Consider the following 60948-nt stretch of genomic DNA (forward strand, 5'->3'; position numbering starts at 1 on the left):
ACTGATTAAACGAGGCCCACCCACATTACTGAGGGTAATGCCCTGTACTTAAAGTCAACTTACTGTAAATTAGTCACATCTATAAAATACCTTCATAGCAATATCTACGCTAGTGCTTGACCAAACTGCTGGGCATCATAGCCTAGCCAAGAAAGCCCATGCAATGAACCATCATACCTGAGAGGTTAAGTCCTCACTCATACCCGCAACCCTGAGGCTGTCAGGAATTAATCCCCAACAGACAGAGGGGCTCAGAAGGCCAGGCCCCCTGCTCCAAAGTGGGACCAATTCCGTTGCAATTTGTGCTGCAGAGGTCCCCATGGGATCAGACTGAAGCGAGGCTGCAGCTGAGACCACGTGTTTGTTTAGCTGTTTTTCCTCCCTGCTTTCCTCTCTCCCTGTCTCCTGGGATTATTCCCCCTGTACAACAAGTGCCCCCGGTCCCTGCCTCAGGCTCTGCTTCTAAGGAACCAAACCTAAGACACTGTAATGGGTAATGTTATGTGTCAATTTGGAGGGTGTTTTGGGATGAGATTAACGTTTAAATTGGTGAACTCTGAGTAAAACAGACTGCTCTCCATAATGTAGGTACGCCTCATCCAATCAGTTAAAGGCCTGAATTGAGCAAAGAGACTGACCTCCCCAAGCAAGAGGCCGCTCTGCCGCAGACTGCCTTTGGACCTCATCTGCACCGTCAGCTCTCCTGGGTCTTCAGCCTGCTGGCCCACACTGCAGATTCTGGATTTGCCAGCCTCCATAATTGTGAGCTGGTTCCTTATAATAAATCTCTTTCTCTCTATGTACACATCCTATTTGTTTCTCTGAAGAACCCTACTACAGACACCAGCTATTTCAGAATGAGAGTCTCAGGGAGGGGCATGGGCTGCTTGTGCTGCAGCAGGAACTGACCTTTCAGGGTAGTGTGTGTGAATTCCTTTAGCTTTATATCATTAGGCAGCCGAACGAGATAGGCAGCTGTTGGAATACACAGCTTCTCCTTAAAGAGTCTTGCTTCTGGGATTTGTCAGTCAGCCCCGCCCCCAATATTTCCCATAACTAAATCAGCTCCCGAGAAGTTCCTGCCACAAGCCCATGCACCCCATCCATTATTTTGGCTTTGCAATTTAAGGCGTGTTCCTCCCTTTGGCATGGGTACCGTGTAGTTGTCTGTGAGCTCAGAAGTTGCAGGCATCCTTGATCCCCTTCCCTCCACACTCCTGTGTGCTTTTTGTATTCCACATATATTTGTGGATTGGGGTTCAATTTTTTTTTAATTTCATCAAAGGTAGACCCTGTGTTTCTGTTATTATTTTCTCCTGTTGCCTTTGAATGACTTAAGAGAAGGCAAAATGCTGAGTTCAGGGACCTTGTGAGACGTTTGAGTTTTTGCAGATCTGATGTGTTCGAGATAGTATCCCACTGTGGATTTAATTTGCATTTCCCCAAATGTTAGTGAGAGGCAGCATATTTTGGGTGTGTTTTTTGTCTATGCTGGTTTGCTCATCTGCGATAATGCTGGTTTGTATATTCTGCCCATTTTTCTATTCAGTTCTTTGTCTTTTTCTGATTTGTAAATTATAAATTTTTTTTTATTCTAATACATTTTTGGCTAAACATATTGCAAATATCTTCCCTCAGTCTGTGAATTATTTTTTCCACATTGGAAGATGTCTTTTATTTTAAAGTTTTATATTTTAATGTAATTGAATAAATAATAGTTTTCCTTTATGATTTATGGGTTTTGTTTCTTGTTTAAAAAATCCTTCCTTATCTTGATGTTCTAAATATCATATATTTGATTCTAAGAGTTTTAACCTTTACTTTTAAAATGCAGGGCCTGTCTAGGCGCGGTGGCTCATGCCTGTAATCCCAGCACTTTGGGAGGCTGAGGCGGGAGGATTGCTTGAGCTCAGGAGTTCAAGCCTAGCCTGGGAAATGTGGCAAAACTTCATATCTACAAAACATATAAAAATTAGCCAGGCAGGGTGGCTTGCATCTGTAGTCCCAGCTACTCAGGAGGCTGAGGTGGGAGGATCATTTGAACCTGGGAGGTGGAGGTTGCAGTGAGCTAAGGTTGCACCACTGTACTCCAGCCTTATGACAGAGCCAGACCCTGTCTCAAAAAAATAAAATAAAATATAGGGCCTGAATTGATTTTTTGTTTTCCCTAGCACCATTAAATAGCTAGTATGTTTTCTGCCTTGATCTGCACTGCCACTTTTATCATATAACAAGTTTCCAACTGTGTATGGGTGTGTTTCTGGGTTCTATATTCTGTTACATTTGTCTGTGTGTCTGTTCTTGCTCCAAGACTCAGTTGCTGTAATTAATTTATAGTAAGGCAAACCTCCTTCCTGTTCTTTTAGTATTGCCTTGGCTATTACTGTTTTTCTGATCTTCCATATAAATTTTTGATTCATCTCATCAAGTTTCATGAAAAACCCTTTTGGGATTCTATTTGAAGTTGCATTAAATACAGAGATTGTTTTTGGAGAGAATTGATATCTTTAGATAAAGATTCTAAGGAACATGGCATATTTTTTCCATTTTTCTTGAGGTCTTAATGTTTTTCAAATGCACATTTAAAATGTTGTCTAGTCTTGGCCGGGCATGGTGGCTCACGCCTGTAATCCCAGCACTTTGGGAGGCCGAGGCAGGCAGATCACGAGGTCAGGAGATCGAGACTATCCTGGCTAACACGGTGAAACTCCGTCTCTACTAAAAATACAAAAAATTAGCTGGGCGTGGTGGTGGGCACCTGTAGTCCCAGCTACTCAGGAGGCTGAGGCAGGAGAATGGTGTGAACTCAGGAGGCAGAGCTTGCAGTGAGCCGAGATCACGCCACTACACTCCAGCCTGGGCAACAGAGTGAGATTCCATTTCAAAAAAAAAAAAGTTGTCTAGTCTTTACCTGGTAACATTTGCCTATAAAGCAATCTGGGTCTTGAGTTTATTTTTTGTTGTTGTTAGATTTTTGATTAATAATTCAATTTTTCTTTTTTTCTTTTTTCTTTTTTTTTGAGACGGAGTCTTGCTCTATTACCCAGGCTGGAGTGCAGTGGTGCAATCTCAGCTGACTGCAACCTCTGCCTCCCAGGTTTAAGCAATTCTCCTGTCTCAGCCTCCTGGGTAGATGGGACTACAGGCGTGTGCCACCATGCCTGGCTAATTTTTTTTTTTTTTTTTTAGTAGAGACAGGGTTTTACCATGTTAGTCAGGCTGGTCTCAAACTCCTGACCTCAGGCAATCCACCCACTTCGGCCTCCCAAAGTGCTGGGATTACAGGCGTGAGCCATCACACCTAGCCACTAATTCATTTTTTCAAAAGACTTTTGGATTACTAGAATGAACAATGTGGTGCTGGATTAGAGTCAGAGATACCATGTTTGGTTTAGATATTGATGGATAGATATAAAAATAATTATAGATATGTGTGTATGCATAGATCAGTATATGTCATATACATATGGATTTATATAAACATATATAATATATTAAATATGTGTTACACACACACACACACACACACACAAATAGCCTAGCTCTGTCTGCTGAGAGAACCTAGAAGCAATGACACCCCAGTAGCAATGAGCACACATGGTACCCAGATCTTGGCTTCTAACACCATTCTTCAATAAGAAAGAACCAGGTTCTTGGAGAAATCGTTCATTCTAGAGTGGAAAGAGTCAGTATACAAGATGATCCTAAAGCATCTTGTAGTGCCAGAAAGTAAGGAAGTGATCAAAAAGCAAGGAGGTGCTCAAAAAGGAAAACAATAGATATGTGTCAAAAGAGACACAGGAGGCAACCACAAATGCCCCCCAGTGGCCAGTGCTGGAACAATTTGAGCAACAAAAATAAATGAAGTTGACTGGGCATGATGGTTTACGCCTGTAATCCCAGCACTTTGGGAGGTTGAGGCAGGTGGATCACTTGAGGTCAGGAGCTCAAGACCAGCCTGGCCAACATGGTAAAACCCCATTTCTACTAAAAATCCAAAAAAAAAAAAAAATTAGCTGGGTGTGGTGGCACACACCTCTAATCCCAGCTATTTGGGAGGCTGAGGTGGGAGAATCACTTGAACCTGGGAGGCGAAGGTTGCAGTGAGCTGAGATCATGCCACTGTACTCCAGCCTGGGTGACAGAGCAAGAGTCCTGTCTCAAAAAACATTAATAATAATTAAAAATTTTAAAAAATTAAATAAATAAAATAAAAAATTTAAAAATTTTTAAAAAATTAAAAGATAAACTAGCATTGGATTATAACCCAAAGCATAAAATAAATATCCATGAGTCCATACTAATATAAACTAATATAAATAAATACTAATAAAATAAATAAATAAATGGGAAAGAAGAGACAAATCTTTCAAGCAGAATAATTCCAAATAATTTATGTAGATACTGCTCAATAAAGGAGGTAGAATATGATTCCCCACCCCTTAAGTATGAGCTCCGCTTAGTGACTTGCTTCCAAAGAGTACAGAATGGAAAGGAGGAAGTAACTTTACAGTAGAGAAAATTGGCAAATACTACCTCAGCCAGGTGATCAGGTGATCAGGTCAACAGTAACATTGATAAGGCACATTGATAGCATGTACCCTTGACGTGATGTGAGGAAAATGTCCCTTTACCTCTGTGGTCTTCCTCCCTCAAAACCATGGTTCTAGTCTAATAATGAGGAAAACATCAGACACATCTCAATCGAAGGACATTTTACAAAACACCTGACCAGTACTTCTCAAGACTGTCAAGGTCATCGAAAACAAGGGAAGTCTGAGAAACCATCACAGCCAAGAAGAGCCTAAGACATGACTACTAAATGTCATATCCTAGACGGAATCTTGGAAAAGAAGAGGACATTAGGTAAAAACTAAGGAAATCTGAATAAAGGATAGATTTAGTTAATAACATATCAATATTGGTTAATTGTAGCAAATATACTCATGTTTGATATTAATAATAGGAAAACTGGCCACAGGGTCTGTGGGAATGCTGTAGTATCTTCACAATTTTTCTGTTCTAAAAAACTCATTTTTTTTTTTTAAAAAAAGTAAGTTTATTCTGTTTCCATTTGGTAAGGTGTTTCATAATTCTCGAATCATAGATTTTGTAAGGCATATTTTTGTGATTGATTTCTACCTTATTTGCATGTTGGTAAAAGAAATGTTATCTGTACAGTACCTTTTTCAGATTTTTGAGACTTACCATAAAACCCTGTTCATGATCAATGTTTGTAAAAAATGTTCGATTGTGTTTGAGAAAAAGGTGTATTCCCTAAATGTTGTGGCTGTAGGGGTCTGTATATGTCCTGTAGATGAAGCTTGTTCGCTGTGTTGTTCAAATCTTCTATATTCTCAATAATATTTTATATGTTTTATTTATCCATTGGTGAGAGAGGTAGAATTGTAGATTTGTCAAGTTTTGCTTAGAACATTTTAACTTTGTCAAGTTTTAATTAGAACATTTTAAGGCTATGTTATCTAGAGACATACAAGTGGAAACTATCTTCCTGGCGAAATATTCCTTTAAGCTTTCTATAGCAATCCTCCTTATTCCTAATGATGTTTACATTAGAGTCTCTTTTATCTATATGTACAACAGTTTTTTCATGATCAGTGTTTGCCTGGTGTCCAATCTCTTTATCCAATCTCTTATTTTCGACTTTTTTGTGTGTTCTTATGTTTTCAGTGTGCTCTTGCAAACAGCCACAGGTGGGGTTTAAAGAAAACACTAGATTGACAATCTCTCTTTTAAAATTGTTTTATTAGGAGAAATTCAAGCATATAGAAAATTAAATTTATAGTTTTTAATGGATTAGTTTAATCCATTAACATTTATTATCATTATTGATATATTTGGATTTCTTACTGCTATCTTTTTTTTTTTTTTGGAGATGAAGTCTCACTCTGTCACCCAGGCTGGAGTCCAGTGGCACTATTTCAGCTCACTGCAACCTCCGCCTCCTGAGTTCAAGCAATTTGCCTGCCTCAGCCTGCTAAGTAGCTGGGATTACAGGCGCCTGCCACCACACCTGGCTAATTTTTGTAGTTTTAGTAGAGACGGAGTTTCACCACCTTGGGCAGGCTGGTCTCGAACTCCTGACCTCAGGTGATCTGCCTGCCTCGGGCTCCCAAAGTGCTGGGATCACAGATGTGAGCTACCGCACTTGGCCTGCTATCTTATTTTGTGGTTTCTATTCACTCTTTTCTTCTGCGTTTTTTTTCCCCCCTGAGAACTTTTGGATTCCTTTTCTTTTCCCTCCTTCTTTATTACCTTGGAATTTACATGCTCTAATTTTATTCTTTTTGTAAGTATCTCTAAATTTTAACCTGTTTACTTGAATTAACAAAGTGTAAAGTTAACCAACTTCTTTACCCTATTCCAGAACAAGGCCAGGTGTTTTAAAATCTTCGCTCTATCATATCTTCCCATTTCACTTGTTACTGTTGGGTGTTCTACTTCCCTCCTTCATTTTTTATTCCCCATATTAGTCATCATTATGATTATTATCTGTATAGTCAATATTTTGCTTTACCATATGTTTAATAACCTCTTCTATTTCCTTCTGCCTGGGGAAAATCTATAGAAGAGCTTGGTGAGGTTTCTTAGTGGTAAACCTTCCATTTTTGTTGATCTGATATATTATTCATTTAATGCTCATCCTTCAATAATAGTTTGGCTGAGTATAAAATTCTCAGTTGGCAGGTTCTTTTCTCCCAGCAGTTTGAAGATATTTTACTTTCTTCTGACTTCAGTTACGGCTGTTGAGAAGCCTGCTCCAGCCTGTCTATCCTTCACAGGCAACTTATGTCTTTTTTTCTGAAGACTTTTAGTATTTTTTTCTTTATCTTTGGTTTTCTGCAGTTACTCTACAATGTATCCAGGATGAACTTTTTAATTTATTCTCCAGATTTGCTGTGATTCCTGAATAATAGCTTATAATAATAATGTTATAATATCTGTTAAGTGTTAGCTGTGTGATATGGTCTGGATTTGTGTCCTCACTCAAATCTCATGTCCAGTTATAATCCCAATGTTGGAAGAAGGGCCTGGTGAAAGTTGATTGGATCACGGGGGCAGATTTCCTCCTTGTTGTTCTCATGATAATAAATGAGTTCTCAGGAGATCTGGTTATTCAAAAATGTGTAGCACGTCTCCCTTCTCTCCCTTTCTCCTGGTCTGGCCATGTGAAGATGTGCCTGCTTCCTCTTTGCCTTCTGCTGCTATTGTAAGTTTGCCTTCCCAGCCATGCTTCTTGTACAGCCTGTGGAATCTTGAGCCAATTAAATTTCTTTTCTTTATAAATTACCCAGTCTTAGGTATTTCTTTATAGCAGTGGGAGAACTAATATACTCTGTACCAGGCACTAAGTAAATGTTAACTCATTTCATATCCACAATGATGCTATTATCATATTCATTTTACAGGCAATTAAGTCACACAGTGGTAAATACTCAAGGCAGGATTTGAACCTAGGTTTTTCCCAGGGCTTCCCATGGACTTTATGGGACTCCATGAATTACTTTTCTACTTAAGCCATTTCAAATTTGGTTTCTGGTACTTGCAATCGAAAAAATCCTGACTAGTCTATTGGCTAACTGGCTGGATATACTTGGGAGGGAAAAGTTCTTCTTTTGAAAAAAGTAGATACAGCATGATCTTGTCTCATCTAGAAACCTGAAGAATGTCAGGAAGTTTCATAACAATCTCTTGAACTTACTGTTGCTGTACTCCACGTGTTTCCTGTCCATATGGCCTCTCCTAGAATTGAGCATCTAAAGGGAACAAACTGCCTCTGAGCTGTGGTTTGCAGTCCCCAAACACTGCAAACTGCATTGTGATACGTGTTGTAAGTCAGTTATTATTAATGACAAAACATCCACATTTTCAAATAATTTTCATTTAATTTGAAATGTTTATTTTGATCAAGTAATTTTTATTTTATTTATTTTTTTAGACGAAGTTTCGCTCTTGTTGCCCAGGCTGGAGTGCAATGATGTGATCTCAGCTCACTGCAACCTCCGCCTCCTGGGTTCAAGCGATTCTCCTGCCCCAGCCTCCCGAGTAGCTGGGATCACAGGCATGCCCCACCACACCCGGCTAATTTTTGTATTTTTAGTAGAGACAAGGTTTCTGCATGTTGGTCAGGCTGGTCTCGAACTCCTGACCTCAGGTGATCTACCCATCTTGGCCTCCCAAAGTGCTGGGATTACAGGCATGAACCACCATGCCCAGCCCAAGTAATTATTTTTTTAGAAAGTCAAACAACTTTACAAATCTTATAACGAAGAAACATTAGCTTCCTCCCTGCTCCTATTCACCCAGCAGCAACTGCTGAGACTCTTTTAGTTGTGTCTTTTGGTATTTATCTCCAGATTTCCAGATTTCTTTCTTTCTTTTTTTTTCTTTCTTTCCTGAAACAGAGTCTCGCTCTGTCTCCCAGGTTGGAGTGCAGTGGCGCGATCTTGGCTCACTGCAACCTCCACTTCCTGGGTTCAAACGATTCTCCTGCCTCAGCCTTCCAAGTAGCCGGAATTACAGGCGTGTGCCTCCACACCCAGCTAATTTTTGTATTTTTAGTAGAGATGGGGTTTTACCTTGTTGACCAGGCTGGTCTTGAACTCCTGACCTCGCGATTCACCCACCTTGGCCTCCCAAAGTGCTGGGATTACAGGCGCGAGCCATGGTGCCCAGCCCTATCTTCAGATTTCTAAATAACATGCTTATACTATTATTTCTTGATTTTTATTGACTTCCTATTATGGAGGATGATGGCTTAATTTTTTTTGCTCTAACCTCTCTCAGGGCCTCAATATTGTTATGTTATAATTTTTCAGTCAATATTCATTTTTTAATTGTGATTATGTAGTATGATATAGTTACTTTCATTCTTCTAGTTTTCCCTGGAGTTAATAATTACCTTACTTCCTGATTAGCTTAGATTTCTGTGTTACTATCAGTAATTTTGTCTTTTAACTCTGCAACAGAAGTATAAATCTCCTCTCGATATATAAGGTAATCATCAGTTTCATTATTTTCTCCTCTTCAACTTCCTCCTCCTTTAATATCTCCTTATATGTCCTAGTCTGGACTGGTTTCCTTTTAGGTAATGCCCTGGGATCTCCCTTCAGCATCATTTTGGATATTAACTTGCTTTTATGTTGGATCTTTAATTTCTTGGGTCCTACTTCTTCCTTTTTGTTGGTTTATTCTTTCATTTTGGTGATACGTATCCTTTAGTACCTCACTCTCACTGTGTGGTCTACAGATCAGCAGCACTGGCATCACTTGAGCTTGTCAGAAGTGCTCAGGCCCCACTCCAGACCTGCTGAACCAGAATTTACGTGGTAACAGGTTCCCATGTGATCCATGGCACTTTAATATCTAGAAAGCATGTTCTGGTAGCCTATGAGAAAGGCTAAAAAAATTTGAATCCTTGCATTTTTGTATATGCCTGTATGCTACTCTCACTTTTGACTAGCAGTTTGATTGGGAAAAAAAACTTCTAAGTTGTAAATAATTTTCCATAAAACATTTCAAGACATTTCTCCATTGTCTCCTGACCTCCAGTGTTGCTGTTAATAAGTTCGATCCCATTATGATTTTTAGTCCTTGGTGTGTGACCTTTTTATTTCCAGTTTTCTAAAATTTAAAGATAAATATCCTTTGGTGAGGTTTTTGTTTTGTTTTGTTTTTTTACTTGTTTGCTGGGTGTTCTGTGTACTCAGCGACCCCTTTTATCTAGAGACTCTTCTGGTCCTGCAATCTTTTCTTGTATTATTTCTTTGATAATTTTCTTTAATGATTTCTTTTATCCACTCCTGGAACTCCCAAGAAGAAGATATTACTGCACTCCGGCTGAGCAACAGAGTGAGACCACATCTCTAAAGAGAAGAAGAAGAAAAAAAAAAGGAGGAGGAGGAGGGGGAGGAAGAGAAGAAAAAGGGGGAGGACAAGAAGAAGATGAGGGAGGAAAGAGGGAGAAGGCAGAGGAGCGGGGAAGAAAGAATAAATTAGGCTTCCTGGCATGCTCTTTTAAATACATAGTCTTATCTTATCTCCTGTTTTCATTGCTTCTTTTTTTTTTTTTTTTCCTTTCCTTTTCTTTTTTTTTTTTTGAGGCAAGGTCTCACTCTGTCACCCAGGCTGAAGTGCAGTGGCGCCATCACGGCTCACAGCAACCTCTGCTTCCAGGGCTCAAGCAGTCCACCCACCTCAGCCTTCCAAGTACCTGGGACTACAGGCATGTGCCTCCATGCCCAGCCAATTTTTGTATTTTTTTGTAGAGACGGGGTTTCACCATGTTGTCTGGGCTGGTCTAGAACTCCTGGGCTCAAGCAATCTGCCTGCCTCAGCCTGCCAAAGAGCTGAGCTGGGATTATGGATATAAGCCACTGCGCCTGACCCATTTCTTTGAATTTTTGATTTGCTTTTCTAGGGAGATTTTCTCAACTGTATTATCTAATTCTTCCATTAATTGTACTTATTTCTGCCATCATATTTTTAGCATACGAGGGTTCTTTATACTCTGAACATTCCATTTCATGGCATCCCCACCCTTTTCGTTGCAAAGATCCATCATCTTTTATCTTCATCATCTTTTTTTGTGTCTTTTCATGTAAAGACATTGTTGAAGCAAACTAAATATGGCTTGAGAAGGATTCTGTACGTCTATATTTGAGTCCTTGTGGACGAACTGCAACCTAACTAATAGGTAGACAAGACAGAACCTACCTTGGGACTGTGTGCCTTAACAGTGGCTGGGTCTTGGCCAACCATTCATATACTGTCGAGTGTTTAAACTGTGTTCAAATATAGCAAATGCTGAGCTGTAACCAATTCAGCTATTTCTGTACCTCACTTATGATTTCTGTACATCACTTCCCATTTTTGTCTATAAATCTTCTTCTACCACGTGGTTGAGTTGGAGTCTCTCTGAGTCTGCTGTGATTCTGAGGGCTGCCCAATTTGCGAATTGTTCATTGCTCAATTAAACTCCTTTACATTTAACTCGGCTGAAGTTTTTATTTTAACAACATTAATTACAGCTTTGTAAAAAGTTTTCTCATACTTCCAGGATTGTCTCTGTTTCTGTGTCTCTTTATTTGGTTTGTAGTTTTAATCTTTAATCATGTTAGAGGATTTCTTCAAATGTTTGGTGATCCCAGGTTGTCTGGTCACATTTAAGAGTGAGGCACTAAAGTGATCGCTGGAAGCTCTGTGCACGTGGCCTGACCTGGCTGAATAGGAACTTCCACGTAGGTTGATTAGGCAGGGACCTGGAACTCTGGAGTACAACAATCACCTGTCAGTATTGGTAGTTTTTTGTTTGTTTTTGTTTTTCCTTTTGTGTTGATGTGTTTCCCTGGAAAGCAATCCTCTGTTCTCTTGCCTGGTGATACTGGTGGTGGTGGCAGCAGGGGAGGTGTAAGACTGGATGCCAGCATTCTCAGGGCTAAGTGGAGAAAGAGGTCTGAAGGCAATGACTCCCATTCTAGTACGTGGACTCCCATGTCTTCTGCTTGCTCCTCCCCAAAGAGCAAACCTTTAACCTTCTGCTAAGGCTGGACAGATGGTTTGTGGGACTATTATGCTTCTGCCAACTTCCAACTAATCCTATTTTCAGGTTAATCTGCACCTTTACCTTTCATGGTAACTGAGCTCTTCTAGAAGTTGAACCATCAATCAGTTTGCTTATAGCTCTTTGCTTCCATCCCCAACTGCAGACTCTTAATGTTTTTGTTTTTTTTTAATGTTACTGAATATAACATAGACAGAAAATCACAAGACCGTAGGTGTGCAGCTGGATCGATGCTTCTATGTCTCTACCCCTGTAACCACCACCTTGATCAAGATACAGAACATTTTCATCATGTGTGAAGATTCCCTTGTGACTCTTTCCAGAAAATACTACTCAACGAAAGGTAATCACAGTTTTAGGTTCTGTCACCATTGATTAATTGTGTTCGTTCTAGAGCTTGGTATCCACGGAATCACACACTATGCACTCTTCTGTGCCCGGCTTCTTTCAGGGTACATTATGTCTGTACAGGTATTTTGTTTTGAGTTGCTAGTCTTGCTTTCTGATTCACCATCCTTTCTTCTCCACCCCTTGACTCTGTGGCCTCCCCTGTCCCTCTTCACAACTCAGTGTCTCCTTTATCAGCTTCCTGATGGCTGTGAAGGGACAAACCCATCCCGGCACGGCTCCAGCTGGTGGGTGTGCACAGTTTCCTTGATAATTATCCACAGTCAGCTCTTTGAACTTGGGCCAGGTACACAACTGCCACCCCATGCAAATACATTCTTTGTTCCTGGTAGCTAAACAGTGTCTGAGAAAGTGTGTATGGCGGGGTATGTAAGTCTGATCTGAATTCTTGCCTCTTTCACGATGCATCTTTTGATCTGGGCAAGTCTGTTTCTCTGTCCCTCTGATTCTCATTCCTCCAAACCCCTTGGATCCATCAAATATTGTGAGTTTCTTTAGGGTCAGTAGATTTTAGGCTGTGAAGAAAAGACTCATTCTCAGTCAGTGGTCTTCTCCTGACACCCCCTCGCCTTTTTAAATGTTATTTATTTATTTATTTTTGAGACAGAGTTTCACTCTTGTTGCCCAGACTAGAGTGCAATGGCGCGATCTTGGCTCACTGCAACCTCCGCCTCCCAGGTTCAAGCAATTCTCCTGCCTCGGTCTCCCAAGTAACTGGGATTATAGGTGCCCACCACCACATCTGGTTAATTTTTTTGTATTTTTAGTAGAGACAGAGTTTCACCATATTGGCCAGGCTGGTCTCAAACTCCTGACCTCAGGTGATCTGCCCACCTCAGCCTCCCAAAGTGCTGGGATTACAGGCATGAGCCACCATGCCCGGCCCAAACCCCCCTTTTTAAAGACCAGTGAGAACAGCAGCAGAAGCCACACAGCAACCCCACTGCGGGAAGCTCAGCACGGCCAGTGTGGCAGGCATGACACTGGTGGGTCAGAATGAGAGTAACACGTGAGATATTTGAAAAGTAATTGAAGAAACTGAGTGTGTCAAAGCTGTTACCTTGGAGTTAAGAGCCAATCATTCTACCTGCTAGAAAAGCTCTTCTGAATCTATATGAGCCGTGGGAATGGTAAACAGCTAACTTGAAACTAACTTCAGACTTTCAAACTTCTCGCTTTTCTGTCAGTCCTGCATCTTCAAATAAGGCCACCCCTTATTTGAAAACTGAGGACATCTTCTTAATAAAATTTACTTCATATCTTTTTGTAGAAGTTGTTTTTTTTTTTTTTTTTTTTTTTGCTCTGTCACCCAGGCTGGAGTGCAGTGGTACAATCTCGGCTCACTGCAGCCTCGACCTTCTGGGCTCAAGTGATCCTGCCACTTCAGCTTCCTGAGTAGCCGGGACCACAAGTGAGCACTCCCATGCCTGACTAATTTAAAAAATTTTTTTTGTGGAGACTAGGTCTCACTGTGTTGCTCGGGCTGGTCTCAAACTCCTGGGCTCAAGCAATCCTCCCACCTCAGCCCCTCAAAGTGCTGGGATTACAGTCCTGAGCCACTGCATCCAGCCTGCGATGTTTTAAGATCAAAGAAAGCATTTACCGGTTGTCTTGGTCTTTGATTTCATCGTATACAGACAGCCTATTCTGTCCAGAATGATCTTTGCTGATTTCAGTACTGCCCCATTTATAGTCCAGATACTCTCTTTTTTGAGACAGAGTTTCACTCTTGTTGCCGAGGCTGGAGTGCAGTGCAGTGGTATGATCTCAGCTCTCTGCAGTCTCTGCCTCCCGGGCTCAAGCAATTCTCCTGCCCCAGCCTCACAAGTATCTGGGATTACAGGCACGCACCACCAGGCCCAGGTAATTTTTGTATTTTTGGTACAGACGGGGTTTTGCTATGTTGGCTAGGCTTGTCTCAAATTCCTCACCTCAAGTGATCCACCCACCTTGGGCTCCCAAGGTGCTGAGATTACAGGTGTGAGTTACTGCGCCCCGCCCAGAAATTATTTAATTAAAGTATACATTATTTTTGCAGTAGGAGCTTTGCCTTGTTGATTATAATTTTCTTTCTTTTCTTAAAGATTAAAGACGTATAAAGATTAAGGAAAACTTTGAGAGGTTTTAGAAACAGAATGTGCCTTAGTTTGGTTTAACATTTTATTGCAGGGCCTGCCTGTCTATACAGGGGAGAGTTGTATTCAGCAAGTATTTTCAGCTTACATAGAATTACAGAGTCACTGATACTGCCTTCAAGATGATTCTGATTCCGTATTTTAAATGCCGAAAGAAAGGATTCTAGGGCCTTGTTCCTCTGTCCTCCTGGCTCTGACACCTCTGATCTTGGTGCCATCCTCCCTGGGTGTCCTCAGAGGGGCAGCCCTTGATGAAAGGGGCTGATTTCCTTCCTGCTCTTCGAGGCTTCTAGGAATGGAACTCCCAGGACTTCTGCTTCTGGGCTGCTGCTGTGCCCTGGTGAAGGGGCTGTGATGGGTGCCTAATCCCCCCGCATGCCTGGTGGAGCATCTGCTTTGGAGACCTCCTCTACTCAAGCTTTTGTTTTTTGTGTTTGAGACAGAGTCTCGCTCTGTCACCCAGGCTGGAGTGCAGTGGCATAATCTCGGCTCACTACAACCTCCGCCTCCCATGTTCAAGCGAGTCTCCTGCCTCAACCTCTCAAGTAGCTGGGACTACAGGCGTGCACCACCACGCCCAGCTAATTTTTGTATTTTTAGTAGAGATGGGGTTTCACCATGTTGGCCAGGCTGGTCTTGAACTCCTGACCTCAGGTGATCTGCCTGCCTTGGTCTCCCAAAGTGCTGGGATTACAAGCATGAGCCACCATGCCTGGCCCAACTCAGGCTTTTTTGAGAAGGGCTGGCAATATGATATGGAAGAGATGGCGGTTTGCAGTAGCTGAATGAGGAAGAGGGCTTAGGATGGAGTGTGGTGAGAGGCTCTGAGAAGAGGGTAAACGGGGATATGGGGAGGGGTTACAGACAGCCAAAAAGGCTGAATGCAGCTGCTATATGACCTCTGAAGTAGAGCTTATGTCTTATGTCCACTTTTAAACAGCACAGAATGCTGTAAATTGGTGTTGCAATAATCTGTAAGCACCAACCCATCTTCTAAAGGTTCAACTTCAGAAATGCCTCTTCTGCGAGTCTCTTTCCAGATATCCCATTTAGATTCCTTTTCTGCTTCGTAACTTGTGACATCTTATCTCCTAGTCCCCAAACCTCTGGACAGTTGTGTAAGGTGGAGGTTATAAATAGGCTGGGAGGAATTACAGTTTCCCACTTACCATAAAAAATTCAGGTTCACTTTTGGATAAACTGAGCTTCTTTTAAGAAATGCTCATTTTGGAGCTCTCTCTACCCCATCCTTGTAGCTGAGATGGCAGCTAAGCATGCGGGACCCTCAGTGGTCTTGGGAGGGTTATAGTCTAGGATCTATGTGGGGTCTTCTGAGGTGTCCCTGGCCGGGCCTTTGCGCTCCTGCTTGTATGCACAGCCAAAGCCACAGCTGATGGGACCACTGTTGTGTTCCATGCTGGCCAGGTCGGGGCAGGCCCTGGCTCAGGCTGACCACCCCCAGCTTGTGCCTCACCTCATCCTATCCACGGCAGCTCCAGGCAGGCCTCTTGCTCTCAGCTGAGCTACCTCCACACCCCCAGTGGGAGTTCAGGAAGACTTCTGGATCTTTCCATCACGATCCAGAAGGGCACTAGGGGCCTAGGAAGATGAGAGGGCACCACCACAGGCCCCCATCCTGCCTGGGCCCTTCCCCAATCATTTCCCACACCCACGGTCGACAGGCATCACTATGAGGGACACAGTGCTTCTGTCCAGGGACGTGACTTTTCCCAGGATGTGCCTGTGGAGACAGGGCCAAGCCCACAGTTAAGGGATTTCACTCACGTGATTCGTTCATGCGGAATACCCCCGAGGGCTTGGGCTGGGCCGGGAGGACATGTGAGTCCTTCTCCCTGCTCCCCTCCTGGAAGTAGGGGGGCTTTCTCCTTTCATCGTATGCTGGGTGGGCACTTTCTCCAAGACTCTCTCTTCACAGGACCCACATTTCAAAGCCGTGCTTATGGTCTGTAAAAGGAAACTTTGGGAATTTAGAAAAGTCTTCATTTTCCTCACAGTGGTCAGCCTTCGAGCCTTGTTTCTGGAACATTGGCTCTGAGACTTGAGGCAGAAGGAGCTCCCCCCCCCCCCCTTTTTTTCTTTTTCTTTTCCTTTTTTTTTTTTTTTGAGACAGAGTTTTGCTCTGTTGCTCCAGTTGGAGTGTAATGGTGCAATCTTAGCTCACTGCAATCTTAGCTCACCTCTATGGCTCAAGTGATTCTCCTGCCTCAGCCTTCCGAGTAGCTGGGATTACAGGTGTGCACCACCATACCTGGCTAATTGTTTTGTATTTTTAGTAGAGACGGGGTTTGGTCATGTTGGCCAGGTTGGTCTTGAACTCCTGACCTCAGTTGATCCGCCAGCCTCAGCCTCCCAAAGTGCTGGGATTACAGGTGTGAGCCACTGCGCCCAGCCAGGAGGGCCCCTTTCTTTCTCTCCTCTCCAGCTTTAACAGTCGGTGCCATTGGCCGAAGATGGGAGAAATGAGTAGGAGGAAGGGGAGAAATGAATAGGAGGAAGGGGCAAAACATTAAAAGCACATTCACATACGCACTTCAAATCCTGTCACGTGAGGGAAGTCATCAACTGTGGCTGGTGCTGAGGGAGTGTGATGGGGAGGGCTGGGCTTGGCCCTCAGCTCTGGGCTTCACCTCAAGTCCCTCTGGGCCACCCGTGGGTGGTGCACAGAAGGGAAGTCTCCTCTGCACTGGCGGGGGGCTCAGGTGCTGCTTCCTCAGGGGCAGGAGGAGAGCAGGCTGGCTGGGGCCCTCGGTCTTGCAGGTCGGAAACGTGTACCCCGCTCCCTCCTGAACCCAGGGCAGGCAGGTCATTACCTCTCAGTCGTCCACCTTGGCAGCTGTTGGTGAACTGGGTGTTTACAGGAAGCCTATTGCCTTTCAGATGAGTCAGTGCTATGTGGGGAGGGGATGGCAAAATTTCATAGAACTCCTGGCAATAGAGCATTAGGATGAAACTCTGAACATAGAATCTAGACTGGGGATTCTCTTACCAAATCTGCGGTCAGCAGGGGGTCACTACTGGAGTTTTGAGAAAGATGTGTCTTCTATTCAGATCAACCAGCCTACAGAAATAATCTTTTAGAGGGCCCTGTTCATGCCTAAACCAGTTTTGTTTTGGTTTATGTTTCGAAAATGTATCAAAGTCTCAATCTATTTTTTTAAAAATATTATGAACTAGAATATGAAAGTGACGAATACAGCACATTTAAAACACACATACACATTTCCATTGCTTGGAAGCTTTGCGAAAAACAGAAATCAGAGGAAAAGGCCCACAGGGCAGAGTGGGGAGCAGGGAGATGCCCTCGAGGTGGAGAAGGCCTGGTGAGGAGAGGCAGAGGGGTTCTGGGAGAGGTCAGAGCAGGTACCTCAGGAGGTCTTAAAACATGGTTCTCAAATAAAACGATAACCTCTGATAGTGTTTATAGAATTCAGAAATAATATTGATTTAAGTTTATTATGAGGCAACACGTATTTTCCTGTATTTCTAGATATAGTTTGGAAAACTCTCCTTAATAGTCTGTTTTATATGCCTTGTATTTAAAAGTTTGTTTTAGTCATTTTTGAAAGACTATTGCTGCTGCAAATAGTTGTGTACTTTACATTCTCAACTTCAGTCAATTGTTATTTAAGAGCATCGTAATCTAACCAGAGCATCCACTTGGAGAATGTTTTTTTGTGTGTGGTCTAGGGTGACAAAAGACCACAAAAATGTGTGGCCTAGATTTTTCCAACTATGTCATTAACTTTATGATTCAAGACCAGTTATAGGATGAATCTATATGTAAAAATAAAGTCTGATTTACAGAAGGAATTATTCTAAAGGAAAAACCCAGGCTCAAGCTGTATCTTTTCTGTCCTCTATATTGCGTGTCTATTTCTGTTACACAATGTGTTATTTCTTCAAATTTCCTATGGTAGCATGACAAATCATCAAAGAATCTGTTGGGGATATAAAACTTTCATAGAAAATACTTGATGAGTATCTTGATTATAACCTAGAATATGTACACATTAGTAAAATAACCAGATATACTACAGAACTCGCTGTTGGCTCAAACGGGGTGACCTCAATCCAGGTTTACTCTTGATATCACTCTATGGGCTGAGGGAGGAAACTCAAACCTCAGGGTTTGTTTTCCCAGCACAGATAGTAGTGATAGTGCATTCTATTTTAATAAGAAAAACCAGTAAACCTAGAGAAATTTTAAAAAGCATAGTTGAGGCATATTTTTTTCATAATTATATACTTATCTATTTATTGTCCATGGAAAATATATGTGCAGAAGTATTTCTTCTGTTATTTGTTACTACTTTTTAAATTTGTTCCAAAGATAATACTGCCACACTGTATTCCCTCTGTAAGTAAGGAAAGCAAACCAAACCAAACTCACTCAAAACCAGCAGTGCTGCTATCAGATAAGTAGATGTCAATGTATACTTACAAGGAAAGACTAAAAAATGTAATGTGTTAATTCAACCTTTTTCTATATAGTATTTCCAAGTCAGACTTTCCTGCATTCCTGGAATTTAGTTTGATATACCAAGAATAATATGGTAAAAATAATGATAAAATGTTTGCTTTGATTACTGTGGGAGGGATGAAATGTTCAATTATATTAAAACAAACAAAAATTTCAGAGAAAAAAACAAAACAAAACATGGTTCTATTTCTTATCCCAAAGCTCAAGGGCCTGCTACCACTGCCTCCAAACTAAGTTAATTAGCTGACTAATATTTGTTTACAGCTCTTCCACGGCTCTTTACGTTGAATTCCAGAGGCTCTGTTCTGGGTTGTATATCTGCCCCAGCACTCCAGGGCCTGAGGTGTAATGTCCCAGGTTCTGGAACACTGTACGTACCCCGTTGGCTGAGAGACATGGAGTGGAAGGTGGGTTGTACACGGAGGTGGGGATCAGGCCTGTTTTTACTCTCACAGCTGTCTGGCTGGGACATGGTAGATACTCAGTAATGATTTGTGGGATGAATGGATGGCTTGGCTTGGTGGTGCCCTGTCCCTTGCTTACAGCAAGGCTTATCCTTTCCAGTAGCCCTAGAATGCGGGCAGGGGTGAGGTGTCCCTTTCCTGGTTGGTCCTGAGCACTCCTGGACAGGAAATGGTCCTTTCTCTCATGTCAGCAGAGTAAATAACCACTTCCTCATGAGGCAAGAGTACAGGCCCACTTGTGCCTTCCCATGGTACTCAGCGCCGAACACTGAAGCATGTGTCATGCCTGCCTCACGCTACGTATCTTGCCATCTGACCAACCACCTGCTCCAGGGCTTTTGCCTGGAATGGAAACTCAACAGATCATCGGCCCTGATGCCTCCTACACCCCTTTCGGTCAGCTGCCTCCTCTTCTCTGTGACATTGTCATCGAGCGCTGTTCTAAGCAAGGATAAAGGGAAGGGGGTGGCCAAACCCTTCTTTCCTGGGGTAGGTGGGGAGGTGCTGAGACCCAAGTGAAACGCCCAGGACTAGATCTACTCCTTCAGGCAAGGCTTGATCCAGGGACTCTCTATGCTCCCTTTTGCCTGCACTTCCTCTGGAGGGAGACTGTGCTGTGGCCTCTGGGCTCTACTCCCAGGGTGACCTGGGGGCAGTTCATCAACCAACTCCTGCCTCCGTTTTCTCATTTGTAGAATGAGGATAATAAAAGTTCCCCATCTGACAGGGCTTGGGGAATCTCCTTAGCCAGATCCTAAAAACATCCATAGCCACACCAATGTCGGTAGAGAGGCAGAAATAGGAAGACAGCCAGCTTCACCAATTGCGGATAAAATAACAATGTTCTCTGTATAGAGTGCTTTGAACAGTGTGACACAAGGGTGTGTATTATGGAGCCTGAAGGTTATACAAGTTGACACAAAGTTAGGTACAAAAGTTAATATTATTTGCAAATGATAAATCACACAAAAATTCAAATTTTAAAAGGTCGATAAATTCCAAAATATCACAAAATTTTGAAAAATACCATGATATGGGCCGCGTGCAGTGGCTCACGCCTGTAATCCCAGCACTTTGGGAGGCTGAAGCGGGCAGATCACTTGAGACCAGGAGTTCTTGACCAGCCTGGCCAACATGGTGAAACGCTGTCTCTACTAAAAACAGAAAAATTAGCCAGGCGTGGTGGTGCGCACCTGTAATCCTAGCTGCTGGGGTGGCTGAGACACCATAATCACTCGAACTGGGGAGGTGGAGGTTGCAGTGAGCTGAGATCATGCCACTGCACTCCAGCCTGGACCACAGAGCGAGACTCCATCTCAGACAACAACAACAACAACAAAACACCATGATATTTGTGTGAATCAGCTGCCAGGCACACCTCCAGGCTTCTCCCTCCAATACTTGCCTGAATACACCTTGATTGCCTTTTTGTTCAACACCCATTTTGTGAGGTTTTTTTTTTTTTTCATTTCCTCCTTGCTATATAACAATATCAATTTTGTAATATCATTTTCTTTGGTGCAAATAGGTAGCAATCTTTCCTCTAGTCTGGTGGTTTGGAATGTTTAGAAAATTATTGATAGTTAATAGTAGTTCATTATTGTTTCTTTCAGCTTCATAATTCTTTACAGGTAATGTTACATAAAACTTCAGGATCATTGCCAATTTAGGAAAACCTCCGCTTTACTTACTATGGCTATGTAATAAATCACCCAAAATGTAATGGCATAACACAGCAACCACTCTGTCAGGCTCACAGATATTTCGTGTGTCAGAAATTCAGAAAGAGCCCTGGCTAGGGGTGACCCAGCCACTGGGGCTAAAATCATGGGAAGGCTCATTCGTCCGTGGGTCTGGAGCCTGGGTTGGGCTGGTGGGAAATTAGGGCTGCTGACTCCAGGGCCCACTGGTGGCCTGTCCGTATGGCTGGGCTTCCCAACAGTATGGCCGCCTCAGGGGAGCTGGGTGTTTCACCTGGTGGCTCAGGGCTCTAAGGGGGAGTGTTCTAGCCATTAAAAAAGAGAGCTGCATCACCTTATGATCTAACCTGGGGAGGCAAGCAGTCACTTTTCTCACATCCTGTAAGTTACCAATCACAAGCCCACCAGATTTAAGAGAAGGGGAGTTGGCCTCTATTTTTTGATGGGGAGTGGCAAGGTGCTGAAAGAGCATGGACAGGAGATATTGGTGCAACCATTATTGGAAAACAGAATCTGCTGCAGCCTCTATCAAGCTTCTTTGGTGTATAAGCTGTTGTAGGTGTTGTGCTAGCTGCTGTAGTATAGGAATCACGATACATATTCTATTAATATTTCTTAAAATTACCCTCAGATAAAGGAAAACATGCATTCAAGACATGATGGGAAACACCCTTTTCGAGAGAGAGAGTTTCTGTTTTGATCAGGTGTCAAGGAAAATCAGGTCTTCCACTTATAATGTCATGTGTTGGATTGGAGGAATTTTTCAGATTGGTTTCTGGCTCTGGATATTTCAGACCTCATTTCTCTTCCTCTATCCAATTCTTCTGGCACCAAAGGACACACCCACATCACAGTGAACTTCACTATACATGAAGCTGACTACACGTGAAGCTGACTTCAAATCCCATAAATATATCTCACTAAACTGAAATAAAACATACCTCTAACTCAACCTCTCCTTAACCAGATCCTAAAAATATCTATAGCCACACCAATGCTAACAGAAGTGTAGGAATGGGAAGACAGCAGTCTTTACCAATTGTGGATACAATCGTTTACTACTGTGAATTTTACTAAAATGTGTGATCACAAGAATGTACTGCTAGGGCTCCCTTTGGAGCCTTGGAAGGGCATGTGTGTGCAAGGAGAAGACCCAGCTTAAGCATCATTACCTGCACAATAAAACTGCCTCTGCCTGACACATAGGAAGTGTTAGTTATATAGGTATTTATCATTACTGGCTCCATTTTCCTGACAAATTTTCCTCTCGTGGTGGCAACATGGATACATTTAGCAGGCCCAGCTTCATATCCTCCCAAGTTCTGCCCAGCAGGAAAGACAAAATGTCTTTCTCAGAACTTCATGCACCAGCATTTATTGTGATTGCACCAGCTGGAGTCATGAGTCCAATGAACCAAATAACTTGGTCAGAAAGATTCCAGGAGCTGACTGGCCAGCCTTGGACCACATGCTGTGTTTTTGCAGCTGAAGGTGGAGTCAACAGCACCCAAACCAAGGGGAAAGAGTAGGGGAGGGCTGGTTTCCAGAGAAAATCTGGGGAAATTAAAGGAGGCTTGAGTGCTGCATGAAAAAATGATGTTTGTTTACTGTGAGTGTAGAGCAAACGTTGAGAGAGACAGTGGTGGGAAGGATACCCGGCAAGGGAGAGGGATAAGAGAGTGGAAAGCATGGTGCCCAAGATCTCCTCCAGCATGGCTGCTTAGGTCAGGTCTGCTCTGATGGGCTCTCCAGGCATGGCCCTCCTTTGAGGACCCCCCTGGCCTGGGTGAGCAGCATGTGGCCTCAGCCCAGCCCTGCTGTGCCTGCCAGCCCTGTTCCAGGCTGACTGCCTCCAGGTCACCTCTGCCTATCTTCTGTCTTCTTGTCCTGACCTTTGTCGTTCTTGCTCTGATCCCTATTCATAGCGCCCTATTCATAGCCCTTGGAGGGTTGGAGTGGGGAGATCTTTAGGACTTCAGCCTGAGGCTAGCCACTGTGCTTCCCTGCTCCGGGTGCTTCCCCCTTCCCACCTTGGGTCTCCACCATGTGTCAAAACCCTAAGTCTTGGCACATAATTCATGGAAGCTGTGATGGGAGCATCCTAAATATTTCCTCTCATCCGTGCAGAACCCCGCGGCTCTCTTTAAGTGGGGGTAGCCACATGTGACCTGTTGAGCCATGGTTTCCCATCTATTTCAAACTCTTTTTGAGAGTCTGATTAAAGTTGTAGACCTGAGTTCTCTGGTAAGGTAGGCTGTAGCCACATGCAGCTGCTGGACTCTGGAAATGTGGCTGGGCTGAACTAGGATGTGCTGCAAGCATAAAACGCAGTGGATTTTGAAGTCTTAGTGTGAAAAAAAGTAAAATACCTCCTTAATAATTTTATATGTTGATTACATGTTGAATTGATAATACCTTAGATTACTGGGCTAAATGTATATTAATTTCACCTGTATAATTTTACGTCTTTTTGTGTGGCCACTAGAAAGTTTAATACAACATCTGTAGAGCTCCCAAACATTCCTACTGGACAGTGCTGTTCTAGACCCCTTCTCTAGAAACATTCACACATGCATACATAATCACATAATTTTTATACAATTTCAGGGCCAGTTAAAACTATCCTAATTCCCATCCATGGACCCTAGCCCCAAATTAAGAATCTCTGAATTAGGAAGTTCGTGGTTTTCACCAGGCCCAGTATCTACTACACCATCATTGCACAGGTGGGGAAACTGAGCACCATGCCCTCCTCCGGGCATGCCCAGCTGTCCTCTAGCGGGGAGGGGGTACTGGCCCTCCCATACTGGAGTGGGGTGCTGGGGATGAGGTCACCTCATGGAACGTCTTGCTACAGCTCTGCCTCCCTAGGCTCCCCCAGTGGATCCCAGCGGGCGTATGGAGATGACGGGCAGGGAGGTTAATCAAGACTCCTAAGGTCCCAGGATTCCTCTGGAACAGGCCTAAACAATGGAGGCCACCAAGGACCAGGGAAGTTCTGGTGGGTGGGCTTCAGGATAGAGAGTACAATCCCAGCCTTTCCAGTCACCAGCTGGGTGACTTTCTGTATTGCTCTGTCTGTGACCCACTTGAAGTAAGTTGTTCTTTGTAGTTTTCTACATGTCACACTTATTTCCTTTTTTTTTTTTTTTTTTTCTTTTTTAAAGAGACAGTGTCTCGCCCTGTCACCCAGGCTGGAGTGCAAAGGTGCAATTATAGCTCACTGCAGCCTTGAACTCCTGGCCTCAAACAATTCTCCCACCTCAGCCTCCTAAGTAGCTGGGACCATAGGCACATGCCACCATGCCCCACTAATTTAGAAAAATTTTTTGTAGAGATGGGGGTCTCACCATGTTGCCCAGGCTGGTCTCCATTTCCTCCTCAAGCAATTCTCCCTCCTTGACCTCCCAAAGTGCCAGGATTACGGACATGAGCCACCATGTTCAACCACTCCATTCACTTTTTTATTAGATTTTATATCTGGTTCATGCAAATGACAGGTATTTCCATCCAAATAATGTTTACTTGTTCATAGATCATTAGATTTCTGTTTTGGCCAACTCTAATACATTTTAGATCCATTTGTAGTAATTTAACATTAACTCAGTTTCATTTGCTTTGAAAAACAAATCATCACTGTTCAACTGTATACAGAATTGATGGTAAAATGACCAAATTCGTGTCATTTTAGGAGAGTGTTCAGTGCTCTCGTGCACACTGAATGCTTTAAATGGTGAGGTGGCTTCACAAAGGTTTCTTCTACAATTTTCATAACCTAAGAATCTCCTGATTGGTCTCTCTTACCTTTATTACAAAGTCTAACGGAAATCCCCTAAATTCTTAGGGCCCGCCGCATGGAGGTGAGGGGCTTGTGATAGGGGATGTCCAGACCCCTCTGCCGCTCCCTGGAGCCTGCTCAGGTCAAGTGAGGAGGACGCACTAGCCTGGGCCTGTCACCACGACTGCTCTTGTTTTCATCCCCTGGACAGGGATCCCTGCTGCACAGAGATCCCTGCTGCACAGAGCTGCCCAGGAGGGCTGGCCCCTTGCCTAGTCTCAGGTGCTCAGCCCTCCCCTCCTCTAGAGGCTGCCCTGGCTCCAGTGGGGCTGGGGGTTTCCTCAGCTCTACCCCTACCCCAGCCTCTGCCCTCAGCCTCAGGGGAACCAGCTTCCTGCCACCACTCCTGGGACTCATCTGCCTCCCGCTGGCTGCGTCTTCTGTCGTGAAACTCCAGGTCTGGAAGAGGTGCTCCACCTGCAGGTCCTGGAGCCCTGCCAGAGGTTTCTGGAGATGCTGGTTGACCCAGCCTCCTGGGGAAGAGGGGCAGGTGCAGGGCTGAAGGAGCGACCTGGGGGTGGAGCCCCAACCTGTTTATAGGATCGTGGCTCATCGAAGGCTGGCAGATTCACGCTGGTCCCATCCCATTGGGACCGTCGCTGCCACCCAGCCAGAGAGCTAGCATCTTGGCAAGGGCTGGGCCTGGAGGGAAGCTGGAAGGGCTAGCATGGAGAGTCTGTCACCTGGGGGACCACCTGGCCATCCTTACCAGGTAATAGTGTCTGCAGAGCATGTGGGCACCAGTCAGGGCAGGCCTGGGGCCAGGGTGCTTTCTGGGAAGTGTGGTAGCTGGAATCAGGGTGATTTCAGTCTCTACCAGACTGGGCCAGAGGGCGAGGGAGTCTGAGATTTGGGATGCAGAGTAGGTGGGGTGGGTGGGCAGCATCCGTAGATGCAGGGGCTGGGAAACATGAGTCTGGTCAGCAGAGCTTCCTTTCGGCACCACCAGTGACCGCAGCAGTGCCCTTAGGGACCTCCCCCCCACCGACATCGGAGAACACAGTGGCTGCGTGTGTCACAAAAGGAGACCCACGAGGTCCACAGCCCCATCACCACAGGCCAGCAGACTTCCTGGAACTGGCTGGACTCCTGGGATCACCCTGTGTGTCTCCGGAGCTCTGGGGGCCCAAATCCCCATCCACTGCCAAGTATTTACTAGGCCCAAGAGCTGGGGGCTGCACCCAGGCCAGGGAGGCCTGCAAACTGCTCGCGCCCACCTCTGTCATGTGTTTCTCCAAAGCCCAGAGTTGTCATCCTCTGCCAGGGACCAAGGCCAGCAGGGCTGGCTCCTGGTCTGGTGCCCCAGGTGGTGGCCAGGAATGAGGCTAAGTGTGCTAAGGTTACTGTCACCTACAGGTGACTGGGCTGATGAATGTCCTCCAGGAGCCTCTGGGTTCGTCAGCAATTAAGCTGGTATTTCAGATGGAAGGATCTTTCAGAAGGGAAGGTGACACCCCTATGCCCTCAGGAGAAAAGATTCCTATCAGTTAATTATGTCGGTTAGCTCAGTAATCGTATTAGTCAAATCTGTGACCAATCTGTGAATATCTATTACTCAAATTAGACAAATCTATGAAAATCTAGTGTCTAGATATCCTAGATATCCGTGGGGCAATGAGGGAAGAGTTGCATGCTTTTCCAAAGGAGCAAAGTCCTGGGAAGGGAGAATAGACGGGTTGTGAGCTCTGGCCTCGAAGTTTGAATTCCAACTCTGTGTCTGCTAACTCTGTGACCTCGGCAAGTTAGCCTCTCTCAGCCTCAATTCCCTCATCTAGAAAACGGGAGGAAATGGGAGTACTGTCTTTTGAAGTTGTGGGAGGATAAATAAAGTTACAATAGGTAACATGCTTAGTACAGTATTGTCACCCCACAGAAAGACACGAGAGAAAATGATCTCTAACTATGTTGTGTTTACTCTGGAACGATAAATGACTGTGGCTCGGAATGTGCCGAATGACAGGCCGCCAGGGCAATGGTGAGGGAAGGGGAAAGGCAAGCTTTCACTGGAAAAAAAGGGGAGGCTCACAGAAACTGCTTGGAAACAGAATTCATTGGTTCTGGAGGCTCAAAGCCAGAGTTGTCAGTTCATTGGTGGAGATGCTGTTACTGGGAATGTGTATTTTTTGAGGGCATCTTATCTGAATTACTGCAGTCCTAATGGATGTCTAGTGATAAACCTTGTCAGCTAATCTCCCTGGCGAAGGCTGTGCCCCTTCCCCCTTTTCCCTCAGTCTGCTCAAGGTCTAGCTCCCGGGTAAAACAAAAGCCTAAGTGTCAGTGGTTTGGGAGCCTGAGTCTGCCCCACACCTGGAAAGCACCTCGCCTCCAACTGGCATTGGCAGGACTGAGTCCGCAGGACCAGGGGCTGTGCCCAGGGGTTCCACCTCTCTTCTCTCTGACCTCCTGCTTTGCCCCACCACAGGGCACTGGTGCCAGCAGGGGACAGGGCGGGTCCGCTCATTTCCGTCTTCCTGCTGAAGAGGGACTTTGGCATGAAGATGCCGAAGGATGTGTGAAGGATGTGAAGCTGTTTTCTGTGGGGTTTGCAGAAAGTCCTTGGAAACAGCTCTCATCTCAGACATGTAAACATGAGCTCTGCTCTTTCATGCATTCCCAGCCCTAATTTGTCGGGGTCTGACAAAACTGATTTCATCTTGGTATCTGCACCATCCACAGTGCCTGGAAGCATGACAAATACTTAATGAACAGTAGTAGTAATAGCAGTTACTTAAAAACTGCTTACTTTATTCCTAAGCAGCCTGCAGGTATTAACGTTCTAAGCCTCAGAATACTATGTGAGGTCAGAACTCTTATCATTTCCACTACACATGAGGAAACAAAGGCAAAGAGAAGTTTAATGACTCGTCCAAGGTCACACAGCAAGTAAGTGGCAGGGCCAGGGTTTAAATCCAGACAAGCTGGCCTCCGGAGTCTGCCTCGAAGCCCCCGTAAAGACCAGACATTGTAATCATTGTCACAATAATACCATGTTCTGGGCACTCCATGTTAGCGATGATCTTAGAGGCGAAGAGAATTGGGATTTCTCTGTAGGGAAAATGACCTGCCAGGGAATGGGCTTTCTGAGGTTGAGAAGCTCTGGGTGATGGGAGGGAGAAATGAACTACAGTGCTTAAACCCGGGATGGTGACTGGCCAGACAGTGAGTAATTGGGGCCATTTCTTAGTAGCCCAAGTGGCTTTAGAGCAGCCCACAAGCTGTGGACCTGTGGAGCATCGGCCTGGCCCCGGGGAGCAGGGGAACGAGGCCAGGCTGCCTCTGCCCTTCCCCTGTCTTGTCTTGGAGTGGGACATTGAAACTCAACACCCTGCAGGGCCCCAGCGTCCCAGCCATCACCTCCCTGTGGCCAGCAGCGGTGGAGTCTGAGTGAGGGGAGGAAATGGAGCTAGATGCCCCGAAGCTCATGAAATCTCTGCTGCTGACAGTATCTATAAAGCTTAAGGTTTGTAGAGTTGACATGTTGCTGGTGCCACTGGAGTTAATCCCCAGGAAGAGAGAAACAAGTCTACTTTGCTCAGGGAGGTCGTGCATGCTGTGCTGGAAAGCTGCCTGGAGTGACAGGGACATTGGCATGGAACCACAGGAAAGATGCAGGGGCAGGGCCACCAGGCATATGGCTTTGCCGCGGCCCGTGGTCCTTTATGGTTTCTGGTGGTGAGTGGAGTCAGGTCCCTGTGGGTGCTGAGCCAGCCCCTGGCAAGCAGCATCTGTGCAGAGCGGAGACCAGTCCTGGTAGGCACCAAGAACTTCCAACCACATGAGTGGAAGTGGGTCTGGTCGTGGGAGAGCGCAAAGCAGGAAACAGCTCTGGGTTTGCCACAACAGTCTCCCAGCCATGCGATGTCGAATGTTCACTGTGCAAACACTGCACTGCCTGGTGGCTCCCTCAGGATCGGGGGGAGCAGGTGAAGGGATATAAGGGTCTGAGACAATCATACTTACTTAGTGGGGAGTCTAACCTGGTGGCAGAGCCGCTGAATGGCAGAAGACCCAGCAGGGTGTTTTTTTCTGGAATGAAGGTGGTCTGTGGGTTCTTCAGCAGGGCCGCCATACTGCGTGGCTCCTGCGTTTAGCATTTCGTAGGCCTTCATGTGCCTGGTGCCCCTTGGGGATCCTGCCACCCTGTGGCCCAGCAGGGTCCCCTCCTGGCTGGGGGCTCCCACTACCCCACCCCCTGGCACAGGCAGTGCTCCTTCCTGATAGCCCCTGTTCTAACGGACCTTCTGTACGTGGGCTCTTTCTGCTGCGGCCACGTGCTCCATAGGTGGTCCTCCTAGGAAGGCTCCTTTCCAAGAGGATGCAAGGCCAACAACCTTCCTTGGGGTCAGCCCACAGGAAAAAAATGCCATTTGCCCTGCCAAACCCATGTGAGTAACTTCACATCAAAGGGGCTTATAAGAAACCTGTGCTAGGTACCCAGAAGAAGCCGTGCAGCAGGGCATAGGAACAGAAACCCCAGGGCCCTCCTGATCCCGGCAGTGCCAGGGACCTCAGCAGTGGGGTGTGGGGACACCCCCAGTGCTCTGTCCCCAGCAGGTCTCAGTCACGCCCCACTGGCCATCCGCTTTCCCTCCTGCCACCTACTCTCTGTTCATCTTCTCCTCCAGCTTCTGCCCACTCAGCTGCTTCTCCCTCTCACCTGGGCTGCCTGTGGCTGACATGGCCTCGTCAGCATCTTAATATGTAGTGGCCTTTCACCCACAGCACCAACTGCTCCCTACGATGGCCCAATGCTCCTGGAGTTTCCTCATTCATACGCTTTACAGTGCAGATTGCTGAGATCCAGGGTAGCACCTGTGGACTGGGCTGCCGAGGCTCAGCGTCCCTTAAGTCATGCGCCTGTTTCCTGTCCGGAAGGGCTGAGGGGTGGGCAGTGCTGGCAGTAGGGTCACCAAAGGTGGCCCTAGTTTTGCCAAAGGGCTGCCCTCCCTGGGAGCTCTGGGAAGGGCTGACATCTAACTGACCTATGTGGTGGCCACTCCTTGGCCCTCAGTTCTTTGCTCTGTCCACGACCCCATGTTTCTCTGTTCCTGAAGGGGAAGGGGTTCCACAAATCCCACCCTGGGTGGGCTGCTATTCCCTGACTGCTGCAGCCCAGAACCCTGACCCCAAAGACAGAGGTGGACAAAGGCTGTGTGGTCCCCAGAGGGTGTCTCGGAATGCCTGGCAGCAGTCGGTGTCGGCACCGCCAAGTGCCAGGAGAGTGGTGAGGGGTGTCGGCAGCCCGGTGCAGCACAGCAGCTCCAGGCATAGGGAGGGAATGTGGGAAGGACTCTGGAGTTTGATTTTCTCTCCAGCAGGAGGCCTCTGCCTGCTGGCAGCTCACCGTGAGGGTCCTGGAGGCGCGGAACCTGCGCAGGGCCGACCTGTGTGAGTAACCGTCCTGTGCGCTCTGGCGGGAGCAGGGAGGACCGGATCCCATGGGAAGGGCCAAGACGAGCACCCTGGGGCTGGGCTGGGTCACCTGTGGTGACCGCCAGGGTCTTGATAGGAAACTGGCGTGGCCCGTGGAGAGGGGTGTGAGGAATCCTCCCTCATGGAGCCTTCCTTAACCTTGGCAGTGAGTGAGGCCGACCCTTACGTGATCCTACAGCTGTCAACCGTGCCTGGAATGAAGTTTAAGACCAAGACGCTCACCGACACCAGTCATCCTGTGTGGAATGAGGCCTTCCATTTCCTTATCCAAAGTCAGGTCAAGGTGAAGGCCGGGGACTCCTGGCCACTTCCCTGTGAACAGGCCAGACCCCCATGCGAGGGTTCCTGGGGTCGAGCATGCTTCCTCGGGGCTGTCAGAGAAACTGTTAGGAGAAGGGGGTCTCTGTGGCCTGGCCCATCTGTGCTGTGTGCAAGGGAATGTATGAAAGCATGAACATGGTCCTTTCACCAACTGACGGTGGGACTGACTCCCGCAAGCTGGGTTCCTCTCGAAGCCTAGCTATGAAACAGAGACAGTAAGAGCCCCCTCCTGACTGGGTCGTGCTGTGGGGTGAGATGAGACTGTGTGTGGAAGACCGTGGAAGGTCACCAGCACATACCTTAGGGTGCAGCTCAGGGAGCCAGAGAAGCCAAGGAGAGAGACAGAGACACAGACAGAGAGAGAGGAAGAGAGAATTCTTTGACAGACTTTTATGTGTTTTGTTTTGTTTTGTTTTTGTTTTTGTTTTGAGACGGAGTTTGCTCTTATTGCCCAGGCTGGAGTTGAATGGCACAATCTCAGCTCACCGCAACCTCTGCCTCCCAGGTTCAAGGGATTCTCCTGCCTCAGCCTCCCGAGTAGCTGGGATTACAGGCACCCATCACCATGTCCAGCTAATTTTTTTGTGTTTTTAGTAGAGATGGGGTTTCACCACGTTGGCCAGGCTGGTCTCGAACTCTTGACATCAGGTGATCCACCCACCTCAGCCTCCCAAAGTGCTGGGATAACAGGCATGAGCCACCATGTCCAGCTCAGAATTTTATGTTTGATAAAAACAAAAATTAGAAGGAGGAAATTTGAAATTTAATAAGATTTCCTTATATTTAAGTTTTACAGTTTTTTTTTTTTTGAAGTGCAAAAGAGTGGGGGCATAATAATCTTCTCTGGCTCTAGACATCAAGTAAGGGCTCAACAGAGGTGAGCTACTCTCGCTATGAGCAGGTAAAATGCTAAGTCGCTGTTCCTGGTTCCTAGAATGTTCTGGAACTTAGCATCTATGATGAGGACTCAATCACGGAGGATGACATCTGCTTCAAGGTTCTCTATGATATCTCAGAAGTCCTCCCTGGCAAGCTGCTCCGGAAAACCTTCTCCCAGAGTCCCCAGGTGGGTGGGGAAGTCCCCGTGGGCCGCACTTCTTCTGACTCCAAGCTGAGGAAGTTGCTGTTTCTCCCACCTGTTGGGAGACTGCTGGGGTGAACTCATTCACAGAAAATCTAAACCCCTTCCAGAGATATTTGCATTTTAATAAGCAAGGAGAAGGCTTCACTTTACAGTTAACAGGCTAAATCACCCAGTGGAGGAATTTTAGCCACCGGTGGCAGGAAGGCTTTGGGAGGTGGAGAACTTCCTAACACCCCTCAAAACACAGCTCAGCATCCATCACTCCTGCTGGTGGTGCCAAGGCCTGCTTTGTGAAGGCCTTACCTGCCTTCCTGCTGCAGCCTGGGGGTGGGGACGGCAGAGTTCGGGGGTCTGGGCCCTCCTCAAGAAAAACAAATGGGTCCTGCACATCATGCCTCCTTTGGCTGTGCTCCTTGTCTTCCCCTTCAGTCTTGCCCAGAGTTGTGGGACCTCCAAGGGAGGGAGACCTGTTCTCTGCAGACTTACTAGCCACGGGCAATGTGGGCAGGTAACCTCAGTTTCCTCGTCTGTAAATTGGAAATAATTGTACTAACGTGCCTCCCTTAGAGACTGCTTGAGAGGATGAGATGACACCTGTAAAAGAACTGTGTCAACTCTGAAGAAATAGGTATGTGCTGATGACTTGCTCATCCTCTCTGATTTCAGGGAGAGGAGGAGCTGGATGTGGAGTTCCTGATGGAAGAAACGTGAGTAATGTCACACAGCCCAGGGAGTGTCTCGGGACTCAGGCTCTGTCTGAGGAAATGGCCCTGACCTAGATCTCCCTGTGGTCAGTCTGCCTGACTGGCCCTCATCTCCTACCTCTGCCAGAGAGGTTGGGTGTGGGGTGGGGCTTCTCAGGGAAATGCAGAGGAAGGCCGATGTTTTCAATGCCTGCTCTCTCCCCTCCCCTCTCCTCCTGCAAAGCATCTCCCCTTCCCTCTGAACCTTATCCAGGACCTACAGAGCCCTCAGCATCACCCAGGCAGACCCCACATGGGCGGGAGGGGGAGGTCAGTGCAAGAAGCGTTTGCCTTTGCATGGTTTGATTTTTCCAGGTCGGATCGCCCAGAAAACCTCATCACCAACAAAGTCCTTGTGGTAAGCGCTTTCCCCAGGCTTAGGGGAGGGGCCCCAGAGCAGCTGCCTGGGGTGTGGACCAGCAGGGACAAGGAAGGGGCAGGGCTTCGTGGTAAAACCACCCCTAGCCTTCCAGCCAGGTGGTCACCTGGGGCTGTGGGTCTTGCAAGGGCCTGGAGCTAAGGGGCGCATAGAGAGAGGGGAGGCAGGGCTCTGCCGAGAGGAGGTTCTGGCCCACAGCTGTTGGGGGTGCTTCCGGAAGGCGTTTAGTCACCCGCGGTGAACTCATAGTTTTAGGGACTGACTGAGCGCTTCCCTGGGAAGTGGTGAAGAAATCAGGCAGGCCAGGCCCACCTTCTGGTTGTTCATGTTGAGGTCACCGAGGCTCAGAGGGAGCTCCCAGGGCGGTGTGCTGCCGACCTCGGAGACCGGATCCTAGAGATCGGATCTGGGGCTCAGGCAGTTCCTACTTGGGACCGGGAGAGTCCCTGTCAGCGCTCCTGACCGCGGGCTCACGAAGCTGCAGTGAACAGAAATGGCCGCAAGGGGGCGAGCGGGCGACGCGCTAGAAGCTTTTATCACAGTGTCCCAGACCAGCCACACGGTGTCCCAGACCAGCGGCACAGACCTGGGAGCAGGCGGGTCCAGGGTCACGTGCGAAGGCACCTAGAGCCCAGCATTTAAGCTCCCAGGGGCTGTTTGATGGGCGGGTATTACTTTTAAAAATACACATGAAAATAAAGTCAAGCCAATGGCACTGCCTCTTAGGAGGTGATGGAGACACGCAGCGGGTGGGCAAATTCAGTGATTGTGTGGAGCATGGGTGGCGGGCATCTGCTGGTATGCTTCACAGATAGCACACAGACTCCCTTGGCAAGGCCACGGGGGCCTGGCCTTGTCAGTGTCCCCAGTTAGGCCACAGACGACAGCCAGGAGATGTTCTGAGTGTTTCTCCGGCACCCAGTCCACCCTCCTGTGGACGGGCAGCTTGCTTAGATTATTTGGAGTTGTGGTAGAATATCTCCTCCAGCTCCAAGCCACAGGGAAACAAAAGAAGAAAGAGCTGTATCTGAGGGCTGGGCGCTCTAGGAGGTTTCGGGAGTTTGGCAATGCCAGGAGAGCTGGTGGGGAGGTATGGAGCCGGGGCCCGCCTGGATGCTGGGGAGCATCAGCTTCAGCGGCGGCAGAGGATCGTCCATGGGGTGAAGGGCCTCTGCAGCCAAACTCATCCTGAGCCCACACAACTCCACAACTCCTTGTGTGTGTGGTGGATTTGAGACAGTGGGGCTCAGAGGGTTGAAGTTGAGGGGACCTCAGCTTACCCTGCAGAGGCCCCTGCCCATGATGTGGTCTTCCCCAGGCCCGAGAGCTGTCATGCCTGGATGTGCATCTGGACAGCGCAGGTAGCACCGCTGTGGTTGCAGGTGAGACCGGCTTGGAACCAGGCCTGGACTCTGCCTGGACGTGGGGGTGAGGAGGATTGCTGGGAAGCCTGCACAGGGCGGGAGGCCAGCAGCAGGATAGAGCATGCCTCTCCCTTCTCACCAACATGGCACAGAGGCCCATGGGTCTCCTTTGGGCAGGAGGGTCCCCTGACCTGGGGGAGAGCATGTGGCAGAAGGCAGGTGTCTGGGGCAGGGAGGTTGTGGGCCCCGTGGACTGGGAAGGGCCCTTTTCAGAATGCCATTGACGATGGCCCAGGCTCCCGGGCATCCTCTGAGTCCAAGTGGTGGTGCTGCTGTTCCAGGTCCGAGCTGGGGTTCTGGGCTCTTGTTCTCATGCTAACCCACCCACTCTTTCCCTAGATCAGGACAAGTTGGAGCTGGAGCTGGAGTTGAAGGGGTCCTATGAGGACACACAGACATCCTCCCTGGGCACAGCCTCTGCCTTCCGCTTCCACTACATGGCAGCCCTAGAGACAGAGCTGAGTGGGCGCCTGAGGGTAGGTCTTGGCTCTAGACCTCATTTGTAATCCCCAGGCTTGGGCAGCTCCAGCTGCTGCAGGCCCCTCCCTGCTCTCCCTGCCCACCAGGGCCAAGGCCCCTGTGGCCTTGTCAGCCTCCCTAGTTAGATACCTCACCCTTGGCAGACATGGAGGACCACCAGGGGCCAGAGTGGTCATGGGGTTGCTGCACCATATCAATCTTTGAATCCTCCAGCAGCCCCTCCAGTGATACCCTCAGAATAAGACATGACATCTGTGCCCACAAGGCCCTGCACAGCCTGGCACCCGCCCACCTCTGCCGCCTCATTTTGTTCCACACTCCCCCCATGCACGATGCGCCAGCCATCCTTGTCTCCTCTGTCATTTCCAACATGCCAGGTGCTCTCCTGTCCCCCACTGGCTCCTTCCAAGACTGCCTCCTCCTCCTCCTCGACATCTTAGCTCAAATGGTGCCTCTTCAGAGGGTCCTCCTTGACCCCCACCTCAAATAAACCCCACGCACTCCACCTTTGGTTGCATTAGAAACTGTCATATCACACCACTTATTTCCTTCACGACATTTACTAACATCAGTTCATTACCCATGTCTTTATAAATTTACACATGCTATTCAGTGAGAACAATGCCTTTGTACTACATAAATGTTAGCTCTTATAATTTTATAGTTATGATACTTATCAATATTATACTTATGATACTTACCAATATTATAATATTCTGTATTATCAGGGAGAGACTGTGTCTGCCTGGATTACAGTCTAGATACTCAGTAGGGATTTTTGAATGAATGAATGATGCTTTCCCTCCAGAGCTCCACAAGCAATGTCTGGAATGGGGACAACTCAGCTCGGCGCCTCACTGTGCCCCTGAGGCCTTTGATCGGGAAGGAGGTGACCATGGATGTTCCTGCTCAAGATGTAAGTGGCCTCAACTGGATGGGAAATGACAGTAAGAATGAAGATAAGGCTGGGCTCGGTGGCTTAAGCCTGTAATCCCAGCACTTTGGGAGGCCGAGCCAGGTGGATCACCTGAGGTCAGGAGTTCGAGAACAGCCTGGCCAACATAGGGAAATTCTGTCTCTACTAAAAATGCAAAAATTAGCTGGGCATGGTGGCACATACCTGTAATCCCAGCTACTCTGGAGGCTGAGGCAGGAGAATCGCTTGAACCCAGGAGGCCGAGGTTGTGGTGAGTCAAGATCGCACTACTGCACTCCAGCCTGAGCAACAAGAGCGAAACTCCATCTTAAAAAAAAAAAAAAAGAAGAAGAAGATGAAGGGGACCAAGGCCCCAGGGGATACCCATGTGCTGCTTAGGGTCTAGGAGGGTCTCAGCAGGGTGTCTGGCTTTGATTTCAGGTCCCAGGAGTGAGGCTGCAGCTCAAGGCAGAGGGCTGGTAAGGGACATTCACATCTGTGGGGACAGTGAGAGGCGGGCATGCAGGAGGGGAGGGCTGTGGACAAGGGTGGTCCTTGAGATTGGAGGAGGGGCTTCTTTGGCAGCTTGCTGTGGGCTTGGCCAGCCGGTGGCTGAGCTCTGCAGGTGTCCCCTGACCCCTGGATCCTCCATTGACACAGCTCCAAGGAGCTGGCCGTGCACCTGGGCTTCAATCTGTGTGCAGAGGAGCAGGCCTTCCTGAGCAGGAGGAAGCAGGTGGTGGCCAAGGCCCTGAAGCAGGCCCTGCAGCTGGACGGAGACCTGCAGGAGGACGAGGTCTGGGGGCACAGGGAGATGTGTGTGCAGATATCCTGGACTGGCCATAAGGGAGTACCTGATTCCTATGCCTCTCCAGAAACTCCAGTCAGTGGAGAGTGGGCATATGTGGGGAGACATGGGAGCGTGGGTGGGCTTTGGGGATCTAACTCCCTTGGGAGCTCCATCCTGGGCTGAGAGCCGTTGCTTCCAGAAGGCTGGACCTAGCTCTGACCCTGACTCTATCAGGCCTCAACCATGTGGGCCCTGGAGACAGGGAGCGGGCAGGGCTTTGGGTGAGACAGGAGGCAGCTGGCCCCTTTCCTTGTTAATCCAGCCTGTGTCTGTATGTGGTCCAGGTACCCATCGTGGGCATCATGGCCACAGGAGGAGGTGCCCGGGCCATGACCTCACTCTACGGCCACCTGTTGGCCCTGCAGAAGCTGGGCCTGCTGGACTGTGTGACCTACTTCAGTGGCGTCTCAGGCTCTACGTGGTGAGGCTCCTGGGGGACTGGACGGCAGAGATGATCAGGGGCCATAGCGGGGCAGAGTGGACACCAGAGGGACCCTCTGTATGGGGAGGCCAAGTAGGTGTGAGCAGTGTGATCTGATAGGAGCCAAGCAACTTTCCCACAAGGGAGGAAACAGACGTTTACAGAAGCCCTGCCATGAGCAAGGCGGTGCAGGAGGTGTGTTCCGGATGTTACTGAAGGGCTGTGAGGTAGCTGGCTCAGATGCAGCTGGGTCTGAGTCCCGGCAGCACCACTTACTGGCTGGCTGACCCTGAGCAACTTATCTCCTCCGATTCTCAGTTGACGCAGCTCCAAACAGGGGCAATCATGGCACATACCACGTGTGACTGGGGTCGGAGGATCACCCAAGTAAAGCACTTAACTTAATGCCCGGCACAGCCAGGAGTTCCTAACTGGTAGCTCTTTTTATCGTTCATTGTTATTATTTCATTTAATCTTCACCACACTGGAGGTAGATTCCCTTATTGTCCATTTAAGACTGTGTAGACATTGAGGTCAAAATGCTATTTTTACCTAAGGATAGCATGACCTCCCTACGCCCTCATCCTGCAGCATGACAAGGTGCAGCATCCCGCTGTTAGAGATTCGTTCCTTTGAGTCTTATTGAAATGTGACTTTAAGGAGGAAAAGAAGAGGAAACTCCTCAGAGGAGTTTAGGGGACAGCTGTTGACAAGCACAGTGTGAAAAGGCTTCAGGACAGGACCATGAAGATGGGAGTGGGGTCCAGAACTGGGCTGTCCAGTACAGTAAGCCACTATGGTAGCCAGTAGCCACATGTGGTTATTGACCACTTGAAATGCAGCCAGTCCACATTGAGGTGTGTTATAAATACACAGTGAAGGCCGGGCGCTGTGGCTCACGCCTGTAATCCCAGCACTTTGGGAGTCTGAGGCGGGCAGATCACGAGGTCAGGAGATTGAGACCATCCTGGCTACCACGGTGAAACCCCGTCTCTACTAAAAATACAAAAAGTAGCCAGCCATGGCGGTGGGTGCCTGTAGTCCCAGCTGCTGGGGAGGCTGAGGCAGGAGAATGGTGTGAACCCAGGTGGTGGAGCTTGCAGTGAGCTGAGATTGCCCCACTGCACTCCAGCCTGGGCGACAGAGCAAGACTCCGTCTCAAAAACAAAACAAAACAAAAAAAAAAAAAACACAGTGAATTTGGAAGACTTAGTTTGAAAACAAAAATAGAAATTACATCAGTAACTGTATTGATTACATGTTGAAATGATAATTTTTGAATATAGCGATTAAATAAAATATTAAAATTAATTTTACAGGCTTGTATATCTTTTTAATGTGGTTACTAGGAAATTTTAAATTCTGCGCGTGGCAAACATTGTATTAATATTGGACAGCGCCAGTCTAGAAGGAGAGACAGCCCTGAGACCCGCTTCCCAGATCGGCCCAGCCTTGGCGGCAGAAGCCACGCGTCAGGAGAAGCTGCAGGGTGGGAAGAAGGGGTTGCAGCGCCCCGTGCTGGGCCTCGGGCTCCTACTGTTCTGTCCCCTCGTTCTCCCAGGACAATGGCCCACCTGTACGAGGACCCTGAGTGGTCGCAGAAGGACCTGGAGGGACCTATCAGACACGCCCGGGAGCACCTGGCCAAGAGCAAGCTGGAGGTCTTTTCCCCAGAGCGCCTGGCGAGTTACCGCCGGGAGCTGGAGCTGCGGGCTGAGCAGGGCCACCCCACATCTTTTGTGGATCTGTGGGCGCTAGTGCTGGAGTCCATGCTGCACGGCCAGGTAGGGCGCCTGAGCACGTGGGGAGAAGCGTGTGTGCACCGCGGGGGCAAAGGCAGAGCGCCCAAGCAGCTGACATGCGATGCACATTTCCTGCCGCGTGGAAGACCCTGTGTTTTAGTGTCTGCCTGACTTTGGAATGCTGCCTTTCTGAGTTAGCAGATTCTTTAATTAACTGCTATAAAACAGAAATTTCTGGATCTCCCAAAAGCTGGGAATGAGTCAGTGTCAAAGTCAGTCAAGCAAACAAAGCTTTTGTTTTGAGTGGGTAAGATTGCTAGAACCATTTTTATTTATCCTGCAATATGAAATGTACTGTTCTTCTTCATCTCTAGGGTTGTGTTAAAAGCACAAACTCTGGAACCAGATTGCCTGAGTTCTAACCCCACTACCTCTTACTAGCTGTGTATCCTTAGGCAAGTTATTTAACTTCTCTGTATGTCCGTTTTCTGATCTGTACAATGGGGATAACAACGGTTCTTAAGTTATAGAGCTGTTCGGAATACTCAGTGATACCTCAGCATAGAATAAGCATGAAGTGTCAGCTATTTTTCTTTATTCTAACAGCATCAAGACAAAACTAAACATTCATTTTTTAAAAAAAAATTACAGTGCTCCTTGAGGGAAAGCTTAGTAAGTTAACTGCTGAACTTTACACTGATACAATTATTAAAATCAGCTATTTTTTCACGCTATTGTTTTACCGCACATAGCTATCTGAACAAAGTTTCAAAAGCATTTGAAACAATGAAAAGACAAAATGTAAGGAAAAGATTAGTAGCAGAAGGACTCATCTTTATCTTTGGGTCAGGAGTTTGATCAAGTATGATTATCATGGGAGGGGAGGAAGAAAAATTGGTTAATGGGTATAAAAATAAATTTATATAGAAGGAATTTAAAAAGAATGATTATCGTGTATTTGCCTTGAATTTTTTTAAGTATTTTTCTTACTGGTTAAGTACAACACTGCTTAGAAACTACCATCCTTATTTTTTGTATTAGCTATAAACATTTATTATGCAAATCTCAATCTTTACTTATTATGAAAATCTTCACACCTAAGACATTGAATAAACCATAATGACATAATGAATATGCATGACCTTACCAACCAGCCTATGAAATGAAATGTTACAGATACAGTTAAAGCCCTTTGTATTCCCTCCCCAGTCCTGTTTCCCTCCTGCCCCCAGGGGCAAACACCATCCTGAATTTAGGTTTATCATCATGTTGCAGAGCAAGGGAGCCTCAAAACTGGGGTTCCACCCATGGAGGTTCTTGGCTTCCCCCAGGAAGAAATTCAAGGGCTAGCTGGTGGTAGAAAAACAGCTTTATCAAGGGCACAGTGTTACAGCTCTGTGACTGCTCCTGCAGAGCAGGGCACCCATCAGCAGTGTGTCCAGAGCAGCAGCTCAGGGGCAGTTCCACAGTCACATTTACACCCATTTTTAATTACATGCAAATTAAGGAGTAGGTTATTCAGAAATTTCTAGAAAAAGGGTGGTAACTTCTGGGTTGTTGCCGGGGAATGAGTAAACTATCATGATACTGGTGAGCATGTCTTACGGAGAGGTGCTTTCAGCCCTTCCCTGTTTCAGCCAGTCTCCAATCTGGTTCCAGAGTTGAGCCCCGCCTCCTATCTCATTCCTGTCTCAGAGATTAGACCCTCCTCCTTAATCTTAACAGGGCTGCAGAAGGGTGAAAATCTGTCTTCTGTAACTGCTTCCTGCTTATGTTATGGGCGTAGGCCCTGGCCAAGCACCAGAGGAGTAAAAATCTCTGGATACCCGATCTAAGGGGCCTGTAGGCAGAACACTTTAATTCTCCTGGTCAGTAAGCAAGATGGGTTGGAAGCCTTGTACCAGCATTGACTTTACCTGGAACTACTGTAATCTAAAAGACACAAACTTTACTAAGAGGTTAATCAAGCAAGGGCCAAAGATTAGTAATAAAAAGATAGTTCTCAAAGGTTCTAGGAGAGGTAAGAACAAGGTGAGACTTGGGAAGGCATTTTTGATTATGTAACCAGGGCACTGATCCCAACTATATCTGTTGATATAATGTATCATATTTATTGATTTGTGTATGTTGAACTATCCTTGCATTCCTGGGATGGATTCCACTTGATCAATGGCGAATAATCTTTTCGATATGTTGCTGAATTTGGTATGATAGTATTTTGTCGAGAACTTTTGCATCTATATTCATCAGGGGTCTTGGCCTGTAGGTTTCTTTTTTTGTTTGTGTCCTTATCTGGCTTTGGTATCAATGTAGTCCTGGCCTTGGATAATGACTTTAGAAGTATTCCCTCCTCTTGAATTTTTTCGAATAGTTTGAGTAGAATTGGTATTAGTTCTTTAAATGTTTGGTGGAATTCAGCAGTGAAGCCATCAGGTCCTTGACTTACCTTTAATGGGTGACATTTTATTACTGGTTCAATCTCATTGCTTGTTATTGGTCTGTTCAGCTTTTCTATTTCTTCATGGTTCAATCTTGGTAGGTTGAATGTGTCCAGGAATTTATCTATTTCTTCCAGGTTTTCCAGTTCACAAATTTTAACATATATATCCTTAAGAAAAATATGATACTATTTGCATGAACAATTTTGTACAAGTCTCCTTGTACACCTGCATTAGAGATTCTCTAAGCCTCCAAGATACATACCTAGTAGTTAAATTGTTGGGCCACTGGGTTTGTGCACCTTCAACTTTCCTACCTATTGCCAAACCATTCTCCAAAGGAGTTGTGTTAATTCACACTCCCACTACCAGTGTATAATAGTTGCTTTTTCTCTATATCTTGGGCAGACTTTTAAATTTTTGTTTAACTATGGGGTGTGAAAGGAACATTTATCATTTAACATTTCTTTGAATTTTAGTTAGACAGTTTATGTTTTTAAGTATATTTATCATTTGGGCTTCCTCTTCCATGAATTACCTATTCAAACCCCTTTCCATTTTCCTGTTTAATTTGTCTTTTTCATATTTTTTTGCAGGAATTCTTTATATATTTTTGATGTGAACCCTCATCAGTTCTAATGGTTTTAATGCATAATTTCAGTATAATCTAATTTATCATTCTCCTTTATGGTTTGTATTTTGGGGAGTCTTCCTTTTCCCTCCGCCAAAGTTATAAAATATCTTTCTATACATTCTTATAAAATTTTTAAAAGATTTATTTCTTATTAATAGGACTTTAATCTACCCAGAATTTATCTCCAGGTATCATGTGGCTAGGGATCCAACTTTGCTTTTTCCTCACATTAATAACAAATTTTCCCAGTCTCATCTACTGAATTTTTTCTCCACTGATCTGCATTGCTAGTTTTGTCATATATCAGGTTTCATATATTTTTCGTATATTTATATTCCCGGGACTCTTCCTGAGTGCCCTATTCTGTTCCAACAGGACAGATTCTCTATCCCTATGCCAATAGCACACTGACTAAAGTTTTGTGATAAATCTTGGTATCTGATAGGCCAAGTTACCAGTCTACTTGAATTCTTCTTCAGTATTCTCTTGGTTGTACTTGCCCCTTTGCTGTTTCTTTCCTTCCTTCCTTCCTTCCTTCCCTCCTTCCTTCCTTCCTTCCTTCCTTCCTTCCTTCCTTCCTTCCTTCCTTCCTTCCCTCCCCTCCCCTCCCTCCCTCCTTCCCTCTCCCTCCCTCCCTTCCTTCTTTTCCTCAGAGTCTTGCTCTGTCACCCAGGCTGGAGTGCAGTGGCACAATCTCAGCTCACTGCAACCTCTTTCTCCTGGGTTCAAGTGATTCTTGTGCCTCAGCCTTCCACGCACCTGGGACTACAGGCATACACCACCATGCCCGGCGAATTTTTGTATTTTTAGTAGAGATGGTTTTTCACCACTTTGCCCAGGCTGGCCTTCAACTCCTGGCCTTGAGTGATCCACCTGTTTCAGCCTCCCAAAGTGCTGAGATTACAGGTGTGAGCCACTACACCTGGCCTGCTGTTCTAATTATATGATAGAATCACCTAGTCATGTTTTGTGACAAATGTTTTTGGGATTTTTATTGAAATGGCATTGAATTTATAAAGCCAACATAATTACTAGAAATATTTTCATTTTATCACTATGTGCTATGTAGTCTTTGGATCTACTGTTTAAGTTCATATTCAGTTTTGATGATGTCATGTTTTATTAACTGACTTTCCTGCTGGGTGGCAGCAGTTAGTTACTATAGAATGGGAGAAGCTTGTTTTAACAGTTCCCTTTACAAGGTGCTAGAAAATGCAGTTTGATTCTCGGCTATACAGCAGACTTTTATTTAATTACCATTGGATCCTCCAGTAATGACTTAATGCATGGTTTTGTGTGTAAGCTTTATAAACATTTTTAGAAGACAATTTTTTAATTGTTCACAAAAATAGAAATGCTTGTGGTATTATTAGATACCTATATATTCTTAAAAATGAACCTGAACAACATAGTGAGACCCTGTCTCTACAAAAAATTTAAAAATTAGCTGGGCGTGGTGGCACACACCTATAGTCCCAGCTACTCAGGAGGCTAATGCGGGAGGATTACTTGAACATGGGAGGTTGAGGCTGCAGTGAGCTGTAATCACGCCACTGCATTCCAGCCTGGGCTTTAGAGTGAGACTCTGTCTCAAAAAAAAGCACCTATGCTATTTTTAAAATTTTGTCCCAATAGGAAAGGTTTTCAATTTATTATTTTTTTTCTTCTGTTTATCATACCTTACCTCTTAAAGCCAACATTCATTGTAGACTTTATAAAATAATGTTTTATTCAGGCAATTTTAGTGTCTATTTCTAATTTTTTAAAGATGTTAGATAAAAACAAGTATTTATTACCTCTATAATGTAATAATCTAAAGTACCAAAAGTCACTTTACAATGTCAGAAAATATAACTCCATTTATGACAAATCACAATTTCGTTAATATTAATGAATATCATACCCTGAAATTTTGCTCAGAATGACTTTATTAGCCTACATACATCTTTAATAATGATTAGGTTTTTATAAAAACCCATTCATAAAATACACTAGCTATAATCAGTGCTTCTCAAACTCTCATCTCTTTGAAACTTTTTTCTTCAGTCTTTTGCTGGCAAGTACCGAACTGCTTAGAAGCTGCTCATCATTCCTCAAGGAGAAACTCAGAGTGGTTCTCTTATCCTTTCCTGAGTTAGGAGCTGACACACTTGCCTTCCATTTAGTCTGCATTGCCAGTACTGCACCAAGCTCCAGTGTTTCCCATGGGACCCTCAAATCATCAGAACGGTGTTCTGCAGGGTTGGGGTTACTCGCTTGGAAACTGGGGGGTTAGAGACTGAGAGTCCTGCCGCAGCTTACTGGTGAGCCATTAGATATACTGGGTGGGTGCTGTTTCAGTAGATGCAGGGGTGTGCTGATCTTTTTCCAGAACTTTCCCTAGGGCATAAATTGCGCAACTGTAGTAAAAGGACACATTTTCCCTCATCATATGTATCAAAAGAGCAACAGAGTTTCTAAATAAAAAGATTTTGAGAAGGGATCATGTACACACATTTGTACCTAAGGACTGACTTGTACATACACCACCACCATCCATGGCAGGGGATTGAGCCCTGTTTAGAGATTTCCTGCAAATTTCCTATAACTCATACTGGGGACCACTGAAGAATGGGGTGGAAAAACGACTGGTTGACACATGAGTGTTCTTGTCAGGGACAGATGAGCTGCCAGCGAGGAGGACACACACACTGGGTGTGTTGGGTTTTGCCATGGATGTGGGAGAGGGACCCCCCTTGAGTAGGCTGGGTAGGAATCCTCACACCTGGCTGGCCATCAGGATCATCTGCAGGTTTTTAAAAGGCAAACTCCAAAGTGACTTCTGACAGGCTGATTCTCAGTGGAGACCCAGAGGTCCACATGCTTCACATGCTCTCACATGTACACATTCACTGAGTCAATCTGATGATAAGGGCTGCTGTGGCAGGTTGGGAGCCTCTAGAACTAGACACTCTTCAGCTTGGAGAGCCCAAAGGAAGGATGACATATTCGTGGCACATGTACTGCCCAGTAGAAACAGCCCAGAGCTGAAGGCATCAACCTCAGCTCTGGCGGCAGAATCCTTCCCAAGGTGGTGCTCCCGGCAGGCAGCACCATTAGCCTTGCTGGTGCTTGGGAAGAGCTCCATTTGCCACTCTAGTTCAGCATAGAATGAGGTCTTTCTGTTCCCCCACAATTCAGGGAGGCTCTGTGGAGGCTCCCCCAAAAGGCAAGCTATAGTCGTTGCCATCAAAGAACTTGGGCCATGGATGGTGGTGCCTCATGCCTGTAATCCCAGCACTTTGAGAGGCCAAGGCAGATGGATTGCTTGAGCTCAGGAATTTGAGACCAGCCTGGGCAACATGGTGTAACTCCATCTCTACAAAAAATACAAAAATTAGCCAAATGTAACTTGTAGTCCCAGCTACTCTACTCAGGAGGCTGAGGTGGGAGGATCACTTGGGCCTGGGAGGCGGAGGTTGCAGTGAGACAAGATTGCACCACTGCACTCCAGCCTGGGTGAGAGAGTGAAACCCTATCTCAAAATAAGATAAAACAAAGACAGAGCTTGGAGCTCTATTGAAGAGGAAATTAAGAACAGAAGGCAAGAATAAACAATGGGGTACAACCTCATGCTGTGCAAAGCCAGAAATAAGAGGGACAATGGGGGAGGGCAAGGATGTAAGGAAAGCATTCGGTAGGGGCTGAAACTTGAACTGCATTAAGGAGAAGCTAGAAGAGGAGGCAATCCATCCCTGGCATAGGCTTCGGTATATGCTAAAAGGGCATTGCTGTGTCCTTTCTGCAAAGCAATACATGTATATGTGCATGTGTCCTTGTGTCTGTGTGTCAGTATCCACACCCACTTCACCCTTAAACCCACGAAGATGGGCCTGGAAGCACTGCTGGCATTGTAGTCCCTGTGAATGGCCCTCGCTGAAGGTTGACAGTACATAGCCTGCATGCTCTGTCCAGCGACCCTGCATCTAGGGCTGGTCAGAACACGGGGGCACGAGTGGGAACTGACCCACATATGGTTCCCAGATCCCACGGGAGGAGGTGCCTCCTCACCCCCAGCCTGGTCCCCCATCCTGCCCCCGTCCTGGTGGAGCCGCTGCCTCCAGGACACTCCCAGCCTCACTTAGGCCCTGATGCCCTCTGGCCCCAGGTGATGGATCAGAAGCTGTCAGGACAGAGAGCCGCCCTGGAACGGGGTCAGAACCCTCTGCCCCTCTACTTGAGCCTCAATGTCAAAGAGAACAATCTGGAGACGCTGGACTTCAAGGGTACGGTTCTACCCACTCCCCCTTCCTCATACTCCACCCTCCAAATCCTCTGCACCCCGAGAGTCCCCAGAGAATTCACGCTGGAAGCTCCGCACAGATTGCCCAACCTTCCTGAGTCCTGAGGGACTCGGGGCCGCTCTCTGTGTTTGGCAGTGGGGAGTGCTTGAGGGTGTGGACCAAGGCCTGGGAAGGGTGTGGTCAGCCCAAGAGTGCACGTTGCTCACATCTGCTGCATTGGCGTCAGGCACAGCAGGGCTCAGGCCTGCTGGGGGCAGGGGCAGTATCTTTGGCCAGAGCTGGGGCTTCCGTAATCCACTCCCCTCACACTCCTGCCTCTCCCTCCCACCCCATTAGAGTGGGTTGAGTTCTCCCCCTATGAGGTCGGGTTCCTGAAGTACGGAGCCTTCGTCCCTCCTGAGCTCTTCGGCTCCAAGTTCTTCATGGGACGGCTGATGAGGAGGATCCCGGAGCCCCGGATCTGCTTTCTGGAAGGTGAGAGTGGTGGCTCTGAAGGCCCTGGGCAGCCCTGGGCCAGGCGTCTGAATGACATGGGTCCTGTAGCTCAGGTGGGGCAGAACGTCAGGACGAGGGGGAGGGGTAGGTGGCGGGGGGCGGTACATGGTAGGGGCAGCCCTCTCCCCGCTCCCATTTTCCATCAGCACCCGAGGGAGGGGCCGCTGGCTGGGGCCTGAGGCTGACCTCTCTTGGGGTTCCCTCAGCCATCTGGAGCAACGTTTTCTCCCTGAACCTGCTGGACGCCTGGTATGACCTCACCAGCTCTGGGGAGTCCTGGAAACAGCACATCAAGGACAAGACCAGGAGCTTAGGTGGGAAGGGTGGGGGCACTGAGGGGGCTGGGATGATGCTGTTCCTTCAGACTCTGCTTGTGGTGTGCGGTGTCTGAGGGGAAGAAGTGAGGGGAAGAAGGGTCCAATGTCTGTTTCTCTGGCTTCAGAGAAGGAGCCCCTGACCTCCTTGGAGACCTCCTCGTGGCTGGAGGCCTCGTGGCTGCAGCCGGGCACGGCGCTGGCCCAGGCATTTAAAGGCTTCCTGACCGGCAGGCCCCTCCACCAGCGCAGCCCCAACTTCCTCCAGGGCCTCCAGCTACACCAGGACTACTGCAGCCACAAAGGCTTCTCCACCTGGGCAGGTCAGGGCCATGGCCAGGGGTCCTTAGGTCACAAGGTTGGGCCTCTGGGTGGTGTGGCAGGGACTGGCCGAAGCCTAGGAGGTCAGCATCCATTTCTGGGGTATGGGCTGGAGAAGATCCCCTTGGAAGGTCCTGGGGAAGGACTGGTGGCATTCAGGGAGTGACCCAGAGGAGAGAAGGGGACATGGATGACCTGTGGCAGGGTGGTGGCCTCTGACCATCCTGCAATTCCTACCAGACTGCCAGCTTGACTCCACGCCCAGCCAGCTGACTCCCCAGGAGCCCCAGCTCTGCCTGGTGGACGCTGGCTACTTCATCAACACCAGCTGTCCCTCCATGTTCCGGCCGGGCCGCAGGCTGGACCTCATCCTCTCCTTCGACTACTCTCTATCTGCGCCCTTTGAGGTATGCTGGTCACCCCAGGGGAACCCCTCTGCCTAGCCAGGCCAAGCTCCAGAGGCAGACAGCAGGGCCACTGACCTACTGCCCCACACCGCCTGGGTCCCGAAGGGAAGGAGGGGTGTCAGGCCTTGATCTGCTGGCTCCTGCCAGGGTCCTCAGGTGGGAAGGGCTGTGGTGGTGCAGGGGCCTTGGGCTCCCAGGCCAGGTGAACAGGGAGGGACCTCCCCACACCTCCTCCAAAGAACAGCTGGACAGAGTTGAGAGGAGACCCTAGAATCTCCATGTCCATCCCCCAGACCTCCCCTGAGACGCTGTGCAAATGCAGGTCCCCTCCCGGCTCTGGGATTTGAACAATCCAGCAATAGCAATCCAGAGTTGGAGTTTGGGGGGCTGGGGGTGGGTCTGTACCCCACCTAGAGATTTTAACCAAGCAACATTGCAGACCACCAGAGTCCTTGGACTCCCCCTGGGTCTCCCTCCAAGTCACTCTGCAGCTTGGCCTGACCACAGACAGGACAGAGCCAGGCCGTTGTCTTGACACTGAGGCAGCTGGTGTGTGCTGGAACTGGCCCAGCACTGACCTGGGCCGGGCTGGTTCTCTCCGGGCCACCTTCTCCCCACCAGGCGCTGCAGCAGACAGAGCTGTACTGCCAGGCCCGGGGTCTGCCCTTCCCCCGGGTGGAACCCAGCCCTCAGGACCACCAGCAGCCAAGGGAGTGCCACCTCTTCTCAGACCCCGCCTGCCCCGAGGCCCCGATCCTGCTGCATTTCCCGCTGGTCAATGCCTCCTTCAAGGACCACTCAGCCCCCGGTGAGGCATCCCCTCCCAAGCACCCAGGCTGCCTGGCCCCTCAGAGGCCTGCCCTGGGCCCCCCGCCGCCCAGCAGAGGGAAGGGAAGTGAGTCTGCCAGGAGAAGGCTTCAGGACAGGCCCATCCAGGCCCACCCAGACCTTAGTGCCCACCCTGGCCTCCTTGCTGATGCCCACATCCCTGCAGGCCCTCTGTTTGCAGGGTCACTATGCAGTGGTCCCCTTTGTCATGACGCCAGGCTCCTGCGGCCTTCCACTTGCCCTAGTGCCCCCAGCTGCCTGGGGCCCCTCTGCTTTCCTGCTCTGTGGGAAACTCAGTCAGCCTCTCCATCATCCTTCCCCAGCCCAGGCTGGGCCCCTTCTCAGGGAGATGGGCCTCTCCTCAGGGGCTCCCGAAATTTAAACCCCCATCACATTCCTTCCTATCCTCTCTTCTCACCAACTGGTCAGAATTTTATTTCCTTCTGGTGGGAAAAACTCATTGCCGTCTTTGTGCGATATTCCCAGCTTTCTGGTTCCCACCATCATTCTAGATCTCCCAGCTTTCCTCTGAACATGCTCAGCCCACATCTGAGAATTCTAAAGAACCTACATCTCTCAGCAAGTTCTCGCTGCCCCCTTGCTTCCACTGTGAGTCCTAAGAATCCGTTCACAAACCCAGTTGACTTCCCTCTTCCGGCTGTTTCCACCTTGCCCCGAAGCAATGTACAGACATGTGGGGCTGCCAGAATAGCCTAAGGAGTGTCACGCTGCAAGGCAACGAAATATGAAATTGTATTTTCTACCGCCAAATAGTATCCTTCCAAAGAGCACCCTGCCACCCACACTTACATCCCTGGGCAAAGGACACAGAGAGCTGGGAGGAAAGCCGGGGCTCCTCCAGTGGGGGCAGCCCTCCCTATGTGCTGCTGCCAGGCTGTGGAGACCCCGGCGTTCTGCTCCTGACACCCCTCTCACCCCTGGGCAGGTGTCCAGCGCAGCCCCGCAGAGCTCCAGGCTGGCCAAGTGAATCTCACCGGGGCTACCTCCCCCTACGCCCTGTCCAACATGACCTACAAGGAGGAAGACTTCGAGCGCCTGCTACGGCTCAGTGACTACAACGTGCAGACCAGCCAGGGTGCCATCCTGCAGGCCCTGAGGACCGCACTGAAGCACCGGGCCCTAGAGGCGAGGCCTCCAGGGGCACAGACCTGAGGCTGCTCAGAGCCCCCAGGACCCTGAGGGCCACAATCTGACCCTACAGGGCCTGCGGGCATAACCTGATCTGCAGCTGAGCTCAGCCACAGGCCTTCCCGGCTGGAGTTCTAGGCACTCCCAGGCCTGGGTGGCCTCTGCAGCTGGTCTCACTGCCCAGAGTGAACTGCATCCAGTGCAGAGTTCTCCCTTACGTTCATGGCTGGCTTGAGAAGAGTTGAAAATAACTTCGCCAGGCCAGTGTGTGGAACAGCTGGTCCAACCAGGCAGACTTTCTTTTTTTTTTTTTTTTGAGACGGAGTCTCGCTGTGCTCCCAGGCTGGAGTGCAGTGGCCTGATCTCGGCTCACTGCAAGCTCCGCCTCCCGGGTTCACGCCATTCTCCCGCCTCAGCCTCCCAAGTAGCTGAGACTACAGGCGCCCGCCACCACGCCCGGCTAGTTTTTTGTATTTTCAGTAGAGACGGGGTTTCACCATGTTAGCCAGGATAGTCTCAATCTCCTGACCTCGTGATCCACCCGCCTCGGCCTCCCAAAGTGCTGGGATTACAGGCTTGAGCCACCGCGCCCGGCCACCAGGCAGACTTTCACACCACAATTACTTCCATGCCTGAGCAGAATAGATTTGAGGTGCAAGCCGGAGGCGGCAGATCAGGAGTAGGGAGAGGAAGGACAGGGGATGCCTGACCTGACAGGTGGCTTCAGGTCTCGGGAATCACAAGACATCCTGAACACATTGCCTCCCCGTCTTCTTCCTGCTCCTCATCCTCCTCCTCCTCTCCTTGTCCTTCTCCTCTTTCTCCTCCTGCTTTCAGTATGCAAATCTAGTACTTGTTTAAATTTATTCCTAAATATTTTATTCTTGTTTATAAGTGGAGTTATTTTCTTAATTTCATTTTAGATTATTCATTGCTATTTTATAGAAATACAATGGATTTTTAAATATTGATCTTGTATTCCACAGTCTTGCTGAAGTTGTTTACCGGCTCTAGTACTTTTGCAGATTTCTTAAAATTTTCTGTAGACAGATCATGCCATCTTCAAATAGAGATGGTTTTACTTCTTCCTTTCTGATCCGAATGCCTTTTATTTATTTTTCCCAATTGCCCTGACCAGTACAATGATGAATACACGTTTCAAGAGCAGACATCTTGTCTTGTTCCTGACACTGAGAGGACAGCATACGTCTCTAACCATTTAGTGTGATTCCAACTGTGGGTTTTTCTTAGACATCCTTTATCAGGTTGAGAAAGTTCTCTTTTATTTCTAGTTTATTGAGTGTTTTATGATGAAAGGGTGTTAGGTTTTGTCAACTGATTTTTCTGTGTCTATGGGCATGATCATGTGGTTTTGTCTTGTATTTTATTAATGTACTCTATTGCATTAATTGGTTTTTGGATATTAAACCAACTTTGCATTCCTGGGGCAGTTTCCACTGGATTATGGTATATAACCCCTTTTTTTTTTTGAGATAGAATCTCATCATAGTCTGTCACCCAGGCTGAGTTCAATGGTGCAATCATGCCTCACTGCATCCTCAACTTCCTAGGCTCAAGTGATCCTTCCACTTCAGCCTCCCAAGTAGCTGGGACTACAAGCATGTAACACCATACTTGGCTAAATTTGAAAAAAAATTTTTTGTAGCGATGAGGTCTCACCAAGTTGCCCAGGCTGGTCTTGAACTCGTGAACTCAAGCAGTCCTCTTGCCTCAGCCTCCCAAAGTGCTGGGATTACAGGCATGAGCCACAACAGCCAGCTGCTGGCACATTTCTTACCTTCCTCATGCAAGGGTGCGGGCACGTGTGCGTGCGTCCATGCGCGCGCGCACACACACACACACACGCACCTGGTCCCAGGAGCTTCGGGACAGATCTTGGCTCAGGGACTGCCCTTATCTGATGTCCTCTCTCAGCTTCCTTCCCTGTGCCTCTTCTGCATTTGGCTTTATTTTGATTCTTCACTTTTTCCATTTTATCACAGACTTTGATATTTTTTTAACAATGATAATAGGAATTGACTGGCCGTTGTGTTTTATTTTATGCTGGGCGTTTTACATTATTCCCCTTAATTCTCACAGCTGCCTAATGTGTTAGGTAGAATTACCGTCTCCGTGTCATCAATAATGAAACTCAGGGGTGGGAAAGGAACAGAACAAAGCATCCCGTGACTCGTCTGCTGGGCCCTGGTATCTGCCTGATGCACACAAACTTCACAGAACGCCCGCGTCAGGCAGGGTCACCGTGCCCCCATGATGCAGCAGGACAGAATCAAGGCCACTCCATAAATATGCCTGAGCATGGACAAAAAAACGAGGTCACCGTGAAACCACAAAAATGGCCAAACAGTGCCCTCTCCTGTTTCACACGAGAGACTGCTGTTTCCCTGCCAGGCTTTTCGTACCTCCCCTGTTCTTCCACCTCCTGGATACAAATTGTGAAGATCCCCAATTGTAGACTCACCCCACTCCCCAACAGCACCCAATCCTCAGAGCAACACTTTGCTTCCTTGAACATTTCCTAATATCACCCCTACAAATGCCCAAATCCTTCAGTAAGCACCCCCTCACCCCCACAACACACACTTACTGAGACTCTGCGCTGCCCCCTAGTGTGCAGTCTTCTTCGTGCAGTGGGTACCAATTAACTCAAATTTGCTTGGCTGCGGGGCTGTTCTTGATGGCCTCTGGCCGGTAGGCGTCCACAGGGATTAAGTAACTTGCTAACCTCAAAGGTGGCGGATCCAGAACTGGAGCTTCTGACAGCCACACCACTCTGCGTCTTCGGTCACTGACTTTGTAACATGCCCTATTCACAGTTTAGAATTAACCTCACCCAAAGAGAGCTCCAGCCTCTGCCCTTGGCTAGTGGGAGGTGACCTGTGGGTCCTGGAATGTCCTGACAGGAGTGTCTTTGTTTGCTGGGGGACTTTGGAGACTAAAGGTCCATCACACAGGCAGCGTCTGATCAAGCCTCAGTAAAGCCTCTGGGCACCAAAGGCTCAGGTAGACTTTCTTCGTGGACAACGCCCCGTGTGTATCCTCACACATTGTGGCCCAGAGGAGGCAACACTGTCCAGAACCCCAAAGGGAGAGGACGCCTCCCTGGAAGCTTGCGACTGGACCCCTCCCAGATTCTGCCCTAAGTGTTTCTTCCTTTGGCTGATTTTCATTTGTATCTTTTCATGATCATAAAACTGTAATCATAAGTTTAGTGCTTTCCTGAGTTCTGTGAGTCACCCTAGAAAATTACTGAAGCTGAGGGTGCTTGTAAGCACCCCCAATTTTTGTAGCCAGCTGGTCTGAAGTGAAGGTGACCCTGGGGACTCTGAACTTGAGGCTGGTGGCTGAAGTTGGGGCAGTCTTGTGGGGACTGTTCCCTCGGACAGGACAGTTTGGTAACCTCTGCTGCAGAGGTCAGACGTCCAGGAAGATGTGGTGGTCTGGAGGACTGTGCTCCCAACCTCAGGGTTTGGCCAACTGCAGGCACTCTGGAGAGCGAGCCAGCACAGTAGAAAAAAAAGAGACCTTTTCCGTTTGGTGAACTTCCAATAAAGCCAGCCAGACAGCTGAGGAGAGTGGCTGGGCTGAGGCTCAAAGCCACACCTGGCATGTGAGTGTGGGTGTTTATCTGTCTCATACACCCGCCCCCCACTAGCTGCTGTCACCCCAGCCCCTGACTACCTGAACACCCAGAGGCCCTCTCAGCCCCACGCTGACCTGGGTGAGGACTGTGACTCCAGCAGCTGTCAGGCCCCCACACAAAGGCATCCTTGTAAATTGCACAGTGCTCTTCCTGCAGCCTGTGGGCCCCTCCCAGGGCCGGCCCAGAGACAGGAAGACAGCAGGCTATCTGTCAACAGTCCCAGGACACGGCTGACACTCTGCCCTCTGCTCACCACAGGCCGTGGGCAGGGGAACGGTGAGTAAGACGGACTGAGAGACGCTCCCTTTTCCTCAGCAAGTTGGATTTATCTCAACTATGCAAGAATGCTTTTATATTAGAAAATTTACAATTTTTAAAAACAATGTATAAACAAATGAGAGCAATAATATAAAAGTAATTGCTTGATAAAATTCAACACAAACTCGGAAATTATGAACAGCTGTTAATAAATTAGGGCATCTGCATAACTTGATGTAAGTAACTGTGCTGGTTCGTTTTGTGTGTCAACTTGGCTGTGCTCCAGTGCCCAGAGATTTGTTTAAAAGTATTCTAGGTGCTTCTGTGAAGGGAGGTGAGCATTTAAATGACTGGATTTTGGACTGAGTGCAGTGGCTCATGCCAGTAATCTCAGCACTTTGGGAGGCTGAGGCAAGAGGATCGTGTGAAGCCAGGAGTTCAAGACCAGTGTAGGCAGTAAAGTGAGACCCTGTCTCTATAACAATAATAATAATTATAAATAAATTAGTGGATTTTGAGTAAAGTAGGTTATCCTCCACCATGTGGGTGGGCCTTAACCAATCAGTTGAAGGCCTTAATAGACCAAAGACTGACCTCCCTGCAGCAAGAAGGAATTCTGTTGGCAGAGTGCCATTGGACCCCAACTACAATTCCTCCCTCGGTCTCCAGCATGCCAGCCTGCCCCATCAGACTCTGGACTCACCAAGCCTCCACCATGTTGAGCTAATTCCTTAAAACACATGTCTTGGCTGGGTACGGTGGCTCACGCTTATAATCCCAGCACTTTGGGAGGCCAAGGTGGGTGGGTCATCTGAGGCCAGGAGTATGAGACCAGCCTGGCCAACATGGTGAAACCCCATCTCTACTAAAAATACAAAAATTAGCCAGGCATGGTGGCACATGCCTGTAATCCCAGCTCAGGAGGCCGAGGCAGGAGAATTGCTTGAACTCAGGAGGTGGAGGTTGCAGTGAGCTGAGATCGCACCATTGCACTCTGGCCTGGGTGACAAGAGCAAAACTCCATCTCAAAAACAAAAACAAAAATAAACAACAACAAAAAGTCTCTCTCGCGCCTCTCTCTCTCTCTCTCTCTCTCTCTCTGTTGGTTCTGTTTCTCTGTAGAGCATTGACAAATACAGTATATATTTGATGAAAAAACCAAACCTGTCATCCTGAATAGTGAAGTGAACTCCTAGATTCATTTCCTTACAGCTGAGGAACAAGATCAGGATGCCCACTATCTCTGTTGCTTGACAATGGTTTTCTGGAGCTCATTCAGTTTCTGTGGGTCAGGAATTGAGGCATGGCTTAGCTGCCCTCTGCAATCAAGGTGTTGGCCGGGGCTGTCCTCACCCCGAGGCTCAGCTGGGGAGGGATCTGTCTCCGACTCACACATGTGGCTGCTGGCAGGGGTCAGCTCCTCATGGGCCATGTGTCCCGAGGCTGCCCTCAGTTCCTTGCCACATGAGCCTGTCCATGGGGTAGTCACAATATGGCAGCTGGCTTCATTGATGTGAGCAAGCAAGAAGAACTCTGAGAGGAGGAAACAAAGGCCCAAATTCCATAATAGAGCAGGTTCAGGGGCTTAAGGAAGATGGAGATCCACAGAAGACTCCGAAGGCTGTGGCCTGAAAGGCCAGTGGTGGCGAGCATGATGAGGCACTCTTGAGAGGCTCCCGGTCTTGGCAGAGGGTGCGGTTTGAGGAGCTGTCCTCCTGTGGGCTACCTCTGAGAAGCCATGTTGTCAGCAAGAGGAATGAGCTCATGGAGGTGATCCCAGAAGTATGCACTCGACATTATAGGGGAAAGATCTGGAGGACTGGACAAGCTATGATGTTAAAGGGCACAAGAGTGGCAAGGAAGAGGACGACAGGGCAGCCAGAGCCCACACAATCAGAGGCCAAGGCCCGATGGGATCTCAGGGACCTTCAGCTCTGCCACACTCACCCAAGATGAAGACTCAGACACTTGGGATGTGAAGTCTCTTGTCCAAGGTCACACAGTAAGCCCAGGGCGCGTTGGTCACTCGCTTTTTGTTTGCTTTTTGTTAGAGACAGTCTTACTCTGTTGTCCAGGCTGGAGTGCAGTGGCGTGATCATAGCTCACTGCAGCCGTGATCTCCTGGGTGCAAGTGATCCTCCTGCCTCAGCCTCCAGAGTACCTGGGACTACAGAGGTGCATTACCCGCCTAGCTAATTTTATTTTTTGTAGAGACAGGATCTCACTATTTTGCTCAGGTTTATCTCAAATTCCTGGCCTCAAGCAATCTGCCCACCTTGGCTTCCCACATGCTGGGATTACAGGTGTGAGCCACCAAGCCTGCACGACACTTACTGTTTTGGGCCGTCTGTGGTCATTACCCTTCTTTTAGGAACAGTACCCCTATTTCCCTGGGAAGAAATCCCCTTGACTTCACTCTCAGCCTGAAAGCTTAGGGCTGTGACTGACTGCACCCTAACTCGAGGGATGGACTGCATTCCTCTGGCCACAGAGATTAGCATAGGCATGAGCAGGTGACCAGTGACATACCAGGAGGCTTTTTTAAAGCTGCAGAGATAGACGCTCCCTCCCACTGGACTCAGACCTGGGCACTGCAGGCAGAAGTGACTGCCACTATCTGTTCCCGAGGAGGGAAGAGTCTGTCCAACGATGGAAGGAAAACGGGGGTGGCCAAGCCCTGTGACCGAGAGATCCACAGGGCTATGTGGACAGCGCTTAGGCTAAGATTCAACCAGTCCCCTCTAAACTGCTCCATCATTCATCCCAATACAATTCTCCTCTCTACCCCACCTTTTTTTTTTTTTTTGGCCTGGTATCACTTGAGTTTTTTGGTCACTCATAATCCTGAATCCTCCTTTAAGTACAGAAAAAGATTTTAATGCAGCAGAGAGTGTTGGGCTCAGAATTCTGGTCACAAGGAAAACCAAACCAGAGGGCAGGCTGTTGCCACTGAGCCATCAGTGAAGGCTTCTCGGATTAGGTGGATACTGTAGAGTAATTTGTGCGCACGTGCACCAGGAAACCTGTGAAAGTGTTTGTGGTGGCACTGTGTGCATAGGGGAGTAGATCGACGAATGACCACACATTCAAATAGTGGAATGCTGTACAGCAAGGAAAAATAATGAACTACAGCTTCATACATTAACATGAATGAATCTCAAAAACACAATGTTGAGTGAAAAAAGAAAATAAGTATGATTGCATTTGGATCAGGACCCAAATATCTCAAACATAACAGTATGTTATTAGCGATACATACATATGTAGTAAACATATAACAAAAAGTGAGGAAATGATAAATGCAAGTGAGGAAATGACAAAATTCAGATTAGTTATCATTATAGGGAAGGTTATGATTAGAGGGGGATACAAAAGCATTGGTATTATTATTATTATTTTTAGACAAGGTCTCACTCTGTCACCCAGGCTAGAGTGCAGCAGCATGATCTCAGCTCACTGAAACCTCCACCTCCCAGGCTCAAGCGATCCCCCCACCTCAACCTTCCAAGTAGCTGGGACCACAGGTGCACACCACCCCTCCACCACCTGCTAATTTTTGTTTTTGTTTTTGTTTTTTGTAGAGATGGGGTGTCGCCATGTTGCCCAGGCTGGTTTTGAACTTTTGGGCTCAAGCGATCCTCCTGCCTTGGCCTCCCAAACTGCTGAATTACAGGTGTGAACCACCGTGCCTGGTCGGTAATATTCTATTTTAAGCTGAGGGAGAGGAGGTTTGAGTACACGGGTACATATTTTGTTACTCTTCACATTTTATATATGAATGTGTGATATAAAATCCTTTGTATTTATGAAGCATTTCATAATAAAAATAAGTAAGTCTTAGAATCAGAACTTGGGAGGCAATTTGGCAGCTCGTGGAACAAAGAGAATGGCAAGGGCTGTCATTTGCGGAGCACAACCTGTGAGCCGAACGCCTCCAAGCATCCACATTTTCATATTGAATTTTCACAACAGCCACAGTGAGGTATGTGCTGTGCTCAGCATTGGGTTCTGAGGTCAGGTTGGTGAAATAACCTGCTCAAAGCCACAGAGCCAGCAGGAGGTGGAACCAGGATCCGAATCCAGGCCACCTGCCTGCAGAAGTCACATGCTGGGCTATCCGACGTGCTGCCAAGGCCTGTTTTCACAGGCAGGACAAGCCCCTGTTAATCCTTAATCCCAACACCGAGCTCTGGTTTGCTGGATTCGCCAACGCATCATAAGCCAGGAGACCTAACGAGTTTCTCATCCTCTCACAGGATCTAGGACAGCTGAATCTGTGGTGCAATTTGGGCCTGACTTGCCCAAGATTGAGGGGAAAGGCAGCTTGCCTGGAGCCCAGGGGGTTCCTGAGATGGGAGATTTTCAGTGCAAAAATGGAGAAGTGGGGCAAGTTGGTTATTCTACCTGCCACCTGGTCGTGAGCAGCCAAGGAGGGACGGAGGACAGGCCAGCCTGACACTGCCTGGGCACAGAAAGATGGGGAAGACACCCACGTGAATCCCAGCCGCTAGTACAATGTGCCCCAGACAATGCCTTGGGCTTCTACTAGTGGGAAAAACAGATTGTCCCCCTGGTGGGTATGGACGGGGGAAGAGGAACTAGAAGTATGTGCCTCCCAGCAGAGAGCTGCAGGAGAAAGTGCGGGCTCTTCTCTGACTCCAGCCCTCCTCGGGGCGGGGGCTGGTCTGTGGCAATGAACCTTGAGTGCGCGTGGAACAGCCAGGTGCCTCCAATCGCAGGGGGCAGAGGAGACCGGGATCGTGGGAGAAGCCATCCCTGGCTCCATTCACCTTGAGATGATTCCCGAAGGTCTGCAAGCCTCTGCTTCCTCGTCTCTAAAAGGTGACAACGATGGCACTCCGCAGCACTGCCGGAGGGACGGCGCTGAATACTGTATGTGAACTGTTTGGTATGATACCAGAAACAGGAAGTACTTGATAAATGGTAGTTCTTTAAAATTTTTTATCATTATTTTAGAGATGGACTTGTATCCTGATTGGATACAATGCCATGGAGATGGAGCACTTTTATTCACATAAATGATTACTGGTTTAAGTATAAATTATGTCCTGGGTTGTGACGCTTGCTGTAATGCCTGATTTGAAAACCAGCAATTAACCTTTTCTATGAGGTAAGATTGCAGTTCAGGTGGCTGCCACCAGGGGGCTGTGTTGCCAAGTGACTGTGTTGCCAGGACAATTATTTACCTGGAGTAGTGGACCCCAGGATCACAGAACATGCTCGTCACTCTGTAAACCTTTCCACAAAATACGCTCTTATTTATAGAAGTCCTGCTATGTTGCTCAGGCTGGTCTCGAACTCTTGGGCTCAAGCAATCCTTCTGCCTCAGCCTCTCAAAGTGCTAGGATTACAAGCATGAACCACTGCACTTGGCTGAAATAACACTTTTAAACTCATGTAACAACCTTATATATTAATTAGCAGCGAGCATTTACACCTATATTCAAAGAAGGACATGATTCAAAGCAAAATTCAAAGACATAAATGCCTAGCTAAAGTCTCTCACAGTACTGTCACAACCCAATGGCACTTGGGATTTTCCTCTTCACGGCTAGGGTGTCCCTCAACAGTAAAATGGGCAAATAAAGTTTGGTGTATTCATGCAATGGAATATTATGCAGCCATGAAAACAAACACTGTGTATTACCCACAGTATGGATGGGTTTCATAAACATAATGTTAAATGTAGGAAGCAAGGCATGAAAGAATAAAATATTGAACAGCTGCGTTGGTATAAAGTTCCAAAATTGATCAGACTAATTACATTAGCAGAAATCAGGATAGCACTTACCTTTGGAAGACAGGAGCGCCATGATTGGAAGGAAGCCAAGGAGGGTTTCTAGGATGCTGGTGACGTTCTGTTTCTCAATCAGGATGCTTGTTACATACGTCTATTCAAAAGGGAAACTTCGTGAAGCTGCACATTGTCTTTCTTTATGCAGTATACTATTTTATTTTTTAAACGTGAGCCTATAAAAATGATTCTTGGCCGGGTGTGCTGGCTCATAGACTGTAATTCCAGCGCTGTGGGAGGCCAAGCAGGTGGATTGCTTGAACTGGGGAGTCTGAGGCTACAGTGAACTATGCTTGCATCACTGCACTCCAGCCTGGGCCTGGAGTGACCCTGTCTCTAAAAAAAAACACACATAAATAAATAAATAGAAATGAGATTCTTGAAGAAAATAATAAACAGTGTTATCTCTGAAAGGTGAACTTAAAGGGCATCTTACATTTTGTTATTTCTATAAGTATTTTCATTTTTAAAACAAATTTTAGATTCTGGGGGTGCATGTAGAGGTTTGTTACATGGTTATATTGTGTGATACTGAGGTTTGGGCTCTACCCAAGTAGCGAACGTAATACCCAGTAGGCAGTTTCTCCACCCTTCTCCCACTCTCTCCCTCCCTGCTTTTGGAATTGCCAGTGTTTATTTTTCCCATCTTTGTGTCTGCCACGTACAGGTAAGAACACATAGTATTTAGTTTTCTGATTCTGTGTTATTTCAATTAAGATAACAGCCTCCAGCCTTATCCATGTTACTGCTAAGGACACGATTTTGTTCTTTTGATGGCTGTGTAGTATTCCGTGTTGTATATGGACCACATTTTTAAAAAATCTACTTTTGATGGGCGCCTGGGTTGATTCCATGTCTTTGCTCTTGTGAATAGACACTGCACACTCATCATTCATGCAGTTTTCTGTGTATATGTCTCGCTTTAAGAGTTTACTAAGGAAAAGAAAATCTGAGGGTGTCATCATCTGTATAGTGGAGCACAGCAACCTGTGATTTGTGCCTGCCAAGTAAGTGTTCCTGTCACTCTTCTCTGTTGACGACTCCTGCCCAGCAGCCCCAGGCGAGAGGGTGTGACCAGGACTGGCCTATCTCAGTGTGTCATCTCCTTGCCACTGGGGATTGCCTCGGGGTGGGGGGAGACACCTAACTTGAGCAAGCTCATCTGAGCCCTCCCCTATTATAAAGCTTCCTGTTGAAAAACTTCTCCCTTGATGTTGGGGTGGCTGAGCCTGGGCTGCCAGGGGCTGTATCCCCACCAGTGGAGGGGGGCTGTCTACAGCAGGAGAGAATGAGGCCAATGGGCGAAGGGGGACAGAGGAGACAGGGGCAGGACAAAGAGTCCTGGCCGCTGCCAATCCCAGGTTCTGTTCTTCCTCAACTTCCCGGAATCTTCCTTGTGTCAAACCTGTGAGTTAGTTCGGCCTCTTGCCCAGCTAGGTGAGGCAGTAAATTGCTTTTTATGCTTCAGCTTTCTTAGTTTGGCTCCTACCTATGACTGAGGGAGTCTTGACTAATCCATTACGCAACTGGGTGGATGGCAGGGGCACTTACTGAAGCAGGCAGGGCCAGAGGAGGCGGAGAAAGTGTGAGCTGGCGAGCCACATCATCCAGGAAGGGGCGGGCGCTCCTCGACGTCAGGAGGATGTCACAACCCTGACGCAGGTGTTTTACATCATCTTTGTCTAGGGTGGGGCAATGACTAGTCCCCAAGGTCAGGATGCATACTCCCTACTCTGGAACTCACCTTGAGATTATACTCTTTCTCATTATTGATTGAATTGACTTCTAAGTCTTGAAGCCTTCAACCTTTGAGCTTAGACACGTTCCTTTCCTTCCTGGACTTCTCCCATCAGCGATAACCAGGAAAGTCCCAGGGATACTGATTAACGTCCCGAGGAAAGGAAACGGGACAACCTCCC

General features: G+C 47.5%; 1 protein-coding gene across 1 annotated transcript; it reads left to right on the forward strand.

Annotated features, from left to right (window-relative positions):
* Positions 1-28236: 28236 nt before the first annotated feature.
* On the forward strand, positions 28237-49580 carry PLA2G4D (phospholipase A2 group IVD). The gene is made up of 21 exons (XM_031668990.1): positions 28237-28459; positions 29685-29854; positions 29949-30018; positions 30210-30346; positions 31319-31450; positions 32135-32175; positions 32527-32569; positions 33909-33972; positions 34354-34490; positions 35303-35410; positions 35852-35889; positions 36071-36206; positions 36545-36681; positions 38243-38465; positions 45643-45760; positions 46115-46252; positions 46480-46587; positions 46716-46910; positions 47149-47315; positions 47937-48123; positions 49090-49580. The coding sequence occupies exons 1-21, from the start codon at positions 28237-28239 to the stop codon at positions 49314-49316; spliced, it is 2799 nt and encodes a 932-aa protein (XP_031524850.1). The 3' UTR covers positions 49317-49580.
* Positions 49581-60948: the final 11368 nt, after the last annotated feature.

The sequence above is a fragment of the Papio anubis genome, chromosome 7 (genome assembly GCF_008728515.1).
Source record: "Papio anubis isolate 15944 chromosome 7, Panubis1.0, whole genome shotgun sequence".
In the NCBI taxonomy this organism is placed as follows: domain Eukaryota; kingdom Metazoa; phylum Chordata; class Mammalia; order Primates; family Cercopithecidae; genus Papio; species Papio anubis.

What these genes read in the sequence shown, in the direction of transcription:
- PLA2G4D (XM_031668990.1), top strand. Translation starts at nt 28,237, where the DNA reads ATGCAGGGGCAGGGCCACCAGGCATATGGCTTTGCCGCGGCCCGTGGT. An exon ending in AAAGCAGGAAACAGCTCTGG is followed by an intron (nt 28,460 to 29,684) that starts GTTTGCCACAAC and finishes CTGTTCCTGAAG; the next exon opens with GGGAAGGGGTTCCACAAATC. An exon ending in GGAGACGCTGGACTTCAAGG is followed by an intron (nt 45,761 to 46,114) that starts GTACGGTTCTAC and finishes CCACCCCATTAG; the next exon opens with AGTGGGTTGAGTTCTCCCCC.